At 37.9% G+C, this 67,865-nt stretch overlaps 2 protein-coding genes across 4 annotated transcripts; one reads left to right on the top strand and one right to left on the bottom strand.

The window, feature by feature from the left end:
- Window positions 1-7,612: 7,612 nt before the first annotated feature.
- Window positions 7,613-28,536, bottom strand: ALG5 (ALG5 dolichyl-phosphate beta-glucosyltransferase). Its single transcript, XM_027890888.1, is given in 10 exon segments — window positions 7,613-8,749; window positions 9,961-10,057; window positions 17,928-18,073; window positions 21,279-21,332; window positions 22,630-22,743; window positions 24,284-24,376; window positions 25,607-25,657; window positions 26,352-26,398; window positions 27,235-27,406; window positions 28,459-28,536. Coding segments are annotated over 10 exon segments (954 nt in total). The 3' UTR covers window positions 7,613-8,647.
- Window positions 28,107-38,255, top strand: EXOSC8 (exosome component 8). Of its 3 annotated transcripts, XM_027890884.1 has the most exons (11): window positions 28,665-28,764; window positions 30,460-30,496; window positions 31,083-31,146; window positions 32,230-32,303; window positions 32,830-32,875; window positions 33,829-33,934; window positions 34,022-34,067; window positions 34,313-34,409; window positions 35,069-35,189; window positions 37,519-37,625; window positions 38,048-38,255. In XM_027890884.1, exons 1-11 carry the CDS (start codon window positions 28,748-28,750, stop codon window positions 38,161-38,163), a joined length of 831 nt encoding a protein of 276 aa, XP_027746685.1. In that variant the 5' UTR covers window positions 28,665-28,747; the 3' UTR covers window positions 38,164-38,255. The 3 variants fall into 3 exon arrangements, with proteins under 3 accessions (XP_027746687.1, XP_027746685.1, XP_027746688.1); XM_027890886.1 differs by lacking the exons at window positions 28,665-28,764; window positions 31,083-31,146 and adding an exon at window positions 28,107-28,168 and having other exon boundaries at window positions 32,230-32,308; XM_027890887.1 differs by lacking the exons at window positions 33,829-33,934; window positions 34,022-34,067 and having other exon boundaries at window positions 32,230-32,308.
- Window positions 38,256-67,865: the final 29,610 nt, after the last annotated feature.

Raw genomic sequence — 67,865 nt, 5'->3', positions numbered from 1 at the left:
CGCGAAGAGACTGGCCATTTATTTACTGACTACAAAGGCAACAGCCATCTTAGGTGCATTGCTCACTTTGGTCTATCCTCTTCTTTGAGAATGAAGAATTTATCTCTAAAGGACACAGTCCCATCTAGAAGGACTGTATAGGATTCAACCCTGAGTGGATATAAATGCAGATTAAGTTAGGGACAAAATGTTGACAAGTCTGCATCAGAAACATGGAAAGAACAAACCTTTTGCAGAGCTAGGAATGTGAGTTTCCTAAGAAACTTTTAGGGTCCTTTTAAATTATTATCTAGACACAGCTGAGAATAGCAGTCTACCTGCTGAATTTTCCTAGTTCTTAAATATCTGAAGTGAGTGCAGTAAAGGCTTTACAAATGACCATTCTGCAAATGATTTCTCCAAACGTTTTGCTTGATGGGAAAATAAAAGCTCTTGCACATTGCTCAAACTTGTACAGTGATATTATGCATTACTTTTGCACTTAGTAGCAAAGATGGTATTCTCCCCAAAGTAATCACTGCGCATAATAAAGCTTCTTTAAAGTGGGGAACATAATTGCTTGGTGTTGACTGCACACCTACAGAACTATATGCCTAGTGCTTACACTAATAGAGAACATCTTAGGAGGACAGAAGCTAAACTCCAGGATTTTTAGTGAAGCCTGCAGACAGGGTAATTGGGGTCCCAAGTAATCAACAAAATTATGTCATATCCCCTGTGAATGTTTGCTGTTCATAGCAAGGAGCTTCTATTCTAGCATATTAAAATCTTTTCTCCTACGACTGGAAAATTCAGTAGGGGTTTTTTGAGGGTAAATAAATTATCATGCCTGTCTTCCAGATTAGGGCTAGACTGATGTATTGTATAATCTTGAGTAAATCGGGAGTAGCCTGGAATAGAAAGAATGCTTCATTATTTTACGACTCAGAGAAATCATTACATGTGAAATTAGATTCCTGTAACCATGCAGGTCTGTTCAAGCCACTCCTGAAATTCCTTCATGATGGTGGAGGGGGCACATAGCAAGATAATCTTCCCTTGCTATTTTCTCCGAAACCTTTCCATATGAGAGGCAGAGCATCCATGGTTTCAGGGAATGAAGTGGGCCTTACACTGAATTTTTCTTCCTTCAGTCTTCTCAGCATAGGATGCAACCACATCTCTCTCCTTTGAATGACTGTTCAGGTGTAAGTAATTTCTAGCATACCTGAGCAGTAAACCTGTATTGGGGATTTTATGATGATTCTCTTCTATTTTCTGGGGAAGGTAATGTCCAGGATATTAAGTTAGCTCTTCCTTGAAGGCACTGGCAAGTATGTGAAAGAAAAACATCACACATGTAGACAAAATGGCAAGTAACATCTCCACATCTATTTCTGTAGGATCTGAAAAATCACGGCATTCCTTTTTCTTTTTTAATACTTAAAATTAATGGGTCTATTAAGTTGTCTAGCTGTATTTATTCATTTTAGTAAAAAATTTTTCAGTAATTAGTTCATTTTATAAGTGAACTGAAAACGTTCAGATTTCTTCTGCCACAGGGTCACCATATGCAGATATGAGTGTGGGTGTAAGAATTTCAGAGGTATCATGGAAGTTGAGGCAATGTATGAAAACATGAATAGTGCATGCAGCAGCTTCTCAAAACTATTATATTCTTGTGCATTCAACCACTCTTTTTTTCCTAGCTTTCTAGCAAATACTGGAATAAAATTGCTTTCTGTCTCCTTTATGAGAATAATTGGTCCTTCTTGTGGTCCCCACTGCAGTACTCCTACTGAAAACTGTTTTTCTTCTGGTACTGTTCTTATGGAGCTTTTTATTGAGAAAATAAATTGTCAAGAATAGTAAAATAAGACATAACATCAGAAAACATTTTTTTGAAAACAGAATTTTACTGTTTGATGAAAAAAACGTAAAGGTTGTTCTAACCTCATCGGCGCTTAAGCTTTCATTATCATGAAAGCTTCTTTCAGGCAGAACCTAGCCAGACTTGTAAAACAACCAAAGGGAGAGCTGACACAGTTGATTACCATTTCCAAAATGTATGACTTGGCTTAAAGACTGGAAGATGGCCATGGATATGGTTTGGGGTTTTTGGTTTTTTGGCAGCAAGGTACGAAAGTTATCAGCAGTTCTGTTGTTGAGACCTTAGATGGCATCAGACCTAGTCAGCCAAACGGAGTTAGAAATTTCTTGTGGTTTTGACCTTGTTCCTAGTTTTGACAGCAGATGATTCAGAGTATGCAGCGGGTGGTTTATGACAGCCTGTACAACTGAGGTTATAATGTGGCTACTGGGTTAAGTCTGTCCTTGACATAATTAGTTAAACTTTTCTCTACTCTACAAAGATAGGAAGATAAGGATTTGTCCCACATGTGAAAGGCTGCTTTCCAGAGACCACGCAAAGTAAATTTGCCATAACTGTTTGCAGAGCTCAATGATTCTTCATCATCCTGTGGTTCAAATAACTCTTTTGATATCCAGTCCAGAAATTGACAGTCAATATTTCCCTTTGTTTTGTAACGGGATCTTTATACAGCTTCAGAATAACCCCAGATGAAACATCAGAACATGGCAAAAACCAGATGGGAATGCCAGAATTAATGTCACCTCATTCTTTAAGAATATTGCACAGAACATGCCAGTGACAAAGGCTTGGATTCAGTCTAGACATTGAAGTTCACTCTGCTAAAACAACAAATTGATCAACGTTCAAAGGAGGAAAGTGATCTTGACAGCAAAACATGAAGACTCAAGGAAGGCAGAAACTGACTGATGCTAAGGCATGAACCTGAGAGGGAGTTAAGGTCACGCAGGTAAGAAGAATCACCTGTGGCTCAGCCAGTTAGGGAGGGTGTTTGGTCTGCAGCTGTTTCTTGAATACTGAGTGCACATGTAGAAAGAGACTGTTTAGTATAAGTAAATTATTTATAGAATTTGCTGCTTGCATGGGAGTGTTGGAAAGTGTGGTAGAGTAAATGTAGACAAAGGATAACCTCTCACAGCCTGTTAAAGTACTTATGACTGAATATGCTTGCTGATGGTAGGCTGTCCTTCGAAAAGGTCTGAGAATTCAGAGGCCTTAATGCAATACCTGGAAGCTGCAGAAAGTTTGAAAAGGAGTATTCCCTGCTTGTGGTGGCTTTCCTCAAGAGAAACTGGAAGCATTTTCACTGGGCCCTGCTGTAGAAATGCTTACTTTGCAGTTGGCCAACATGCCTAGCTGCCCCACAGCCCATGCTGCTGCGTTTGCTTGCTGCTGTTTGCCTCAAGTAAGTCAGAATATTTCTAGTAACTGCAGTCATGCATTTACAGTGCATTGAAGAGCTACTGCTGACCTGGCTGCCGATCTGAAATGGGCTAGACCATTTAACTTCAGGTGTGGAGTGATATTACCAGCAGATTCTGCATCCAGCAAGAGTTCATCTCCTTCTGCAGAAAGTGAGACATTGAAAACTTTGCTTTAGCAAAAAGCAGGTCTACTCTTTGCGCTAACACAAACGTACTGTGTTAGTGTGTGTAAATGTGTGTAGTTTAAGGATCTGGCAGACAGACCGACAACTTACAGACTGATTTACAGACTGATACACCTGCAAGAGTGTACAGGTACTTGGAAGACTGAGCCCAGCAAGCAGGACTGGAGAAGTTTTGTTTCTTTCTTACATGAGGGAAATACCTAATTATAAGGCTTGGGCAGTTGAACAGCTCGATGAACAATATAAAGTAAACTAGATTAAAAATATCCAGGAAAATGGAGGCTAGTTAGCTCTTTCTTTTCTGATGGATCTATTAAATGAAATCATATTCTAGCACACCCCTCTCAGCTATGATCTCACACCTATTAGTTAAGCTTGGTCATATGAAAATGCCATTTCTTTTCCCAGTAAGAAACAAAGGTTTGTCTATAGCTTCTCCCCTGAGCCTCTGAGGGCTTGTGTGCTCAATACTCCCTTATGTGCTGTTGGCTAATGTAATAAGCAGGTCGTAGTAGCATCCAATTCTTAACCTCTAAATCCCTATCCCAAAGAGGTAGATAACTTATAGTTCAACTGGCAGGGTGCAGCCTTCAACAGTGCTGGAACACTGCTTTAATTCATGCCCCTTGAGCTATTACAGACATGCCACTGCATCCCTAAGAAACATACACGGATCATAAATAAGGTTAGATGTTATTTTAAGTAATAAACACTGAGATACAGAAGCTTCACTGCAGCCTTCTGTCTTTGCCTGTCTCTTCATTTCAACTATTTTTAGTTTGCAGTCAGCATTATGACTGTGAACTCATGGAACACTTGGACAATAGGTACATAAATAATTATGGATAGGTCTCCAGAGCCTTAAACATTAGCAGAGAATTCAAGTTAAATACTATCTGGGACTATTCAATGGCTTGGAAATGTTGCTGTGCTTATACATATTGATATAATTTAATTTCCTATGGTGAAAAAACTAACCTGGACGTTGGCAGTGGTGGAATGGTCTGCACAGAAGCTTTGAGAGTTTCAAACTGATGTATTACTGAATGCAATTCTGCAGAATGAGGTAGAGGCATGTTCTACGTTTGTCTGCTTACACTTCGCAACAGTGATCTCTGACAACTTTATATAGGTTAAAACTGATTAAAGCTGTGTTATTACTCGTTTAAGATTTACCTTGCCTTGTGATAATGCTGCAGTGTTGCTGAAACCTGTTTGGGATATCAACTGCTGGAACTGTCAAAGAAAACATACTGCACATCTGCAGACCTGCCTGAGAGTAAAAAGATATATTTTTACTGGTTTTCCGATCGATATTTAAAATATGATTTAATAAAATAGCTAGTAAGGATAAAAGCTAAGGGTGTGTCAAGGGATATTGCTGTTGCTTTGAGTTGTGATAAAAAATGAAAACAGTGAAGAAAACTTGTGTAAACTACTGAACCTTTTTTCAGTGACTTGTTTTTTCTGCATGCATTTTTCAAAGACAAGTCTTTGATATTAAGTCAACGCTTGAAAAAGTCTCTTATGTAGTATTAGTCAAAGCGTGCAGAAAAGTAAGGCTTTTATGCAGAGATATAAAATATATTTTTTAAAAATTGAAATCTCTATTTATGAAAGCACTATCTATGCAGACATTGATGTTCCTAAGAATGTTGCAAAATTACCATGTAAATTTACTCAATTTGTTTTTATTTCCTTTTTGAAGTCTGTGAGAATAATTTGTTTTGATGTGTCTTTGGAGGGCTGGGTCATGCAGGACAGTGAGTAGCAGTTTTGATGTGTCTTTGGAGGGCTGGGTCATGCAGGACAGTGAGTAGCATAGAAGACTTTCACCTCCCTGGTCACCCTTGCAAATGCAATGGTAGGATGAAATAGTAAAGGTTAAGAATCCAATGAAATACAAATGCATCTCTGCAAATCTTTAAAGAGAAGAGCAAGGACCAGTTAGGCAGAGGACTGATCTGAACGACAGCTTTGGTGATCAGGGAAGTTGTCTGCATAGCCTCCCATTCCATGTTGTGACACTGTAAAATCAAGGGGAGGCCCTGGAATACATCAAGAGCCAGAGCCAGGACTTTCTTGCTTAGTAATTAAAGGTCTCATTTTAAGGGCAACAAGACCTCAGGTCTTATCTAGGCTTAAAAAAGGGAGAATTTAAATTCACATTTCCTGTCCTTGAAAGTGTACTAGCTTCCAGCGACAAGTCAGTCTTTAAACTTGTGGTGAGTTCACAGCTGTAAAAAGGGGAAGCCCTCCTCTTGCTGCTGCACCCTGTACCTGCTGGACCACTCAGGGAGTCATTCTGGATCACTGAAATGGCAGAAAACTACCTCAGAAGAAAGGAAAAAATAGCAAACAAGACAGCATCCTGCCATTCTTGTGAGCTGAAGTGGCTTGAGGGAGCCTCTAAGCAGCGCCAGAACAGGTGTAGAGGGAGCAGGAGCACTTCTCTTTATGGCTCTGTGCAATTAAATCAGTACATCTGCTTCTGAAATGGTGCTTAGGAGAATCTTCCCTTGATTCTGGGTGCAACAGCTGAGGTATGCTGGGCCTGAAGGAACACAGAGCAGAGCAAAAACCTAAACCCAAGAGTGAGTCTATACTTCTCTTAAGAGCATGTGCCTGGTGGTGTCCTGGTCACCTGCAACAGCCTGTGTGCCTTGTATTTCATAATCTGCAAATACTAGGTAGGAGCTGGGTATGTTACCCAGAAGACTTCCGATTGGTACATGAGTGACAGAAGGTGAAGCTAACCATACTTCTCAGGTAAAGTATGTCTTCCATTTTACTTTCTGACTTTCAGCCCCAGATCAGTCTCGTTTTCTTACTTCTTCCATTCTCCTTCTGTCCCAGTTTACTCCTTTTTTTTTCATTCAAGTTCAGCTTTTATCCCCACTGCAATGGAATGCATCAGGTCACACCTACAGAAGCAACCCACACTGTAGCAGGTGTCTCACAGCTGTCTATCTCTGCTCCCAAAATACTTTTGGGCAGTGTGGCAGTCAGTACAGGTCAAGGACTATCCCCAGCAGGCAGTTTAGAAGAAGCAAGCCTGCTTTGAAAGGCAGCTGAGAAGGGACATATGGATGTGACCAGTGCCGTGTCTGTCCACCTCAGGGTCTACAGACTATGGAGACATGTAGTGACCTTTATCGACAGCTCAAATCCAATGAAACAATAAGAGAATTCCCTGCCAACAAGTTCTAGCGCCAACTCCACAAAGTGCCGTAAATGTGGCCTATTTCTACATCTCTAAAGTGGAAGGAATCGAGTATTTTGTTGGCCTGACATATACACAGTTGCTAAAGGAGACTGCTCAATAAGGAGTTACTGGAAAGTTTATCTGCAAAGTTCTGAAAAAAGTTTGTAGAAAATGCACAAGTGACCATAAAATGAAACACAAGTTCTACCATGACATGAGGAAGTACTTCTTTAAATTGAGGGTGGCAGAGCACTAGAATACGCTGACCAGGGAGGCCATGGAGTCTCTGGAGGCATTCAAACACCACCCAGATACATTCCTGTGTAACCTGCCCTGGCAGGGTAACAGATGATCTCCAGAGGTCCATTCCAACCCTAACTATCCTGTGATTCTGTGAAATTATTAAAAAAATATAATAAATTTAGCAACCTCCTTCCAACCTTTGGCATATGATTCAAAAGTAAACATTATTGTGCAAAAAATAATGCATGGCCTATGTCTCATAACTGAAATTAAACATGCTCAATTTTAAACATGCTCAATTCTAAGGTAAGATGTGAGGAAAATTTGGGGAATCTGCTTTTGAAAACTGGTGGGCAACTTCAATTATAAGCAGAGCTATTACTGTTCAGGTCTGGTCATAGAAATTCACTTTACAAAAACTGAGAAGCTGGTATTTTATTCCAGTAGTGGCATTGAGGAATTGTGATTGATTCTGCAGAAGTGACAGAGATGTATGTGGACCAGGCAAGAGAATAAAGCCCGCAAAATGAAACCGAATATATTTTTTGAGAATTTATTCCAGCACTTGATAGAAAACTGAGGTAACCCTAACAGGAGCAAAACTCAAGTCAGTATTACAGAAAGAATAAGAAAAATCACCAGTGAATTTACATGTGAAAGTAACATTATATTTATATAGGTACAACCATATACCATTCATTCTTTACATCAGTTCAAATTTGTACATGTTTCTGAAAGACAGATTGGCTTAGTTTGTTGGAAATCCACAACTATTTTGAAAGCACAAATGCCACTATGTTACTGTCCTGTAACACAGTATGACATTACTATGACAGACTCAAGACCTGCCCCTCCCTCTCTGATCTCAATTGAAGTGTGACATCACCACGTTGGCATCGCCAATGCACAGCCCCTCAATGTACACCGAGTCTCATTTTTGCATGCTCTGAACTAGCTTTCCATACCCTCTTCACTTCAGACTGTAGATGCCAAGGACTTCTAGCCTTGAGCAGGCAGGAATAATTCATACACATGAACAAAACACATTTATAAAAGACGACACTGTAAAACTAAATGTACTTGCTGTTGGACCTTCTACAGTCTGGACAGGACCTGCAGTTTGATCTCAGGAAAACTATTTCAGCTTCAGACAAAAACATTTGGAATGCTAAGAGACTACTGAAAGTCCTGAGAACAACCTTAAGAACATTACTGTTATAACTCAGTAAAATCCATTAATGTTTCCCATAACAGTGAATCTAAACATGCATCAGAGTGAACCATGAATGATAATTCCAAGCTGCAATATGGCCTAAAATTTCCAGATATCACAGAAACAAATGGTTATGGTAATTCATGACACAACATTGCACAACGTAGAACAGAGTACCTCTTTTTAATATGTATGTGGAAATTCCAGAAGTGTGATGAGACAAAAGCAGCTATATTTATTTGAATTAATTTATAAGACATGTTAAAGCTACTATCTAATAAAATAAAAAATGATTACCAGGGAAGAAAACCTTTTTTGAAATGGTTTCTCTTTTCAAAATGTACAAATTCCTTGCCGGCAATCTTACAAAACACATACATGCTGCAAAAATGAAACATACAAGAGGAGTAATGAAGAATTACCTCAGCTTTCATCACCACTTCACTTGATTGAAACTGTTCTCATGTTCCATTAAGTATAATAATATATTTGAAAAATGTAAATAACCTAATTATATTTTCTTCTTTCAAGCTGCCAGGCACCAGTCATATATCGCAGTAGTATAAAACGAAGATCCCTGCCCATCTGCAGCCAGCTCCAACCTTCTAACTTGGAATCTATGATTAATGAAGAAGAAAATCAGAAGGACATTGTTAGAAAAAAAAGAGCACTGCCAAGACATACACTTAAACAGTCTTGAAACTCTGCATTCTCAGCACACTGAGTCCCACAACCTAGATCTTAACATTAATAAAAATTTATATTTTGAAAGTTATTGCTTTACAGTAACTACACTATGCCGTAGTTGGGAGACTCTACTTTGCAAGCAGCACAGTTATTCCACGTATGTGACAAGATGCACAGTCTTCTCCATGACAAGGCTTTATTCAAGTAAATAGGAACCTGAGCACCAATAATTAGGCAAATGATGTTTTTATTGACTTTGGAGAAAAAGACCACCACCTTATCTTACAGCAGTAAATATGAACATGCCAATCTTCAGGCAAGTAAGGAACCTACACCAGGAAACCCAGCCTTCTTCCATCTCTGCTAAATTTGTGATAGGTGTAATGCACGTGTGGAACTGCATTAAAAGGAAGCATTTCTTTTCTACCAAAGCTGTCTCAGGATGTTCTCTACTTGCACCCTTCGTCAACACTGCAGTTCATCGTACTACCTGTTGTTCAGGAGTTGTGTTGAGGGGAAGAGATTCAGATTAAGAAAATAAAAACATGAAAAGGGTAAAAAAAAAATGGAGGAACTGCGTTTGATGGGAGGGAAGTGAGCAGAAGCAAGGGGTATCTCTTAAGCTGGCTTTGCTATGACAAAATATGCATGAAGCTGTACTTTCCAGTAACCCAGTGTCAGAGACCTCCCTAAAGAGACTGAAAGAGCATCACATCTTAAAAAGAGATGGTGCCTTAGAGGAGGCCTTAATAGCTGACAATTTTGGAAGGCAGGACACAGTGAAATGGAGTTGAATCAATAAACGATGTTGGTCAGACTTCCTGCACAGTGTTTTACAATTGCTCTATTTTTATTAACACATTACAGCAAGAGGACATGCCAAAATAGTTTTTTGTCCTAGCAGTGTAACTACCTACTTTTGCCCCCAGTGGGAGTGCAGAGTTTCTCTCCGTCGTTTCTCTCCCTTCACCTACTCTTCCTGTACCAAGTCATGGAAGAAGGCTGGCAAGGACACGAAATTCAAAATTTGTATGGAAAGAAGGCTGTGTGTTATCAAAACTGAGTGAAATATGGGCAGACCTTGGATACTTTACTCTGGATTGACATGTAAGGAATCTTTCAAGAATATAAACAATTTGCCTACCTTCTATTTCAGTCCAGTTGACAGCAACTTCTGCTATAGGTATTTTCAAGCGCTAGGCTATATAAAGAAGTTCCACATCAAACGCCCTGAAGAAGAACAGGAAATAGAAAATACAGTCACACTTATTTCCAGAAGAAAGACAGTGGCAATGTTAATTAAATCCCTTGCCCGATTTAATTGGTATCAAGCACATAACTGAACTAATTGTTCAGTTATGCAGTTGATCCCAGTGCTCTACAGGTCAGATGCACATGGAAGGGAAATTTATTTCCCTGACTGAACATCTCAGAACACAAGCAGTATACAGTATTACAACAGTAATAACAACACTTCACTGTATCCTGTTTTTGAAGGTCATGCTGTGTTCAGACCACTGCTTGCTTGTCATTCCAGCCACTATCAGGATTTAAACATTTTTAAAGACCATAAAGACCAAGCAGGCGAACTTACAGGGTCAGTCCACATTTCTAGGAGTTTCATCAAAGGGGACAACTACCTGCTGTGGCTTTATGCAGATCTGATGGTCTCTCCTTGTACTTTCTAAGTCAAGAAGCTCTAGGCAGCAGCACAGAAGAGAAAATTATCTAAGTTACTGTGCATAACAGAACCTGAACAACAGTTTTACTTTATCCAGTGACCATTTAAAGCACAACATGGAAACCCTCTCGAGATACTTGTGTTTTTTGCTGGCACAATTTTTTCCAGGTTGTGCAACAAAATGGACTGGGGAAGTGATACTGCTCTAAGTCAGTTGCCTTCTTCTGCCCACTTTGTCCAAAATATACCTCAATCCCCTGAATTCTCTGCACAGAGAACTGTTTGTGTGTTTCATTCTTGGAACTGCGTGCTCAAATGGGCCTTCTGGACCTGAAGCACTGAAGCTTTTGGTATTAGACAAGTAGCTTGGCAGCTTGTCATGCTCACGTTAAAAATCAGCATATGAAACTGCCAGTAGCTACTATTGACAAGAGTGAATGCAAATCACAATTATGAAGATTCTGGTGATTTTTGTTACATTTCTTAGATTTATTGATTGCTACGTCTTTTTATCCCCCGTCTTTGTAGTCTTCACTAGGGATGTTCTTGTTCCTTCAATGAGTTTTAATAACTGGTATTTAAGCTAAACAGTCCCCCATTCCCCCCAATAAGCAGCTTTTTAAAAATCCTAGTCAGTATTGGAAAAAAACTGTCAATGGCTGTGATGGTTTTAGTCTAGGCCTTCCTTGGTGACCAGTTTGTAACCAAGGAAGGAGCCAAGTACCCAGTATTCCACACAATTTTTACGTAAACCAGAGTATAAATAAGTCGGAGATTAGAGACCTCGCTCTCTTCTCTTCCGGCGAGGTCTGGGAACAGTGGGTCCCTGCATTGGTCTCGCTTATCTAAGGCTGAGGCCTGCAGAATCCGCTGTCCTACCACGTGGGGGTTTGGAGAGTGCTGACTGTGACTGCCGATCCTACTGTTCTAAGGGACGTGGTGAGATCTGTTTTATTAGTTATTAGTATAGTTCGATCTAGTATACCTGTTTGGTGTCCCTTTTGTTCCCTTTTGTTCCCTTTTTCCCTTTCCCTATCCCTGCGGGGGGTGGACCCCCTTTTTCTGTGTATATAGCATCTTAACTGTATATAACTGTAATTTGCGTAAATATAGATATATTTTTATATAAGCAACTTGATTGTGGGTTCTTTAATTTTTATAGTTTCTTTCTCCTTTAACCTAAGGGAAAAAAGAAGGGGGGAAGGGGGCTGCTATCCTAGCTTTCGGGCATTTGGCAGGAAACCAAGTCCAAACCATCACAATGGCCTTCCACATGTAGTTTCTACTAGATTCAAAACATTCATTACAGAGGCTTTGGGTTTTTTTCCCCAGAAAACTAAAGCTTGAAGGTTAAGGAACTAGAAACATTTTAGCTAAGCTGTTGTTAAGATTCCCAGTTTGAAGTCAAGGGAACAGATGTTCAAGGCCAGCTTACAGAGGGGTCTTGAAAATGCAGCTGTGAGGCAGTCAACTAAGATTCAATATTGGTCCACATCTTCTCTCAGTAACTTCTTAAGTTTAGATTCTCCTTAAATTCTCATTGCTAAGTCCAAGACATTTTTCTTTTGAAATGAAAAAAATCTTTTGTTACTGGAGAAAATGTATGCAACAAAAATCCCACATTATTCATTCATGCTTCCAGGGTTGCTTGAATTCTAATCATTGGTAATTCCATTTAAGATCACAGAAAGGGTAGAAATAGACAGACAGGTGATCAAGAACAGGCACAAAGACGTCCTTTAGCAGGCTGCTAGCCAAGTTCAGATGTTACCTCCTTTTACTTCAAGCCACCCTCTCCTTTTTAGCAGTGTATTTGTGCAAAACTATTAATGAATGCAACAACAGCAGTTGACTTTGAAATGTGCCCTTAGGTATGACACACATGTGTAGGTTCCCACTGAAGTGCAGACCACAGGCAAATCACAGGCAAACAGGCATCGACCTGAACTCGTGCTCCCCATGTATGTTACAGGAGAACTACAGATATCACTGGACAACATTAAATATGCAAAGGCAGCATAAACAGATGTTATCTACAGAGACTACACTTACTGTGTACGAAGAGTTTAGAGCTATTTTCTAAATTTGATTTTGATCAGGACACAGGCCTTTTAATTGTCAACAAAACAGTTACAGAATACATTTTTTTTTTCCTTGGTGAACTGAATTCGCTCCAAGCAGCCTTGCCATTTCACTGCTTTCTTTAAATGAGGGCTGAATATTATTTCATTAATTATGTCACAGTCTCTTTTACTGAAGTTATAGTATTTAATTTTTTTGCTGACATTTTAGTTTGTAAGCCAAAACCCCCATGTATTCACCTTTGAATGTTTATGAATCATGTGTATTAAGACTAAATCTAATTTTATAATACTTACTACTTAAATGACTAAAAATCTTAAGAGACGCAGAATAGTTGTCTGATGAATTAGACTATATGAGCTCCTCTAAAAGTATTACTACCTAAATTATTAGCCTAGTGAACTGGTATTTGCAACAATTCCTGTGGACAACTGATTACTGGGATGTCAGCATATACATTACAGAACAACAATATTAAATAGTACTGTGAACTACAGTGCTTAAAGTAAAAGATTAAAAGCACAGAAATTAATCAGGTTGAACACTAATATTGTTACATGTGGTTGCCATTTGGGTAACAGTGAACATATCCCAAAATTAAAAAAAAACCTATTCAAAGCTGACAGGAGAATGACTTCAGCAGAACATCACTGGGGTATCTTTTGCTTCCCTTTCCCCCACCACTTTTCCACAATAGTTAATCAGAGAATACAGACCACAGTGTGCTCAATACACTGATAGCTTTACATCCATACTGCAGATCACCAGACCCAGATGGTATAGAAGAACTACACAGAAGCCTCCACAGCCAGGATTTAAGCGTGGGTATGTTACATGGAGCCTGTCCTAGAGGAGATCAAAGCCACACCAGTGGATGAGTTGGTGAGTGCGATTTGCCAGGAAGCCATTTGTGACTAGTTAACATGTGAACAGAAGCACTCTTAGAAACAGCAAGGTATTACTCACACCATGTACTTCATCCTGCTGCAGAGACTGAAAATAGGTGCCTCTTGGAAGAGGGACACACAGCTCAGAATACCTATGTTTGGCTGCAGCCTGAATAAATTCAGGCTCTACTTTAAGTTTAGATCAAAAATTTAGACACACGAAAATATATGGTGTGAAAATTTTCCCTATCTATTTCTAACAGTGGTTCCATTATGTGTTAATTGACACTAAGATGTAATGCAAAATAAAGAAAAAAGTTGTGTTTTGGTTAAGTTACAATTTAAGACAATGCTGGCTAAAATTCATTCGAACACCAAACTGGTAGGTGTTTAATTGAATTACATCCATTTAAACTGAACCCTAAAATCTTTGAGCTTAGAAAATATCTATCCTGAAAAATTATTCTGTATTTTAAAATTGCACTAGAACTCTTCTTTTTTTCCCCTCATCCTATATTATGAGTTTCAAAAAACAAATTCAGACCTTCAGTTATAAAGTTTTAACCGGAATTCAGGACTTTTGTACACCCAAGATTTGTTTTTCCAGTAAACTCTTACTGGGTAGAGAAAACTTCCAATGGTCAAAGAGGTTTTAAAAATGAAACAGGATGTCAAAGGGGTTAGTCTGCCAGCACTGTTCTAGCTAAACTGGGGCTTTTAAAAGTCCACATATGTCTGCCAGGAGCAGGACTTTCTGCAAGACAAAAGAGACAAAGCTAAAAAAGCAAATGTTTTTGTGTTAATTAGATATTAATAAACAATTCTACTTGCCATGCAGAAAACCAGGAAAAAAATTCACTCCACTGTTTATGTTGGTCTACAATGCCAAAGAAGTGGGGAAAAAAAATCCCTGTAACAATAAATGGTTATTTTTCTGTAATTTTTATATGGTGATTCACATTTAGAGATTAGCGACATACTGGAGAAACAAACATTAATTTTTTATATTGATCTTTCCAATTTTAAAAGTGAAACAGCATGGCTTGTTCAGTGCACAAGGCAACTTTTATAGACAAAAGCAATAGCAACCATTTGATCTAATCAGTGATCTGCTGGCTTGGGTAATGTCATTATAAATTGCAACTTCAAAAAAGTTTGTCAATCAAACCAGGACTAGAACTATGTTTTGAATTTCCCTCCTTTAATCATTATTCCAGGTAGGACAGTGATTGCTGCTATGCCTAGTTCTCCTAAGGATGGACATTTTCTGGATGGAAGGAAATTTATAATTTTTTTTGGTTGTCAGAAGAAAGCAATGATCAAATTTAGGATAGGAAACTTCTGCCAGTGAGACCATTTATTTTTCCAGTATTTCTCCTGTGCATCAAAATTTAACACAGTTACATTTCTCAAGTCAAGACTGTAGATGCAGAACTAGATCTTCTTTTGTAGCCCGAAGTGAGTAATTACAACTGTCTTTGTTATGTTTTTATAATATCTCTTTTAATTTTAAGTTTTAAATTAAAAAATGTGTTCCATCCATTTCTGAAAAACAGATTAATGGTGTAATCAGATTCAGAACCTAAAACACAAAGCACATGCTGTCTGTTCAAAAGGTTGCTCTCATTTCAAACTAATGTCAAAACATTGCTATTTAGAAAGTAAATTTCAAGAATGTTTGGTTTGTATTCATATATACACAGCCAGCTCTCCAAAGGACAGTCAAACAAAAAGACAGTGAGAACACTCATAAAAAAAGCTAGCTTAGGATTTAGGCATTACTTCTTAATATTGAATATATAAACAGTTTGCAGCATCTATTGATTTTCAAATGCTTTCTAAACTTTAGAGTTAGATTAACAAAATATTCTAGGAAATATATTGGTCTCTCTTTAAAAAGTTACATGATTCTTATTGCCATAATGATAAAACTGTATTTTTCCTTGTATACTTCAGTTTGCTTTCAAGATTTCCTAAATATAAGCATCTACAAAACAAATTCACCCGAACAAGAAGAAAAATGTGGTCTGTTTCCTAGTGTTTTTAACATTAAAGAGGTGATGTTCCCATCAAGTCCACTGGAATGGAAAAAGCACAAAGAAAGCATAAAAAAGTGAAGGTCTAAGCAGGTAGGAATTACTAGGTAGCTGATTTTATAGGAATTTTATATAAACATCCTGAGTAAACACGTTTTGCATGAATTTTAGTCTAAATATTTGTTATGTGCTCACATAAGAATTCACGTGGCACTGCAGTACCCCAAAAAATCCAAGCCTGACAAAACTTGAGCAGACAGCACAGATGATCTGGTTTTTGCAGAAGCCTCATGTTCATTCCTTTCAACAGCTCACTACAAGTTCCAGTGCAAAAGAATAATTTCTTTTAATTTATCCACTCTCCCCATATACTTATATCTCCCCATGTCCCAGTTTATTTCCAGGTCTTATAAATATTAACTGGGAAAGGGACAATACTCAGTTTTGTGCACTGACAAGTTATCTTCCAAGTTATCTTTACACATGCTAAACAACTAGCTGTGAAGATGGTAAGTAACTTTTGAATCCTTATTGTAGTTTTTTTTTCTTCAGCAGTGGCAATAATATGAGTTTCTCTCCTCTAAGAGGGTTTCAGTTTCCACAAAACTTGCCAAAGCTTTTGATCTTGAAATCTCTACTGTTCTGCCAGATTTGGTTTAAATTAGCCAATAAACACGAAATTGAAAGCAGGGAAATGGAGACTGTTGATGGAGAGATGAAGATAAAAACAGACAATATATTTCCTGTTTTAGCAGCAAATTAAACCAAACTAAAAACCCCAAACAAACTATTGTTGTTTTAGGCAAATTTGTGACTTGGAATTATCTGAAGAGCTTCTTTATTGGAAGAATTTGAGTTATTCTTTCCTTGACAAACAAAACATTCTTCATCACTAACCAGAACGTTTTTGATAAATAAGAAAACGCACAGGGGATTAGTTTTTGGATTACTGTAAATAAAAGAGCAAGAATAGAAGGCCAATTTTACAGCAGTATATACAAGGCACAATTAATTAAGATATGAAGATCTGGTGTGTTACACATCAACAATATAATTACTGTAAGTTAGCAATATCTTTTTTTTCATTGCCTCTCTTCCCAGATAATGGGGTACAGCACATTTATTTTCACTCTTTCCTTCCTTTGGTGCTACAGAATTGAAGTGGCAGAAGAAAGCTTGTTAAGATTTTTTTCTGTAGAAAACACTTCATATAACCATTAGGTGCAATTAGAACCAGAATCTTCAGTTTGAAAAAAAATAAAACTTAAGATTGCATTTTTGCAGCTTAAACTAATTATCCTCATTTATTTTTCTCAGTTTTCTTCTTGAAGAGCTTAATTTATAAAGTGAAGCTAAATAGGGCAATTTTGTGATGTGCACTTCTGGACCTCACATATGTGTTTACCATGTATTTAGAAAATCCCTCTATGTGAAACTGACAGAACTTAACAGATCAAGTTTGAGTTTGGAGGTAGCAGCACAAATCATACTTCTGGCTCAGCTATAGTTTCCTTTAGAGCAAAAAGAAAACCACTTGGATAGAAAAGTGCTTTTTTGAACATTGACTGCTCACAGTTACAGATTCCATACAACAGAAGCTCTGTGTTCCACACTTGTGTGCCCAAACATTATATTCATAATTTCATTCTGGAGGAGTAGTGTAGCTCAACTATGGCTGCCAAACCTCAACCTAAAACTAGATGCATTGGACTTGACTAGGTACTGTAGCTTGCACATTTCTGTACAGCAACACTGTTAAGTAATTCTGTTCCCTGTCAGCAAGCAACAGCCCATGAGAGATTTTCTTGAATGAAAACAACAGTTTGAAAATATTTGATTATACTTAATTAAACTATCCTTTTTAGCAACAATTTCATTGCAGGAAATTTACAGAAATTATAGTAATTGTGTGGAAACAGTGTGTCAGTCCCATAACAGTACTCATGACTCTATCACTCTCATAAAGGAACTGTTCTAGCTACATTACAACAAAAGGAGCACTGAAGTAATTCAAAGAATATGAAACGTCTTTTATTGTCTCAAACTAATGATATGTATCAGTAGGCCTCTAATCAAATATTTTACCAAGAAAATAAGTAAAGAATAAGCATTTGCTTTCACTTTGAGTCTTCAGCAATTACAAACATCAGATATTGATTCTAGGTAAAATTTTTTGCTTAAGCATTACTGAATTGTAAAGAACATAAAATTTCTAGCAATTACTAGGATATTTTAACTTAACAAGAAATCTAAGCTGCTATGCAAGCAGTACTATAACTGGTTAAACTGAGCAGCTAGGATTTATACACAGACATGACATGCTGCATAGTAGCTGCAATATCAAAATTACTTTTTCAAAACCATGTTCAATTATTAAAAAAACCCCAACAACAACAAAAAAAAGAACAATTTACCAGCATTCTATATGAAGAGTTGAGAAAGTCTGCAAAGCTTCCCTGGTTAGAAGTTTAAATCCTCACTGTATCTCCCTGATCTCTTCGACACAGAGGAACCAAACGATGAAGTGGAACCTGTATATAAGAGTTTGAAAGTAAGAGCACTGTGGACAAAAGGCAGGAAGTTAGATGGTTTCATTTAAGTGATGAGAGAAGTGCTTGAACAGAGCTGTCTTACACGACAATAATCCTGTTTTGAGACAGCTTTCAAGGTTTGTAAACTGTTTTTGTTTTACACTGGAACCTATCAATTGTTACAGAGAAACAAAATTGGAACTGAAAGGGAAGGACTTGCCAATCAAGCACAGCCTAGGATAGGAGAAGTCCAAGTTCTTTTTTCTGTTTTCCCCAACTCACAGCAGCTTTTCACTTGGAAAAATGTTTTATTAAGTAAAGCAGAACCTGCACCTGAATTTCAAATAATGAGTGTGACGGCCACAGTATCTTCTGCATGATTCTTTGGGAATTCCCCAAGGAAAAGAAGAGTGAAGGAGGAAGAGGATGGCATGTTACACACTCTAATCCATCTGACACTTATAATCTACTTTTCCCCTCTGTCTAGTCCTCTTGTGGGAGCCCCTGGTGGTCTAGGGGTAAAGGCGCTGCACTGTCACTGCAGAGACCCGGGTTCGATTCCCGGTTAGGACACTCCCCGGGCAGATGGAGCTCGTTAGCCCTGTAAGGCAATCCATCTCTGTCCTGAGGACCTCGCTGCCACCGTCCAAGCTTGCTTGGCCCCGGCAGATGAACCTTAGGATTAAAGGGTGGGCTCAGTTCCGCGCACACTGTGTCTCACCTAAAAAATCCAACGCGCAGGCTGGAAGGTGTAAAGACCTTCCCCGGTTCTCCATTCGCGAAGACTGGCCATTACATTACATTACAGTCCTCTTGTGTTTCTAAAAACTGGCTGCACAGATGCAACAAATTCAAAAGTTACCAAGATAGACAATGGACATTAAGCCAGCAGGACTCCATAAAGTGCTACTCTTTAAGAATACACATTTAAACTAAACAGGTTCCAGCTGCTAATCCAACACAAAAAAGTTTTTTATTATTAAAAAACCCAAATGGGAGCATTTCCTGTTATTTGCCACCCAACTTCTTTCATTCAAGACTGAATGATCTCCAGAGCTTGCACACACTATATTAAAGCACCTAAGAGAATGCAACTGGAGAATGCACCTTTTTGCAGTATATGATGGACCAAGTAAAAATCAGGTCTTAAGTAAAGGCTACTGAGCAAGATAATACTTCATTTTTTATTTCCAGCAATTTACACAGTCATCTCTTTTGTTCTTTTGCTTTCACAGATATATTTTATGTTCCTGGTAAACATTTTTCCAGCCTACTCTTTGGTTACACTTTTGTTCTTGACGCAATAATCATATAGATAAGTTTGTCCATGGACTCCAGAGGCTGGAGCCTGGATTTGCAGAGGTCACTCTTAGTCTTTTATTCAACAAAGTTCCTAAACAACTAGAACTCTGATTTACAAATCACTTCTGAACTCACTGCTGGTCTTAGGCTCAATTTAAGCAATTGTATTTAAGATTGCAAACCAAATATCAGATAAAATGTTTAGGAGCCATCAATGTAACTGGTAAGCATCTCTGGGTGAAAAGAGATGCCTTCAAACCTAACAATTTAGAACCTCACTTAAAAAATGAAAAGATGCTCAACTTATTAGGCAACAGCCTTTGGCTAAAATTAAAATTCATAGCTTGTGCCATTCAAAAAGTGCTCCAGTCTCAGGTTAATGATAGATCTGGCGTGGCTTCTTTGACTCTCATGGCTCTGTGACAAAGAACACAAGGCTGCCACTAATGTCAAAAGGGAAGCGCTAAGAGGCTGCATGATTGTCAGACAGTTTAAGTGTGCACTTACTTCACAAAGAGTTCCTGGGTTATGATTGTCACTCCTAAGACTATTTATACATGTCATATTTTGGATTCATTAAAGTATATTAACAATTCTGGAGGCAGAACAGAATTCTTGATGTCTTCAGACTGAATTTAAGGTGAATTTCTGGTCTTGATAAATCCCATACAGCTGCTTATCACAGCTTCATTCTACTTTTTTAGATGCCACTAAGTACAGACAGAAATCCCAACATCTGAAAGATTGTTCTGCAACTGTTTTAAACTTATTGCACTACACAATAGGTATTTTCTTCCCACTGTAGTAGTCTTTCTGTTCCAGACTAGATACAGCTGGATGATGAAATGAAATGGGCTACTTCAAACAAATCCGTTCTACCTAACCAGTTGGTGATTTCTTTATTAAAATTAGAAATACATGGAGAAACAGGAAACAAAGCATAGACACATCCTAAAAATTGTACTTTTGTATTAAAAGATAAAAATCCTGTTCCAATTCCTCTTCCCTGTGTAGCAAGACCTTCAAAGATGAAAAGAAAATATGAATGCACTGAAGAAAGTTTATCTACATTCAGTACCTGACCATACAATGAAGCACTTTTTTCTGGGCTCAACTTCCTGAACATTACCAATGTAACTTGTTTTGAACTTTTGTAACTATTTTAGTAGTTGTGTATATATTTTAGAATTATTTCAAGTATTAAGCATCAGTATAAACAAAGCTTACTCATGAAAACATACAACATGATGAGCACATCCAATGATGCTGAAAAAATGAGCCCAGCAATGCGTCTGTTGCAATACAAGTCCCATGCCTGTAGTTTGTCAACTACTCTCTGCCAAGACATCAGAAAACCAGATGCAAGATAAGGTCATGTGCCTGTGCATCACTGTTTATTCCACAAGAGCCACACACAGAACAGTACTGTCTCTGTGTTCAAAACTCACAAATTTTATGATGAGTAATACAGAAAAATTATACCACTTTCCCACGAACTGAGATCCTCTTCAAACAGTTCACTGCTAATTATTCCTAAATCACTTTAAACAGGTTTCAAGATCTGCAGGTCAAGCTCTTGCACTGGAAGGGAATCAGTAATAAATGAACTCAGTTTCCTTCCACTCTAGCCCCAGTACTGGTTACTAGTTACCAATTTCATCAGGGTTTAGAGGCTCTGCTCATGACATGTTCTCAACTTGAAAAATTAAATCCATAAATTGGAACATTGACTGAAACAAGTACAAAGTGCCTGAAATCTGGAACGCATCCTCTGTATATGAAGGAGCACATCCTACACTTATGACAATCTTTTCCTTATTTTTAGATTGCATTCTTTTACAAATATGGATTATTTAATTGCAAAATCTGTAGAGCTAAAACAAATAATGGAAGTATTTGGGTATTAGTATACAGCAGGAAATGGAAACAAACCTTTGCTACTGAGTTCTTCTCCAGATAAGCTCTAGAACCACAGGAAATAGCCATCTAGTTCAGTATAGGAATATAAATTAAAGAGTTATTACTTAAACTAGTATTTCAGAATCAGTGGAATCTTGTGTTGAGAACCATATAAAAACTTCAAAGCAGTATACTTTTCTGCTCCATCTAGCTGCACTTCTTCTACTGCTAAATTCTGAGCCCAAATCAGTCTTTTCTACAGTTTACAGATAATCTGAAGTTTATTACAGTTTGCATATGGTGCATACAAATTACTTCAATTTATTCAAGCTTGGTTTAGCTTACACCGTTTACTGTATGCGTACAGTATATGTGGTTAACAGCACAGACAAGCATGCAGCATTCCTAGGAACTGAATGTTTTCCTTAAATACTGTGCAATGGAGGGGTAACAGAACAAAGTACTTGTTGCACTGATGTACCTTCAACAAATAAAATGCCACAGTGTTACACAAACATATAACCTCAAATTAAGTAAATGTGATGAAAACAAAGAGTTTAGCATTGTTCTCGTGCTGCTATTTCTCACATGAAATCTCTCAAATCTACTATATTTGAGAGTGTGGGACTGATGCTGGAGAAGCAGCAGCTCCTGCTGCCCTCGTAGGAAAGAGCATCAGGGTCACACTGCTGCCTGTTGGCTCCTGCACTTGTGCTTCTGAACTCACAGACCATGACTCATTCCACAGGCACATCTCTTGCAGCTCTGGCTGGACGACTGCACATCACTTCTGGCACTTTGGGAAACTAGCTACAAGTATCTCACTCGTCTGTGTTTAAGCAGAAAATAAACCTCAGTTCTTTCAAGTCAAGCTCCCAAAAGAGAATGACTATGCAGGGAGGTGTTCTTGTTTCACAGGTTTTTGAATTTTTATTTACAATAAAAGTTCTTCCAAACACTGTCATTTAACTAAGGACCCTGAGAAAAGAAAACCTCTTTAAAAGAGGGTGAAATTAAGATGTATCCTTAAAGGTATATAGGATGACATCAGATAAAATGAAAATACAAAACAGTTAACAAAGAAAACTAAGTAGGCAACACATGGTATTTATACAGAACAGAACAACTTCAAAGAAGTTAAAAGAAAGGATAAATAGAACATTCTGTACTGCATTGAAGTAGGCACAGTGGATGCAAAGGAGTTAAGAACTCGGTGGGAGCTCTTTCTGACAGCCCATTCTTGAAGCTTCTAAGCTTACACCTAGGTCTTCAGACTTACACCTACATCTTCAGCCAGATCTCAAAAAACTCAGGTTGAAGAGAATTACAAAGGTCAATCTGTGTGCATGTGTACTAAACTAAAGCTATGAGAATTTATACTCACAGGCCATGCCTGGAGATTTTTTAGACCTTCTTCTACTTTTCCAATATCTGCAAATTTTGTAGCTCCATCTGCATCAGCCATAAGAATTTGTTTCCCCTGAGAACTAAAGACACCCTGCAATGAAAATAGTCAATAAAAATCAACACTTTTGAAATCAGTATTTATCATAAGCTAGGTGCAAAAGACTAAGGTAGTAACAAGAACAGTGATATCTCACAGATTCAACACAAGTGAGTCCTAATGTTCTGCTACTCACAACAATTTACCAATTTATATTATAATAGCATCTAGAGACTTCACACACTGCGTAGTGTCCCACAGTGATAGACAATGCATGAACACAAAAGGTTAACAATCCCTCTGAGGAGATGATTGCAAATTAAAAGCTTTACAACCCAAAACCTAACAGTCAACAAGTTGCTACAGTCAGCTGTAGAGGGGAGCACAAGAAGCACAGATTAGCAGCTGCTACTGCACTGGATGGCTTTTCTTTGCCATTTGAGCTATGGAAAGGAGGATGCAGAGCTAGTTTTTCCCAACACTGTTTCAAGAGAATTCAAGAGCTATTTCTCAAAACTAATTTAAGATTCAGTATTAAGTCACAGTATCACTGCAAAACATTTGAGATGCACAGGTCTCACAACCTGTTTTGCCATATTCTTGGTCAGAAAAATTTCACAGTTTTTGAAGGGGTCCAGACAGGAAAACAATTAGTGGTTTGACCGAAGTACTGTTGCAACCAAGCATATGTGAGTTTGGAAAATCCTGTCAAGGAAGTAGTTGTATACACATCCACTATACACTCTGCGTTGCAGAAGCATATCACACAAGAGAATTTTCTTCTTCTCTGGAAATAACTTCAGAAGTATGTAGCTTACAAAAATTCTATATGATCTAATATAATGTTCTCTCTATTCCCTATATTTACTTATTTTTCATAAAAAAATATGTTAAAAATAGCGCATAAAATACAGATGAAGACAAGTCACTGATAACTCACAGATGATATCACCCTTTTTCGTAAAAGTAAGGTGTTATTCATCTCAGGAAAAAGATATTCCTTCTAAATGTGTAACAGCTATTTTATTTATAGGACATGATGATTTCAGGATAACGTCTATGTGAAAGCATAAATTGTGCTGTTTCTGCTATCGAGTGTGGGTGATAACAGTGGCCTTCACTAAAAGCAAACTTTGAAGGATGAGAATGCTTCTTTATTAGCCATTTTAAAAAACATATCTATGACCTGAAGAGCAAAGTTTGCAAATTTGGATGTATTTTGTCTACAAAACCTTAACTTTAATCTGTAATGGTTTGGTTGCGTTTTTTTTTTGGTTGGCTTTTATAAGCCATAAACACAAGTCTATTTCTAAGTGGAACTAACATGAATATGAAATTCAAGTATTTATTTTCCCTTTGAAATCTCATACAAAAAAATGTCTTCATTATTTATTTTCCTGGCAAGAAAATACTGTTTCCAAGATCTCATATCAGCTTATTTTGAAAAAAAGTTTTTGCTTTTATTTATAGAATCTGTACTCAGTTTTCTCATAATCATTTGTTAATGCATTGAATTCAAAATGTCAATCAGCACAGCTCTATCTTCCGCATATTTGGTAGTTCAAACAGAGAAGGAGATGAAAGTATCAACTACCATCCTGACCACTCCTCCTTTCCCTCAATTTTTTACCAAAGAAAGCACTCACGCTTTGTCGCTTCCATATTTCTTGCAGTACTCCATTGCAACCTGATAGACACCCAAAAAAATAGGATAAAACAAACCCAGGAATCAAGGTAGAAGTTTATATTTGCTCACCCTTTAAAAGAAAATAAATCAACAGCACAGAGGTATAATCAGTCAGCACAAATACATCGCCACTGTTCGCTGGAGTCTGTTCAGGAAAATAAAAACCAGTTCACAGTCAAAACAAGAAGACTGAAGAAACTAGTCATGTTCAAAAGAAAAGGATACTCCAAACCCCATCCTCCCACTTCCAAAAAACTCAATCCTACTTTAACTTATATTATTACAGACCTTTTATATTTACACCCATAGTTAATAAAAGAAATATAATTTTCTACTACAGCCATCTATTTATCATTTGTCTTGCTGCTATCTGTGGTTTTAAACAAAAATTCACATTGATCTAAAATCCCATTCACACTGCAAGGATCTGTAGATTTTGTTCCATGCTGTGAGGAAGAGAAACCATGAGTTTTCTCATCCTAATTTTTTCTAAAGGTTGTCTTGAGTGCTTGTAAGTCCAGAGGCCTGCACCACTGTGTGCTCAGTTAAAAGAGATGCCAGAAGGAATGCACAGTAGTCAAAAATATTTATGAACAATTCTTAATGGACAAGCTTAAGGAAAGTAAATCAAAAAGTAGTATGCATTTTAGTAGCTACCTCAAACATCTTCCAAGCAATGGTAAAAAAAGCCCTCAACTTAGCGAGCCTTCCTTTCCAGTGACATACATCAGAGTTGAACCAGAAGAATACAGACCTATTTTGAAAATACTACTACTGGCACAGGTATTTTTAAATAAACAATGCCATGAACAGTGTGAGGAAGAACTATGTCAGATGTTCTGTCATTCACAGTATGAATCAGGTATTTTAAAAGACTTTCTAGCTTCCTCAAGTTCACATTCACATCATCACTATGCATAGATGGAGTATTTAGTATGAAATTTCTTGAAGCTCGGATTAGAATTCTGAGAATCTCAGCTGCAGGAAAATAGCTGCCACAGTCGCCAACCAAGAAAACTAGAATTTGCAAAGGAATTGTACATGTATTCATGTGCATATGTGACATCTATGATGCATACAGAGCAATGACAGAAAGCACTCAGAAATACGAACTTCAATTGTAAACTATTTCAAGCATCAAAATATAAATGCAAAAAACTGTTATATTCCACAAATGTAGTATAAAAACCAACACCTCTGATTGCTTAGGAAGACAATTTTTTTTCTTACCTTTGTAGTTTGATCTTTACTACCATCATTAATCACTATGACTTCTTAAGTCTCGTTTCTTGAAAATAAAAGCAGAAATAATACATTTAATCCAATTTCTTAAGTAGGCAATAGGTCTTTCAAATATCATTATTCTTTTCTCCCCAGCAGGTTTTAAATCATTCATGGTTGCCAACAGACACTAACATAATAAATTTACTAACATAGTAAATTTGTCAACATGGCATAATTAGAGAATTTTGCCATATTTGATGAACATGTCATTACATTGGGTTGTCATGATACCATCCAGAAGCGAAAAATCAATTCAGTTGTAATGGATGAATGCTCGGAACATCATCACTGTTAAGAAAACCCAAAAAAAACCAAAATCCACAAACTTTCACAATGGGTTTCTTACCCAGAGAACAAATTATAATGAAGAACTGATACTTAAGAAACTTGTTAGAACAAACTAGGATTTAGTTTAGAAAGTTAAATGTATGGGTAATCTTTAGCTTTGCCTTGGAAAGATAACATTCACACGAAGATTTTTCATCCCATAACAGTATATTAAATTTTTACTTAATTAAAAAATACTTTTTGGCACTTGATCTAAAAATAACTGATACGAGACCAAAATATTACTTCTAAGTGGCCAAGTATTACTGTTTAATGTACACCAACATAACAGAGTAACTACATCACAGCTTTTTATACATAATACACTGAAAAATAATGAATTCTGAATGCAAAAAGAAAATACCTGTCTTTTTTCTAGGTATTTCAGCGCTTCATCCATCATAAGAGGTACTAGAGAAAAGGCGGAGGAGGTCAGATNGATTAGTAGATTATAACAGGCAAAGCACCAAAAGCACTTGCACAAGCAAGCTGTAAACAACCACAACGCAAAGCTGAGCGAATCGACTCTTTCATACGACACTACCTTAAGCAAACAAGCTTAGCAGCTTCAACTTTAAGTTCTGTCCTTTCTGAATGCAAAAAGAACATTGAAGAAAATCGCACACATAACAGACATTATAAAAATATTTCTTCTAAGGAACCAACTTTTCATTTTGAAATTTGTAATTATCTACACAAAATTAAAAGAAATCATTCTTCATGACTGACCTTGAAAACCAGCACTGACTTTATTTACTTAAGCAAGCTGACAGCTTGTGCACTACCATGTTTGATTATTTGTATCACATCTGAAAGCCTTCGCTCGTATCAGGTACTTGTATCTATGGCCAAGTCAAACACAAACCTGTGAGATCATCCTTTTTTCTGCTCATCTGAAGCTGCTGCTGTTTAAGGAGTGGGAAGCTCTCAAATCAGTTTTAGAAGTTTTTTTTTTACTTCTTGCCTTGCAGCACTTACAGGGGCAATGAACCGCCATTCTTCTGGGGATCATTAAAATAGAGAGGATTCGTACAAGTGCCTCATGCTATTTTTGGCAGCAGAAATCAAGTTATACAATGCCTTAATTTTGAAATTCAATGTACTTGGACTGTTTTCTGGAAACTGTGTCCAAAATCTGATACATAATCTAGCCTGCCAGAATCTACCCCAAACGTAACTGACCTCTGCATTATTACAGTAACAACAGATAAATTTTCTTTTTTTCCTCAAAACAAGAAAAATCTTACACCGGTCTTCTTCATTGTACGAAGGCACAACAACAGAGAGTTCCCTTGCAGGGGGATCATGTATACTTGCTACAGGTTCTTTCCTGCCTTCAGCATTTACGAAGAATTTCTTTTCTTCGTGTCGGTGAAGGGTTGGCATTTTTTTGGCAGCTACATAAGCAATTGCACAAACCTGTGATGAAAAAGAAATAGGAAAAATTGTTGAGTATTCTATTAGAAGTTGACCTAGCTATTGAATGTGCTACAAAGGGCAACCAACTGTATTTCAATAATGAGGTGGGTCAGTGGTGTGAAGCTCCAACCACTGACTGAATCACACAAGACTAAAACCGTATTATGCCATTTGGTTACTCCTAGTCTGCCCACTGTCAGCATCATTGGCTTGTTGCTATTTTTGACTGCAAAGCATGCAGATGCCTCTAAAGTCATGGTCCAAGCCCCACTGCCCCTTGCCCAAGTAATCCCAAGCACACAGACTGGTGCTGCCTCTGATCTCACCCTGCACCACTGAAATCAACGGCATGGCTCATGACCAGCCAGCCACATGTGCTTGCAAAACAGAGGCTCTGATCGCCTTATAAATGGCTAAAATAAAGCCTCGGAACTCGGGGTTTGGAGCACTTTATTTGGTGACACCACAGACAGAATCACAGAATCAATTAGGTTGGAAAAGACCTCTGAGATCATCGAGTCCAACCTATGACCGAACACCACCATGTCAACTAGACCATGGATGGCACTGAGATTCCTTAAACACTTCCAGGGACGGTGGCTCCACCACCTCCCCGGGCAGGAGGCATACGTGGCACTGCGGACAGGCAGCAGTATTCCACCTTCCAGGGTGTCCAACTTCTGCAACTTGCAGGGTATTTCAGCCACGCAGTGACACAGTGAATGGTTACCGCGAACGGGCGTCACCAGGACATTTCCCAAGGCGTCTCTATCCCCTCCGCAGGTCCCCGGACGCCTTGCCCGCACCACCCCCAGCGCCAGCGCAGCCCCGCCGGCTGCTGCCCGCACGGCTACCGGTGCCACCCGCGCTGCCCCCAGCCTGGACTGGCCCTGCCTGGGCCCTCTGCAGGCCCCCGGGACCCCCCGGCAGAGCCGGGACCCGCGGCCAGCGCCCCCGCTCTGCACCGCGGGGCCAGGCACGGGGCAGCCCCGCGCACCGCCCCCGCCACGGAGCCACCCGGGCCCGCCGTGACTGCGGTGCACAGCTCTGACCAGGACGAGGAGGAGGGCGGCGAGGGTCGCTAGCGCTGCCGCACGCAGGGACAGGGGAAGGGACTGCGGCCGCGCCATCACCCCCGGCGGCAAGCAGTGACCAATGAGGCGGAAGCGGCCGCTCCGCCCGCCTTAGCGCCGGGAGCCGCCGGCGCCCCCCCGGGGCCGGGCCCCGCCAGCCCCGCCGCCCCGATGGCCGCCGCCAAAGCCGGTCCTCCAGCAGAGCCCGCCGGGCGGGCCGGCCGCCAGGGAGCGCCACATCCGGGACGGCGGCGGTGCCGGAGCTGCCATGGCGGCCGCGTTCAAGTAAGTGCCGGGCCCGGCGGCCTCGGTCCCGCCGAGCCCGTCCCGGGGGCTCCGCCCGCGCGCGAGGATCGCGAGGGCCGCCGGGCCCCTCCGCGACACCGCGAGGGGATGGGGTCGGTGCTGGGGGGGATGCGGGGCCCCGACGTGTGCAGAGGGGGCTGAGCGAGCAGGGGGTGTCCAGACGGGAAAAGGCCTGGCAAAGCGCGGAGCTCGGTGTGGCCCGGAGCTACCTGGTCACAGAATCGCAGAGTATCCCGAATTGGATCCACAGGGATCACCGAGTCCAAGTCCTGGCCCTGTGCAGGACACCCAAGAGTCACACCACGTGCCTGAGAGCGGTGTCCAAACCTTCCTGGACTCTGTCAGGCTTGGTGCTGTGACCACTTCCCTGGGGAACCTCTTCCAGCACCCAACCTCTGGGTGAAGAACCTTTTCCTGATATTCACCCTAAACCTCCCCTGACAAAGCTGATAGCATTACAAGGAAGTTAAAACTGTAGAGAATTCAGTGGCTTCGCATTTATAACTACTTGTTTTAGAATAGTAAAATGGTTTGGGTCTGAGGGAATCTTCAAAGATCGTCTGATTCCAGTTCCCCTGCCGTGGGCAGGGACACCTTTCACACCTTCCACCATGGCTCAGAGCCCCATCCAACCTGGCCTTGAACTCTTCCAGGGATGGAGCATCCACAGCTTTTCTGGGCAGCCTGTTCTAGTGTTCTTGCTTCTGTATTTATGTCTTAAATGCACAAAACAGTATTTAGCAAGTGCTTTTACATGAATTGGAAGAGAACAGGCCTTGTGTTGGGCTTCAGAAAACCAGTAGTACAGGACCACCATATGTGGAGCCAACAGGAGCTAATTGATGCTTGCCATTATGTTTGTGATATCTCTGTATGTTAGTTTGTGTTTGGAAAGCTTGCTTTTCCCATTTATCTTCTTTTGTTTTTTTTTTTTTTTTTTTCACCAGAAGTATTATATTAACAAAACTGTGAATGCTTTGTTTAAGTATTAAGAACACTTCTGTCAAAAAAGAGTGGTGTGGTTTTTTTACATTAATGATCCCTGCTTAAAATACTAATACGCAAACACTGTTAGTAGTATGTAATTAATAATGAGCGTTAATTATTAATGCTCAGTTGTTATTAACTCAGTCAATTACTAACGCTTCAGCTTATTAAAATAACCTGAAGCACTGCAAGAAACATATTTTGTAATTTTATATTTTCTCAAAGATTCTAAGAAAAACTGTAGCATTTGAAATTGTTTTATACCATTCTACATCTGAATGGGGTCCTTGAACTAACAGATATTTCAGAAACAGTTATAAAATTATGCATCCTGCATTTCTTGAAAACTGTTCTACACCCTTCTGCCAGTAGACACTTCTGTTGATTTATAACTTAAATTACTAACTACTACTACTACTACTAAGAAAAAGCTAGTAGTTTTTGTTAGGTATATGTGCAGGCAAGTTCCTTGTAGGGAGGAGGCATTTTGTAACTGAATGTAGGAAAACATCTTAGATCAGTTCAGTGTTTCCTCATCTTTCTGTAACCATATTGCTAGGCAGCTTTGCCAGGCATCTTGATTATCAAATTATTTGTTGTTGTGTGTTAGTGCTTGCTTATCTTTTTTTTACTATCTCTTGCCTACTTAAGAGCTTGGATGTGAACTTCTCTTTCTCTTTGTTTTAGAACTGTGGAACCATTGGAATATTACAGAAGGTTTTTGGTGAGTAAAATGTGAGATGCCTGTATAAATTACCTATAATGCATTTTTTCTTTCATGCGGTTCTTTAGATCTGACATGATCAGTTTCTAACTTAAGGATCATGTACTGTGCAGCTTCTGCCTGATGCTCTTTGAATGTTGCAGTTGTTTTGAGGTTGTTTTGCTTTAGAGCTCTCTTTAGAGCTCCATTAGGTGGGGACGGAGGAGGGAGATTGCCTTCGACACCTAAACAGTGCAGACAGGTGGAAACCCTCTTTTTAAGTTACCAGCGAGTATTCATTCTTGGATGATATTCTGAATCTAGCCTGTTGTACTTGCTTTTGAGACAATCAATTCATTGTTATATTTTCTAAATAAATTATAATAAATTTCAAAAATCGGGGATTTTTTTGCAGGCTTACAAGCACAAACTACATATCAATTGATGAAAAAACATCTAGAGTGTGACCAAGTTTTCCCTGGCATTTTTGAGGCTATATATTTCTGCTAAAAAGAAGAGAATGTTATTTTATATCAACTCCTGTTGCATAAATATTGCTGTATAATGAAATACATTTTCTAATTTGAACTTTGTAATTTTTGTTTAGAAAGAGAACTGTCGACCCGATGGAAGGGAGTTAGGTGAATTCCGGGCAACCACTGTCAACATAGGCAAGTGCTTATTTGGAATAATAATAATGGGGGAGGTGTTATTAATATCAGGTTATAATAGTGACCTTAATGGCTTGCTAATTGGCTTTCTTGGTTCTTAATTTGAAACAAGGAAGACAAAGAATTTTTGTTTACTATTTCGGTAAGCATGAAATAGAATGTATGGTACAGTAACATACTTTAACATTGTGCCCATCAGCCCAGGAGCAGGACTGAAAACAATGTAATTACTCGTGTCTGCTCCTGTCTGGGTATGTGCAGCACAATTTAGGTGGTTGTAGAATCTTGTCTCTGTCTAAGGTCAGCAGAATATTTTATAGAAGCTGAAGGCAGTGTCAAGACATGTGCTTACCAGCACAAAATTGATGCCTGAGCATCTTGGGAGGGACACTGAGTCCTAGCTTCTTCTGTGTTCTGAGCTTGGTGGGCACCTGCCTTGAGCAGAGGCAAAATGAGCCAGCAATGTGCCCTTGCTGCAAAGAAGCCAATGTTATCCTGGGCTGCATTAGGCACAGCACTGCCAGCAATCAAGCAAGGTGGTCCTGCGCTCTGCTCAGCACTGGTAAGGCCACACCTGGAGTTTTGTGTCCAATGCCAGGCAATGTTTATAAATACCCAAAGGAAGGGTGTGGGAAAGACAAAGCCAGGTTCTATTCATTAGTGCCCAGTGACAGAACAGGAGTCAATGGGCACAAGTTGAAACACAGGATGTTGCCTCTGAACATCATGAAACTTTTTTTTACTGTGAAGGTGATGGAGCACTGGCACAGGTTGGCCAGAGAAGTTATGGAGTCTCCTTCCTTGGAGATAATCAAAAGCCATCTGGATACAGTTCTGGGCAACCAGCTCTAGGTGGCCCTCCTTGAGTAGGGATGTTGCGTCATATGAGCTCCAGCTGTCCCAGCCTCAGTCATTCTGTGTGATCATTTAATATAGAGATTCTGTCCCACTCTGGATTTAAGATGTTGCTTAGCCTCTGTTTGGTATAAAAGGATAGAAAGTTAACACTTTGTGAAGATGGGTGTTAATTAATGCTCTTTGAATGAAAAATAAATTTTATTGAACAATACTTTCTCTCTTCAGGTTCAATTACAACTGCAGATGGTTCTGCCCTGGTGAAGTTAGGAAATACCACGGTGATTTGTGGAGTGAAAGCGGTATGGCTGTGTTTTATTTTAATTTATCTGTTAACAGAATTTGTGCATTGGTGTTTAGAATGAATTGCCCAGAGTTACAGTAATGTACCAGTCAGACACAATTAGTCTTTCACCTCAGTTACTTTCAGATGTGAAAGTTAATATGGAATTTAATTACCTAATTCTACCTGTATAGTCTGAGAACATGTATTTTTGTGGTGCCCATCATGCATGGGAAAAGATGTATACAAGTCTAAACTTCTTGTTATTTCTAGATAAAAGCTATGTAATGGAAAAGTTACTGCATATTTATTGATCAGTAAGTGCACTGGGGATTAGTTGGCTGGACTATCAAGTGCCTTGTAGCCTCAACTTTACTGCTGGCCTGCCATGAATTCTGAGCCAAATCACTGCACACCCCTGTACAAAGTTTTTCCATAGGAAATTTACAGAGAAGGACTGATTGAAAATGGCTTTTGTAAATCTCACTGTAATGATAACTGGCAAGAAAATGACCATTCGTATCTTGTCTTTTTTGTTTCTCCAGGAACTTGCTGCACCTGCAGCAGATTCTGCTAATAAGGGGTATATCGGTGAGTGTTTCAGTGTTGATCTTGCTCGAGTCTTGCATTGCTTCAACTAAGAGGCTGTAATAACAGATTATGTTGGGAAGATTTCTTTAAAAACAGATTTGGTAAAATACATTTCCAAATTGACATCTAGGCCGTGGTACTTCAGAAATTTTAGAGTGCTCTCTGCTCGTGAGTTTTCCATGTAAAAGTACTTTTTTATTGCTGATTCCAGGCCAGGCTGGAAACAGACCTGCAGCAGGGGCAAGTGTGTATATTAAGAGGGGGAAGGTAGTTAATCTATAAAAGATTGTGGCATGCAGAGGCACATTCAATTCTGTTTTGAAGTCCCAGTAGACTAAAAATGTAACTCTTAAAAACACTGAAATAAACTCTGTTTATTTCTCAGAAAACTGTAAAAGTCCCGGGAGTACCTCCCCACTCCTGTTTGGAGTTTCTTTGGAAATAAAATAGTTCTGTGGAACTGAGAGGTTAGACCAAATCCCTCTTTTGCAAGGCATCTCCAAAGTATGTTGTTTTCAGTGAGCTTGTTTTTTTTTCACAAATGTTTATACATGTTTTTGCTTAAAGTTTAAAGCCTCAGTTTTTAATGGCTGATGAAAAACAGATAGCATACCAGTCAAGTCAGGCAGTGGGATGAAAATACTTCTGTTTCTTGATCTACTGAACAGTGCCTAACACTTAAAGAAGAGTTTGTATGGGGTCATGATAGCCATAGCAGGATTATAAACAGAAAATGGTGGTTAGGATCATGTGTTTTACCATGAATGACATAGTTTCTAAGTACAGAGTACTACAAATTTTTTAATACCAACTCACGCGTAACTTTAGTTTTAAAGGGAGTAGGGAGGCTTGATTGAAAAATTTTTGGTCTTGCCTTGCATTTGAAGTACATAAAATGACTGTTGACTTGTATCTATTTTTGATATCCCACTGCCTGCTTTTTTGATACCTAGTACCAAATGTAGAACTGCCATCCCTCTGTTCAGAGAGGTTTCGCTCTGGACCACCTGGTGAAGAGGCTCAAGCAGCGAGCCAGTTCATTGCAGATGTGATTGAAAAGTAAGAACCATCTTAGTGCATTTAAAACACAGACAACTCTGCAAGACAGTTTTCTGTTTCCTGGCTTATTCTCTCATGTTATTTTAGTTCACAGATGATCGTGAAAGAAGATCTGTGTATTACAAATGGCAAGGTAAGTTGTATATCAAAGTGAAGTGGGGGATACTGACAGGATCTCAGTAATGAAGTGCTAAAGGTGTCTGGGGTTATTGGTTGTTTTGTTGTTTTGCTTTTCAGTCTTCATAGCTTGGTTTACATCTGAAGTGTAAAAATTGTATAATAGAAATAAGTGTCGGTATTCAACATGGCCAGAATTTTCTTGCATATTGCACCATTTAGCTGCTGTGATATCTCACATGTGCAAACCTTTTTTGATAGCTTGCTTGGGTGTTATACTGTGATATCATATGTCTGGACTATGATGGAAACCTTTTGGATGCCAGTGTCTTTGCTTTGTTAGCAGCCTTAAAAAATGGTAAGTCTTCCTTAGAGCAAGAGACATGTTCTGGTTAGTGTTGCTTGGAGAAATGCATTAGTTTTGAGCCACAATTAATAGGTAACTGGTTGACAGTTAGGACTGTTTGTTTTCTGTCATTTGAGTGCTAAATTGCTAAAACACAAAGTGGAAATGATGGTATGGGTACCATAGGTGTGTAACACCTGGAGAGACTATATTCCTGGTTTTTATATTTCCAGTAGGCTTTTTGGGGAAAAAATAGTTTTTGTTAAATATGACTCCAAACTATTTTAATTGCATGGCATTTTGGAAATAGAAAATGCTTCTGTGTAAGGATAAATGCTTCTGTTACCTTGAGGAGAAAAATCAAATACTTCATTGAACAGGTAGTCCTAAGCTAAATAGTTTGCTTGAAATCAAGATTTTTTTTTTTTATTTATTTTTTTTTTTTTTTTTTTTTTTTTTTTTTTTTTTTTTTTTTTTTTTTTTTTTTTTTTTTTTTTTTTTTTTTTTTTTTTTTTTGTACAGAGTACTGTTAACGTAGCCAAAACTATTCTGATTGATTTTTGATGGGTTAAAAGGACAGCTTGAATATTTCAGTAGTCTTGGACATCTTTAGGCCTGTTAAACCCAGCAATGTTTAATATCAGACCACTGTAATTTTTTCATCTCTTCAGTACAATTGCCATCAGTTATTATAAATGAAGAAACTGGTTTATCAGAAGTGAATTTAAAACAGAAGACTCCTTTGACTGTCAGAAAGCATCCTGTTGCCACATCATTTGCTATATTTGATGAGTAAGTTCATAACTGTTTTGTACTTATGGAAACAACTGTGTCTGTAAAAGTTTGAATGAATGGCAGAGAATGCTACCAGTGATGCTTCTGCACTTCTAGTGATGAGTGTGCAGTCTCAGGCAATGCTGTTTAACTCATCTTGAATCCGGGTTTCTCTTGTTGAACTGACCTGTAGTTCTGTGATGTGAATGAATACGCCGAATGAAACACAGTCTACATAGCTTCTTCCTGAGACTTTAAGCAGAACTGCTTCCCAACGTAAAAGATATGCTTAAAAGTACATGTTGTAGATGTTGTTATAGGTTTCTGAAGTATCTGTGAGATGAAACAATGTTACCATTGCAATTAATGTTTTAGAAGCCCGTGTAAATAAGTGATATAAAAGATGGTAGTTTTTGAACAACTTATATATAAATTCTATAAGCTGTATACAGCTTATCCAGCTTATACAGCTTCCTCTGTTGACAGCTTATAGTCAACAGAGGAAGTAAGAAGTAACAATCCAGTTAGAACAACACAACCTCTGGACAACTGAAAACATAATTACCCAAGATGAAGTATGACTAGCGCTCTTAAGTCACTGTTCATGTAGTAAAAGAATTGAATTATGAGATTTCAAAATAATCACATCTGATAATTTACTCCTCACCTGAAATTGTTTACTGGCTCTTCATTAGTCCAAGCATGTTAAGGATATTATAAGAAATGCAGTTATTTCTGGTGGTATCCATTTGAAAGTAGAAAATGACAAACAAGACAGTGTCCACTGTATTATTTAAGATTTAGGTCTATTTAGAGACATCAGTGGTTTATGACACATTAATCTGAATTCACAGAAGTGGTTAGTAGGGCCTTTCACTCAAATAAGAGATGGGGTGGGGAGAGCAACAAACTCAGATGTTGACCAAGTGATTACCAAAATGAATCAGAGCAGGATTTTATTGGTACTTTAGAGTGCCTGTGTTAATTGCTTTAATACCAGTTCTGATGGCTCTGAAGTTTGATATAGACTGAAAGTGAGAGAGTTTGTGTAACATACTGGACACACACACAAATCATGCTTACTTACACATAGACAAAAAATTTGCCTTTGTAAGAAAGCTTTCCATGCATGTCTCTCAGGCTTTGTTTTCTCCACTGAAATCAACTATTGCATCAAACAAGCTGCTTAAGTCTCCCTTTAGCTTCTAAAACTAAATAGAGGGGGTGTGTGCCTATGTTGTGTGGTTTGTTTGTTTGTTTTAGTTCTGGTTTATTAGTTTTTTTACAGCTGTTGACACAGCCCTCTAAATAAAATGCTTTACATGCTCTGGCTTTCAGAGGCATTTTTCTTATGTGTAAAAGCCCTCCTTGAATAAATTAAACTTATAGGCTGCTGGATAGTGTGGCCATGGGTGAGGAGCACTGGTGCAGAATGTGGTGTAGCTCCAACAGCTGGCTCCTGGGGTGTTGAATTGTGCATAAAAAATAAATGATGCATTGAACTCTTCATGTGTCCCTGCATCACACAAAGGGCTGATGTGTCACAGTGCATGGAGTTAGACTTTAAAAAGCCACACTTTTGTACAGGGTAGTTAAAAAAAGCCACACTTTTGTACAGGGTAGTTAAGGACTTCTCTTTTTGATACTATTACTATTAAATGGCAATCTGACATACTGGTGAGGTTCAGCTTCAAGTTCAAGTTTTTCTTGTTGAGCAAAGTTGGCTTATAATTTATATCCTCTTCTTTTTTCCATTGATTTTGTTCTTTTTTTAACTTACATGGTTGAAAAATGACAGTATTTAATCTCTCAAAGATACACATCATGTGATGTATGAAAGTTTATTTTCGATGCCTTAACAACAGTCAAACACCCCGTAAATCCATTTTTTCAACTATTCCCAAGCTGACTGATATTAAAGTTCTCTGACAGGAGACGGAGAACTACTTTTCTGAACTTACCACTTGAAATGAGTTTTGCATTAAGGTGTTTAGTAGAGATAGGTGCAGCCTACACCCCATCCAGTCTTTGTGTAACTACACAATAAGTGACTGCATCCTTCAAATGGCAGTTTAGTGGCATTTTCCTGCAATACATGGATGTCACAAATCTAGGAAACTTCAGGCATAAAGCTATATTTTCAATAGACATATATACACTTGATTATGTGGAATCTCCCATATTTTTTGACTTTTTAATTTTTTTAAAATCAGTGCACTTTGATAAGAAAGCAGGTAAGCTTCGGCACTAAATCCATCTACAGTAGAAATTAATGTTACCTGTATTTTCCGTAATGTTAATGGAACAATATTTACAAACATGTCTGCACATGTTTTTCTTTCACAAGCACATTGCTCATTGTTGATCCAACTGCTGAAGAGGAAGATTTAGCAGCTGGAACAGTAACCGTTGTCACTGATGAAGAAGGGAGACTATGTTCTGTTCATAAACCAGGTACTCCCAAATCTATTGCAAAGAAACCTATGGAGATGATAACATTTAGGTCAAGAAAAGACTATCTGCTTTGTTTTATAAGATTTAGGTGCTTTATAATAACAGAGTGTCTACTCAAATACTCATTAAATTACTTGCTCTTGAAATTAGTTTTTAAGATGGTGGCATGACTGAAGTTCAAAAAGAAGTCACAGCTTGACTTACATACAGCAGAGGACAGATTTTAAGCATGTCTCCTATTCCAGCTCTAGATTGTTTCCATTATCTTTGCCTGAGACTAGAGCTGGGAAAGATGCATGATCCCCAGATGAAAGGTGTTGGTCATGAGAATTACTGTATTAATACTCTTATTTGGAAATCACATTTAGAGATACATAACTGAAGGATAAGTAGAAAATCAAATTGTTCCCTTTAATTTTTAGGTGGAAGTCCTCTTACAGGAGCCAAGCTTCAGGACTGTATCACCAGAGCAATTACAAGACACAAAGAAGTAAAGAAGCTGATTGACAAAGTAATAAAAAGTATAATGCCCAAGTGAACAAGATGAGAGATCTTTTAAGAAATGGATTTGTAAAAATTGTATTTGTTACAGTGTTTACAGACCTTTTATACTAAATAAACAAAGACAAATACTACCTTTACAAAGATCATCTTTTTTTCTAAAACGGTTTTCACCCTTATTCTATGTACAGTGCTGTTGAGTGGTAAAAAAATACAAGATAAAACATTCTACTAAAAAATTTAAGTGACTTAAGGAAACCAGATCCTAGCTGCTTTATAAATGAAATTTCTAGGTTCTATAGGGTTGGCTTCCAAAATCAGTTCCTTCTTTTAGTGTAATGTCAAAAGTTAATTTTCCCACCAGTAATAAAAACCACTAATTTAACTTTAATCTTTCTCCTTAGTAATCTGAAAAAAAATCCCCTTTGAATCAATTTTTAGGGGGGGAAGCAAGTCTCATGATTTTGGAGAGGCCAGCATGCCTCTTTTCCTTTTACTTTCTGAGTGGCTGCCTGAACGCTGTTGATGATGAAGGTGAGCTGCATGTGCTGCTGCTGCTGCCATAGCCATTTGATGCTGCAAAAATCAAACCTGCTGCCATGAAGGAGCAGGGGGAGAAAAAGCTTGCTAGTGTTGACTGTAAAGCTTTCACATCAGGAAGAATGAGAGGAAGTGAAGGGGGAAGTCTTCGCGAATGAAGAACCGGGGAAGGTCTTTACACCTTCCAGCCTGCGCATTGGATTTTTTAGGTGAGACACAGTGTGCGCGGAACTGAGCCCACCCTTTAATCCTAAGGTTCATCTGCCGGGGCCAAGCAAGCTTAGACGGTGGCAGCGAGGTCCTCAGGACGTAGATGGATTGCCTTACAGGGCTAACCGCTGCGATTTAGCCACTGCACCACCAGGGGGAAGGTAGAAAAATGAGGAAGCACCAGGTTGACAAAAGGAACACACCACATACCAGGGCAGTGGGTACAATCAGGCAGCACCAGTGGCACGGAAGCCTGCTGAGGGCACAGCAAACATTTTATATGTGTATGTGCCCAGTTTTGTTTCTTTGCCCTTTCCCTCCACTGCAGTATTTGCAGTAACTCAGCAACTTCCGTGAATGTTTGGGTTACATAGTACATTTTTAACATACCTTCTCAGTGTATGCATTGCATGCATTTTCTGTATATATTACAAAGAGGAGACTGTGTGCTGAAAAAATATTAAAATATTTTCATAAAGCATCTGGATGACAAAATGGTAAAAGGAATGCTTCACAAAGCTGTTGCTTCCATGTACTGATTGTAGCAGTGCCACATTTGAACTTGCTAGTGCTTACATTCATGCCATTTTAAAATCTACTGGGACATGCCAGAGCTGATTTAGATATGTGCCACAAGCACCCCTTGAATGTTTGCAAATCAGGAAGGTGGGTGGCTTAAAAGAATAAAAATAAATTCAGTGCTCCAAACTGAGAGAACTACAGATTATAAATCTTACATAATAGTTTGCCAAATTCATGTTTTTTTGTAATTTGTGAGACTATAGTGACATTACTTAAAGAAGTCACTCTATAGTGACATTATTTAAAGAAGGGTAAGATTTTTGATTTTGGAGCCAAGAATTGTATTTTTAGTTTTGTGGGTTTTGTTTGTTTTTTTTTTAAACTCCATCAGAGTGAAGTTGCTGGGTTAGTTACATCTGTTGCTGCTGCAAGGATTGTTGCTGTTGCAAGGCAGAAGAGAGCTGGAGTCTCTGCTGAGGAAGGCTTTGCCCAGGTCTGTTCACTGCAGAGCGAAGCTGAGACAACACTGAGAAAGGAGAACAGAAGGCAGGTCAAAGAGGTCAGGCTGAGTTAGTCAGGGTTGGGGAAGGAAGACATAGGAATACAGTGTAACAGGAAAGGGGGATCAATAGAATTAGTTTCAGAGTCAAAATGGAAACAGTGCGGAATAAGGTATACATGAAATACTAAGAACATAACTAGATTAGGAAGTGCTTGTGGAGACATAAAGATGTTTCTCACACTGGATGTTAAGCACAGAGTTAAAGAAATATTCCTCAATGAAGTCTGGCATGGAAGTTCCCTGCATTTTCTTTGTGTATTAATTGTAACTTATTTTCACATGATACAATCAATTGCACGTAGCTGCCAAAGAAAACAGAAATGCATGCGTTAAAAGTCTAGTATTTCTCATGTCATTCACATGCTGATAATGGTCAGTAAATTGTTCTCATCTAACATATGACTTCTTTCAGAGTAAACTTCGTTTCAGTGTGAACTTATCAATATACACACTTAAGTACAAAAGGAGGCTCAGCAAGCACATACTCGAGGTTATGTAAACTTCCCTACTCCAGTAAGGTTAATTACAACAGCTTGTTAGTCAGATAATGCCTGATCTTGAGTGTGTGGACCATGGTCAGACCCCTAGCAAAAATGAAAAGCTTGATCCTTATTACCAAACTTTGGTATCAGTGAATAAACAAAACCACTGTGAAGGCAAACTTTTGAAATGTTGTTTAAAAACATTTAATGCTATGTTGTCCAGTGCATGTTTTTCTGGCCAGTCTCTTCGCGAACGAAGAACCGGGGAAGGTCTTTCCACCTTCCAGCCTGCGCATTGGATTTTTTAGGTGAGACACAGTGTGCGCGGAACTGAGCCCACCCTTAAATCCTGAGGTTCATCTGCCGGGGCCAAGCACGCTTGGACGGTGGCAGCGAGGTCCTCAGGACGTAGATGGATTGCCTTACGGGCTAACGAGCTCCATCTGCCCAGGGAGTGTCCTAACCGGGAACCCACATCTCAGCGTTGACAACGCTGTGGTTTAGCCACTGCACCACCAGGGGCACTCGTCCAGTGCATGTAGATACAGGCTGTAACGCAATCACCACAAGTAGAACAGATACTGAATGCCCCAAAACAGCTTTGTTTTGGCAGAAATGGTACTGCACCTGTTACTCTGAAGAAGTTCCATGTAGCTGTCAACTTCCCTGCAGTCTAGCAACGACTACACTTTATTGTTGTAATCTTATGACTGTTTCCTGTCCCACTCCCAGCCCCACACTTTACTTTCCCATGTTCATATTGTGCCACACCCTTTAATTTCATAAAAATACAAACCCTACTTCTAAAATTATATTTTCGGAATAGAGTAGTTCTCAAGTAATCACTCAAATGGAGTAAGCAGAGTCTGATAGTATCTCCTAAGGTCAAAGGGTACTGAATTATGACCTCTTCTAGAACTTAAATTATGCATTGTTTTATAACATAGGGAAATAAAGCATTGTATTCACAGTCTAAGCAAACTGCTTGGCTTATCAGTCAGATAAAGAGCCTGGTGCATTGGAGGAGCTATGATGCTGCTTTAGCATAACCACATGATATAATGCAACTAAGATCTAAGTAAACTAGACCACAAGATTACACATTAAGAAGACATCATCACCTCAGTGATGACTAAGACTTACAAAGTCATAAAACCACCATATGGGGAAAACCCTAAGAATGAGATGAGAATGCATGTATTCTATTGGTAGCCAAGAAAATTGTTGGCCTTTATGAGCTTTGTTTCCACTAAGCACCGTGAGCACATACATTCTTGTCCTTACAAAAGGTAAGGGGTCTAGTGTTCATAATAGCACATTTTAGGTAACGACCCCCTAGTCTTCCTCTATAATGCAGAGTAAGAGAGAAATTCCTTGGGGCAATTTAGCCAATGCAGAGATTGATTTCCTCCACAAGAACTTTCTGCCACAAGAAGGACTAAGCTTACATCAGCCTTTTTGTAAATGCCCTTGATGTTCAATGTCTAGACTATAAAACCCAACAGTATGAGCTAGTATGATTTTTTTTCAGTAATTTAACTGGTAACTGACATTCAGACATTTGGATGCTGTGAACAGATCTGAAAGTTTGCCATTACACTCCCACATTCCAGAGCAAGGCTTGTGACACAGGAGACTATACACCATAAAACATTTTAGACAGGCATCTTGTTTATGAGCAGTCTACAGTTGCACAAGTGAAATTATTATGATAAACTTTAGTATCCAGTAGAGACTATTTGGTAAGCAAAAGTCTTGTGTGTCTGGGGAGATGAACACAAAAGCAGAGCAGCTAGTTTTCCCAAAATGCTGCATCAGCGTTGGTAAAGATTTTTAAGTGCAGGTAGAACTAACCACTCAAAATTTGTCATTTTGAGAATAAGTCTCGATCAAGACTTTAGATTTTTTCAATGCTTAAAGAGTTTAACACCAATTACAGGCAACAGTAGAGCAAATGTCTTACAGCTTCAAAGCCAACTGATACTTCCTTTATTGCAAAGAAAATTCTGTTGAACTACAGCAGTGAGGAATGTGGCCAACTCAGCAGGGTAAGTAAGAAGTTTTAGTTAATTCTGTAATAATCATGACAGCATTTTTTTCTCTGTTTATCTGATGTATCTGCTAGTTATGATAAACATTAACACTAAGCTGATTTTACACCACTCATACAGTGGCCTGGCACTCTTCATGATAGATAATGCTCAGACAGTTGTTTTGTTAAAGCTCTTCTATACAGGGTACAAATAAAGGAGTATAACCCAGTTCCAGCCATAGCAACAGAGCTACTGCAGTCTTTGCTGTTTGAGAAGATTTAGGAGGAAGATTTTCCTCCCTCTCTGCTACAGATCTGTTGGGTAAAGGCTCATTTACTTGTGAAGATGGGGAGAATAGGACAAACTCCTTCACCCATGCACCCCAGACTGAGGGCTGTTAGCACACCCCTGTTCTCCCTGTTGCTGAGGACTGCAGGTTGTAGGCTGCTGAGGTTGTTGCTGTGGAGAAAAATGTGATAGCTGCTGCTGAAGTGGGTTAAAAATAAGTGAACCACCTGGAAGCTGTTGAACATTAAAAACAAAGGGCATAATTCAATCAAACTGCTGAGTTTCCCACTGTTCTAGGGTGAGCATAACATTGATAATAATGTACTCCCTAGAGGTTTCTTATTTCTTTTGTTTTTCTAATTCCTTTAAATCAATAAGTTTACAATTGCTGCTGTTTGTGAAAAAGTCTTATGTTCCAAAAACAATCTTGCTTGAAATTATAGTGAGATATGTCCACAGAAAAATACATTTTAATTATTCTAATTAAAACAGTAGATAGTGTACTGGTACTGAAAATATAAATGTTAGCCTTCAAAAGCCCTGCATATTATTTCCTCTCTCAGAGGATTTTAGTAGATAGTGAGAGGGCCCTAATTCCTCTCCCTTACCCCAGCTTTAATTGCACTGATTGCACTGATTTCAGCCAAATATTCTTGGTGTATATAAGTGGCAGAGCTAGCTTGAAAGCATGTACTTCTGTGTAGAATCATACAAATACAAGCATTTAGATCAATAGAAGAGCTCTACTCTGGTGTAATTGCCTCCCGTGCCTCTTTTCCATGTTTTTGGAGCGTGTACAGGACTGGGAGATGGAAGTGGTGAAGCCACAGATGTTCTTTTACTGGTAATCATTTCTTGAAAGATGGTGCAACAACACACCTGGAACACTGTAGCTGCAATTCTGCACCTGTAACTGGCATCTGACTTCAAGATCCTGGAACTCCACCCAGTTCCACAAACAGTCCCCGTTCTGCTTTTAGATGCAACTCTGACATAATAAGCAATATTCTGCTCATGTTTGTATGTATGCTTAGTGGAAAGAAAGCATTTATGGACCTTCTAAATTCCCTATCTTACATGAGCTTCTATTTCCATTACCAGAAGCTCTTTAAACCTATTATGGTACCTACCTGGGTGTGCTGAGCTCAGCTTTTAGGCATTCTGTATGTAACCCCTGAGTGATTCTACAGTACTGTTTTGTACAGTATAATCATAATTTCAGTATAGAGAATGATTTGCAATAAAAGCTTAGGCAAATCCTGAAAACAGATTATATTTTAGCATTAATCTTTTGAATTCAAATGTCAGCATTTTTAGACTGTTCCTGAAAATTAACTACTTTGTTCTGAGCTAAGAATATAACTTCCACCTGGTATCTCTATGGAAGTAGCTTTTTCTCTTATTCTAAGCATTTTAAATAAGCAAGTCAAATTTGCTGTAAATGGTCCAACTGGCTCCAAAGAACTGTGTGGGACAGTGCAGTAAACAGGTCTCTATAGAAAGATAAGAAATTATCATTCTTATTGTGTCCAAGTATATCAATTACCTGTAGAAGATTTAAGGTCCAAAGATCTGCTCTTATTTTTCAAACCGAAGGGGCTGCCTGTTAAAGAAATGTCTTTTCTTTACAACAATTTCTTAGAGACCACTTTAACCTAATTCATGTTTTTGTCCTAAACTGTTAAACAAATACTATATATGCACTGTCTGCACAATAGCATAGTGTTAAAAACTTATCACAGAAAACTACAGAGTCAACAAAGAACATATACTATTTCATTCATCATGGGACTGATCTAAATTTCATCAGATAGTTAAATGGCCACTTGCCAAATTTTGATCAACTATGAATCAATTATTTAAGAACCAGAGGACAATACTGCATCTTTAAGAAAAAGCTTCTGTGTAATTCCTTCTGCTTAAATGTAGCACATACACCTGTATTTGTTGTGGATGCAGTAGCCAAAGTGTATCAATAGAAAAACAAAACCAAACCCCCCAAAACCTTTTTTTTTCAGCTTTCATGTCCTGCATAAAGAAAGGAAATAAATGTGAATGGTAACCAGAGCCTTAATGTAACAACTTGTGCAGCAGATTTACACAATTCATAGCACTAACATAAAACCAGAGTCAATATGATAGAAGAAAACTTTTATAAGTTTTCTTTTTTTTTTTACTTTGTGCAAAACAAGAAGGCAGAAAAGTTACACCTTTTGAGCTACCCAGTTTTTAAATTATTTAATGCAAAAAGCATATTATAGTACTGTGCAGGATACTGGAATGTGCAGTGTACAGTAATTTGTCAGAAAACAGAGAAACTGCAGCTATGGTTTCCTCTTTGTAAAATCTGTTCATGAAATGGCTCAAGAAGCATTCATATTTTAAAATTTTTTTTATGATCTATAGCTATGATTGCAGTGAATCTGTCAGTGTTAATGAAAATACTTAAACTAGGACATAATTTCTTATTGAAATTTGCATTTTAACACTTGAGCATATGGTGCTATCATCAGCAGCATCACCATCACACTTGAAATCAGCAATGATTTGTAAAACAGTGTAGGAGTGTTTTTTAAAAATCATCTTATTTATTGTATCATAACCTTGGGACTGATCAGATTAAATATATACACAACTGCACCAGCTCCTATAATGTTTAATAAACTAGATGCTTAAATTATGTAAAGGCAAACTGGAGGAAAAAAATCTACACTGGAGGAAAAAATCTACACTTTGGAACTTTTTCTCATCACATCATCTATCAGCCTTTTATATATGAGGAAACCATGCTAATTGCATAAAATGTATTAAAACATATACACAGAGGGTTCATACATGTATATACAGAAAACAAACACAGTTACAATAAACAGAAAATACATATGGTGAACAAGAGACCTGCCTAAAGCTGCACAACTTATACAATTTGGGGTACCCTGTACACTTAAGTTTCATCATTCCACAGGTTAAGAAGTTTAATCTCAGGAAGCATTTATGCAAAAGCCTAAGATTTAATGGAGAATTTAGGTTGTGACTCAGTTTGTGAAGAGCTTGCAGGAGACATGGCAGCTGTAGAGAGCATACTAACTTGATTAAGATCCATAAATTGTTTCCTAGAAAGACCAGGAAGCTTAAAAGGAGGAGGAGGAGTTGGGGACTTTAGATGGTCGCTTGACTGTTGTGAACTAAAAATATTCCCTGAAAAAGCATAATTAAATTATGTTATTGTTCTGTGAGTACAGATTAAATCAAATATTTGTTGGGATAGACTTTTATGACCAATATAATCAGAAATCAAAAAAATTATGCTCTTCTCACAGATAAGATACTGTTATTTTTAAATTAAATCTTTACTATCAGGATATCCTGTAATTTTACAACAGACAGAACATATAAAAAGGAGATGTTTGAGTCAATAAATAATTATCTGAAGAGCTACATCCTGAACTTAATTTGATAGGAGGAGATTGGTATTTTACACCTTTCCCCAACAGTGAAGGCTGAACAGAGTCTGGTATACTTTCTGGCTGCTGGGAGCAGCCAGAAGAGAAATTAAGACTACCATAGCAATGAGCTTCCATATAGTTGGCAGAAAAGACAATTCAATTAATTTGTATTAAGAGCCTCAAAACTATGACAAAATTACCTTCAAACTTTTCAGATTTTTATGTATTTATTTAAAAAACCCATAACGTATGACCAACTCTTTTTAGATAAAGTGTTTACTATCAAGAAGCAGCATGAAAGTGCTAGTAAAACTTTAAACAGAGCAAAGAAATAATTAAAGTAATTAGGAGTTTCCCTTTTCTCCATAATTCTGAAATCTTTCTTAGTAATTTTCACAATGCAAGAGTGACAAATGCACTTTAAGTAAAAGAACACTTTGGTTTTATTTGAAAAATTGCATATTTTCATTCATACACTCTGTATATACCATTTCCAACCAAGACAGATTTAAAGAACAGGATCAGAATTCCTGTTTCTAGGAGTAGAATTTTAAATACATTCAGCAAAATCCCGAATGCACAGAAATCAAGACATATTTCCCCACTGGCTTCAGTGGGATCAAAACTTCATTAATGCTTTTAGAGGGAAGATGCTGCCTTTTTATTTGTTCTTAAAATCTACTTATCACACTGTATGAACATATATTAACTTCAGCTAATTGAGTCTGTAGTTTGCAGTCCCTCACAACAGACCTTAAATCCATAATTCCAATAGCTGACACTGTCAAAAGACTCAAGAATGAAACATATTTACAGTCATAGAATTTTTACCTGTAAAGTAGGTATCCATAAATGAAAGTAATGTCTAAACAAACATACAGCCCACAAACTAATGAAACTAGCAAATGAGGCTGTTCATGTGGTGAATGGAATATTTCAATGCCAGCGTCTAAATTAGATGTGCATGGGTTGAGAAATCAGATCATTTTGCATTGTGCAGAATCACCTTTTTTGGTAAGGTTACCTTCCACTGATTCTCAGTAAGGAGAGAGTCCCTCTATGTGTTTCTAATTGCTTGCTTATAAAAAAATAATCTTTTGAGGAAAATTTTGAGGACTATCTTTCTCTTCTTCTACTAAAATCTGCTTTCTTGATTTTGAAAATAAAGGCTAATGCCCCATTCCAAAGGTGACTAGGTCACTGAAGTAACCCGAGTAACTTTGGTCCAGCTTTTGGTGGGGACTTGCACAGGCAGACAAGATGACTTCTGCAAGTACCCTCCCACCCAAGTCATTATAGGATTTTAATGCATAACATAAGTGCAAGTACATACCTGTATGTGTATACGCATAAACATTCATATCCCTTTCTGCAACTACTGGCCTTGGAAAGCTGCTGGTCTGGATGACACCAAGAACTACCTCTTTCACAGCAATGCTGGAATTTAAAACCAGGTGTTTGGGGGAAAGATGTCGATAAGGAAATAGCCCAACAGATATAAATCTCATTTACTACCTGGAGCCTAAATACAGCCCACTGCTAAAGTACTGAATCTGACCAACAAAGCCAAAAGCAGCAAGTAAAACACAAGGCAATGACAACATGCAGCAAAATTTGGAAACGCAATATTTTATACTGGAAATGTAGAAGTGTGTGTGCGTGCAAATATACACACTTCAAAGTTGTTGTTTCCTAGTTTTTGTTTTGGAGTTTCTTAATTTTTTTTCTTCAAGTTTTCCTATTCAAAGTAAAGAGAAAATAATTTTAATTTCTAAACCTAAAAGAAGTTTAGCTACTACATCTCCTTCTCTGTTTACTGACCTGAAAAATAAAATTTTTAAGAGTAATTTGGCAAGAAAAGTGACTGGGAATGAAATTATTCTCTTATGCATTCATAGATTTTCAGGGCAAAATATGTTTGATTGCTGTTAGGTATCATAGAGTAATTCTCTCTAAAATCTTATTACACATTATTTTAATTGTTCTTATTACACTCAGAAAAAATATCTGTTCATTTGGGTTAGATATTAACTTTTGTCCCCACCCTTTTTTTTTTTTTTTGGTGGTGATATTTCAATATATATTCTTAAACTCTTTAAGCAAGATAAACTTGGTCCTGAAAAAACTTCCTAATTGAAGTTGTAGTTAAAAATCACTGGAATTATGTGGCCTATTTAATAATGCATCAGGAAATACAACAAAATGGTCAGTTTTATAATGATGCAAACCGAAATGATGACATTTCAAACACAGAACTGTCGTTGAGAAGAGTTCTCAATGTTGTATGTCGAGATACCTCATGCAAAGAAATACAGAAAATCACTGAAGCATCTCAGTGCAGCTGCCAAACCACCTGAGAGAAAAGAAATATCTGAATGTTGTAGTCAGGAGGCTAATTTATTTACTTCTATGAACTATCTTTACAGAAAAAATATCTGACAGAAGATTTGGAGCCTAGTGATATTTTATGTTCCTTAATGTCTCCTATTTCTGAAATGCTAATGGAATAAAACAAGAGAATCATTTAGGTTGGATAGGACCTCTGGAGGTCACCTGGTCCATACCTGCTAGACCATCTTTGAAGCTGGATGTAACTACAAATTTTTATGAGATTGCTTATAATCTCTTTTGATTGATGTTTGAATATGTGAAGACAGATGACACAAGCATTCGTGTGATCCAATTGCAGGTTGTGGGTTTTTTTTCCTTTATGTCAAATCGTGGTTTTTCATATTGCAACTTGTATCCATTGTCCTACACCCTATAGCTGTCTTCTTCTACATTATAAGAGAATCTAGATATTTGAAGGAAGCAATAAAATTATTTCTTAGTCTTCTTTTATTAAGACTGAAGAAGTCTAGATCTCTCATTCTTTCCTTATCTCTCATATTTAAGAATATGAATGGCCATAGTGTCCACAGGGCACTTCTCTGACCCGCATTTTCTTTTTTCGCAAATAAAAACTCAGAGGAGTTGTAAGTAGGTAGCAAAGTGCTTGATATAGAACAAATCAAGATTCTCTTTCGATCAGAATCAAAATTATATTTTTTACCTGTAATTTCAAATGTATAAGGATTTTCTTTGCACTATTTTGCACTTTTTTTGCAGCAGCAGTATCAGTGATATGCAACATTGCACATCTGTGTTGTGTACCAGAAGGAACAGATTTGTGTTAGAAAGGTTTCTGTGCCACAGCCTATGTGATTGTGCAAGTATGTACTGACATCTGGTGGGTGTTTGACGGAAGACTTTAATAAAACAGTGCTACTACATAATGCTTGTTCAAAGAAGGTACTTACAGTGGGCTTCACTGCATCAGTTCTGAGTCCTCTTTCCAGCAACACGTGTGGGAGAAAATAAAACCCAAGTAAAGGCTTCAACATCAAGATTCCTGTTGCTGCCATGCTTTTTGGGAAGAGCAGATTTCCACAGAAAGTCTAGATATTTTCTAGTTTTCTTTGTAAACAAATAACTCTTTAAAAATACATACAACCATATGTTGAACCATTTCAACACATATGACTATACTCACATATGTTCATCTGGCAGTATATGATGTAGCTTAGCCCATCACTAGTTCAAAAAACCCCACATTATAGCATTTGCTGGATGCTAGTCCATGAGGCTGTGCTTAATGAGTACCTACGTGATTATGGAATAGATACTGTTCAAGAATAGATGAGTATGTTGGTCAACAGCAGCTCAGTATGAGCCAGCAGTGTGCCCTGCCAGCCAAGAGGGCAAACTCCATCCAGGACTGCGTCAAAGACAGCTGGCCAAAAGAGATGATTACCCCTCTCTATTCAATGTTGGTGCAGCCTCGCCTGGAGTGCTGAGTGCAGGTCTGGGCCACACAGTTTAAGAAGGATGTGAAGGTCCATGAATGTGTCCAGGAGAGTGCAACAAAGCTGGTGAAGGAGCTGGAAGGCATGTCCTGTGAGGAGTGGCTAAGGAATATCCGATGGGCTTGTCTAGTTTGGTGAACAGAAGGCTGATGGGTGACCTCCCTGCTCTCTACAGCTTCCTGAGGAAGGGAAGTAGAGAGGGAGATTCTAATCCTTTTCCTGGTATCCACTGCCAGTATGCATGAGAATGGTTCAAAACTGTGGCAGGGGAGGATCAGACCAGACATTAGGAAATACTTCTTTACTGAGAGGATGATCAAACATTGGAACAGGCTTCCTAGAGAGGTGGTCAATGCTCCAACAGTGTCAGTGTTTACAAGGCATTTGGACAATTCTCTCAACATACTTCAACTTTTACTCAGCGCTGAACTGGTCAGTCAGTTGAACTATATGATTGCTGTAGGTACATTCCAGGTCCACTGTAGTGATCCTGCTTCATTCTCCTTTAGTAAATGTTCTGTTCTATTCTATTCTATTCTATTCTATTCTATTCTATTCTATTCTATTCTATTCTATTCTATTCTATTCTATTCTATTCTATTCTATTCTATTCTATTCTATTCTTTAAATCCACTCAGATTGCAGCAGTTCCAACTGATAATTCACTAAGTGAATTCTTGCAGCTATCATTTCATTTTGCATGTTCTTGAATGTCATCTGTGTTTGTTTGTTTTTCTGTTGCTTCTTACTCTAAAATAATTTTTTTGGCCTTCCATTTCTCACTGCTGAGTTTCCCTTTTCTACCCTCTCTTTCCTCCAAAGCTTTAACTTTATTTTCAAACTTTTTTGCTCTTGTACTCTTTTTTTTGAACTGATTAAATCAGTTCACCATTCACTATCATTCACCATAAAACCCTTATTTATTTTCTATATATTTTAAAGGCCATTAATGTTTCCATATGAGTTGATGGCAGATGATACCTATCATCACATCACATCACAGACTGTTCTGCGAACAGACAAGCTATATGAGTTGTCTGGGTGTTAAAAAGTTATGTGGTATCAAGAAAACAATGATTAAGAATTTGAAAATAAAATCTACTGAATATTTGACAGGAAACAAACAGGTAAGACAATGTGAGAAGTCGATGAGTTATGAAACTGGAAAATTAATTTTTTTTATTGCAGTGTGTACTGCATTTAACTTCTAATTATGTTTTATCTTTTAAGATATTCATACAACATAAGAATTCATGAAAGCCTTCTACATAACATGGAAAAAAATACATAATCGCTTTCGTCAGTTTAAGTTATTACTTTTTTTCCACATTTCTAACAATAAAAATAAGCTTTTAAAAGATAATTTTATCTTAAAAAGATTGCAAAATTTTTAGGACCTAATCACTTATTTAGCCCTTTAGACATCGACTACTCACACTAAGAGGTAACATACAATAATAATAAAAACATCCTGAATTTCTGTTCACTGAATATTGACAGACTCACAAACCTTTCCTTTTTGCTAGGTTCTGTAGCCTATTTCCATAATAAGAGGAGACTGTTTTTACAGTTCTATGTGTTAAGTTACATTTATAGTTAGTTTAGAGAGTTACATTCCTGGCTTAAAGTTGTGAGAATTAGAAGGAAAAGATATCTTTGACTACAGAAAAATTAAGAGGGGTTTATTGTTTGAGGGCTTTTTGGTTTTTGTTGTTGTGTTTTGTTAGATTGTTCATTATATGAATATGAGGTTAATGTAGTCACATGCCTTCTAAAGCAGAAGATTTTAATGAAACAATACATATAACTGGATTACAGAAAAAAGCTCTAGTACAGCAATACAACCCTTTGATTTGCCATGTTTTTATTTACTGTTCTATGACCACACTACATGAATACTGCAAAAAATAGAACAATTTATGTTTTTTAAACTATGAATTTGCAAACATCTGGTGCTTTGAAGATAGAAAACTTGTAAACTTCATTTTGAACATGGAGGAAAAAAATCCACACATGAATACCTAAACCCAAAGTGTCACGAATCTGTATGTTTCATTTATTTCTGCATTTTTATTTGTTATTTTTCATGAGCAGAAATTAAGGGGAAGTGCTTGGAAGATACAGGTCCTCTTCTAAGCAGGGCTGGCAAGATTATTGCAAATGACACAGAAAAGTCTGAGATATCCAGTGTCTTCTACACCCTAGTTTTCATTGGTAAGTATCTAGTCCCTAAGTATCCATCTGAATAAGGAATGACAAAGCAAATGCCAAAATACTTTCTAGAGTGAAAAAAAAAAAAAAATCTGAGTGAACAATTGCTTATTTGGCAGGGTTTCACACAGTCTTTGTGGACAAGCTGGTAAAACTGGACTGGAAAGATGTACCATGATACAAGTGGAAAGACAGATGAACCACCAAGCTCAAACCAAGCTTTAGGGAAGATGGTTAATGGTTAAAAGTTGAACTGACAGCTGGAGTTCCTTAGGGACTGATACTGAGTCTCCATATTTTTAAAATTATGGGGGAAACAAGAATGAATGAATCCTCTCTATGTCTGGGCAAAACACTAAACTGAAAATGAGACAGAGCAGAAGAGTCATTGTAGAGAGAAACCCCAACACTGAGTCAACAAGAATGGCATGAGGTGTAAAAAATATAATGTTCTGCACCTTTGACAGAATAATCTCAAACAGCAATACAGAGCAGGGTCCAATTCACTAAGGTGTCGCTCTATCGAAAAGAAACCTTCAGGGTCCTAGTGGACAGCAATTAGGACAAGAATCATCAGTGTGTGTCCTCAGTGGTATCAGTAAGAACATAGCATAAGCACTTAAGGCTGCCTGTTGTGGTTTACCCCCAGTCAGCAGCTAAGTACTCAGTATGGTGGGACAGCAGCAGTCAGTGGTGGTGTGACTTCATTCAGGCCACAATAGTCTACTGTTGGTCTCTATTCTCTGTTAGATTTTTCACTGGTCATATGGGACTCTTCTAGGGTGAATGGGTCCTGCTGGTCAGTACTTGGCTCTCTAGCTGACAAATCAGCTTATGGATCAGAATCAGGGAGTAAAGAACACTTACTCTTGATAGCTGACATGCAAGTCTGTACAGTTGGGGAATGGATTTGCTGGAACCCCTGGGATAGTTTTCACCACTTTTTGGACAGTTTTTCGACAGCCAAGATGCAAGTCTGTAGCAAGAATAGAGGTTTTATTTGTATTGCCAGATTTGGCAAGCCAGTTCATGTATTGATGGTGACTCTTTGTCTCTCCAGGTCATTACTACCAAGGAGTTGACATATGGCAATTGCGTACTCCGTTCAAATTTCTACCACATGGGTTATCTGCATTGGACTTCTTGACCTGTGGGGGACTGGATGTTGTTCAGATCATGGGCCAATTCCCTCATGCACTAGATACCTGTCTCTATTGTGGTCCATTTACCTGCATGACATACATCTTCCTTGAAAGAGATATCTTTCCTTCAGGCTTTAGAGGAGTTGCCTCCAGAGATGGAAGACTTGTGTCTCTTCTTCAATTTCCTTGTCAATGTCCCTTTCTGTGGAAAGTGATGCCATCTGCTTGGCTTCCCTGTCCTCTAATTGCAGGCTACTAGCCCTATTATCACAGCATTGGAGAAGCCAGGTGATAACATGTTGAAATTTTTTCATATATCCCACAGCTCACTCAGAGATAGGAATTTGGTGCTTACCTCCTGTTCCACCTTTTCCTGCTGTTCTTGTAGTGACCCTGCTTCATTGTCCTTTAGTAAATGAGCTGACTTTCATATTAATTTCTTCTTATATATAGAGGCAAGTGATACTGGCATGGATTGGTTCTCTGGTTCAGCTGCATCACACATTGCCAGGGTCTGAGTAGCTGCACTGTTTGTCACAAGGGTATGAGTAGCCACAGTGCTTGTCACTGGGCTTTGGGCAGCTGCAGTGCTTGTCAGGGGGGTAGAAGTAGGCACAATGCTTGTCACAGGGGTCAGAGTAATCACAAATAGTTGCTTAACCATAAACAAGATCTGAACCACATTCATGGTTCCTAGCGATACTACCATGCTGGTTGGGAGCCCCTAGTCGTCTAGTGGTTAAGGACGCAGCGCTGTCTCTGCCGAGGCCCGGGTTCGATTCCTGGACAGGGCCACTCCCCGGACAGATGGAGCTCGTTAGCCCTGTAAGGCAATCCATCTGCGTCCTGAGGACCTCGCTGCCACCATCCAAGCTCGCTTGGCCCCCGCAGACGAACCTTAGGATTAAAGGGTGGGCTCAGTTCCGCGCACACTGTGTCTCACCTAAAAAATCCAATGTGCAGGCTGGAAGGTGGAAAGACCTTCCCCGGATCTTCGTTCACGAAGACTGGCCATTACTTACTATAACCATGCTGGTTTCAACATCCCAAGGACATTCAGAATTTTCAAAATTCTTAAACGGTACTGTAATTGGGACATTGTCCCAAAGGAGAAGGGAAAGATATGGGAAGACGTCCCCTTCATAGACTGTCTCCCCTAATAGGTAAAAGATGTAATTACCAGTGGCTTCCGATAGATGGCTCCCGAAGTACAGAGCTGACGGCAATGCCTAGTACAAACACCAGATTACTTTCAGGACCAGCAATTTCATCATATCATAAGGCAGTATTACAAAGTTCAGCAACAGGATAACCTTAGCCGAGCCTCCAGAGGTGATATATAGCACAACGGAACACATGCTGCAAGCAAAGTTAAACGGAACTCTAAGAACAAGCACAAAAACTTTGAGAGCAAATAAATGAACATTGTAAACAGCAACTATTAAAGTTCTATAATAAATGGTTATAAAAAAATTATTTTAATATGATCTTGTCAGATCTGGTGTTGTCTCAGCCGTTGATGCCCTACCTTGGGTATCAAAAAGGGCTGTCATGGTTTAACCTCAGCCAAGAACTAAGCACCAAGCAACTGCTGGCTCTGCCTCCTGTCACCTACCATAGAGGGACGGAGGAGAGAACTGCAAAAAGCCAAAACTCTGTGGGTTGAAATAGGAACAGTTTAGTAATAGAAATAAAGTAAAATGTAATAATAATATAGGAAAAAAAAAAGGAAAAAGAAAAAAGAGGGAAAGGAATAAAAGGCAAGAAAGATGAGATGAAAAATACGATTTCTTACCACCCACTACCTTGTGCCAGTCCATCCCCCAGCAGTGACCAGCCCCATCGTTTATATACAAGGCATGACATCCTATGATATGGAATATTCCTTTGGCCAGTTTGAGTCAGCTGTCTTGGCTATGCTCCCTCCCAGCTTCTTGCGCATGTGCTCACTGATGAAACTGGAAGTTTCAGGAAACTAGAAGTCCTTGACTTAGGGTAAGCACTACTTAGCAAGAAGCCTCAAAATATACTCAATAGCTTCACCACAGGAAATGCTGATTCCCAGTTTTTATTCCCTGGTTACTGGTCCAATTCTAAACTGAATCAGAAGCCCTTGTGGAAGTCAAGAATATCAGTAAAAAGATGTCACTTCCAGTAGAGGGCTTGGAGCAACTTATTGCTATCCTGCAGAGATCGGGACATTACACAAATGGTTTCCCTACACCAAGCAGATTACGTGTATAAGTACAGTAGAAGAGCAATAGATCAAGGCCAGAGGGTTGAGTCTGAGAGGATTGTTCTGTAGTGCAGTAAATTTGGTCATACTGTTGATAGTACCAGGCCACGGCCTTTATACTGACTTCACATAGCCTTGGGACTGAGAAACTAAGAAACTTGTCAGTTTTACTTTTCTAATGTTTTAAATCCCTAAACCTATTGCTTCTGTAGTCAGTCAAGCTACTCATTCAAATAAAGCTATTGACATTTTGTTATTATTTATTGTCAAATGACAATGCTTTTTGAGAATTGTGACATTAATTTTACTTGCTTTGCATGTAACTTTATTTATATTAGGAAACTCAGTAACAGCTGGGTTTAACTCATTTGTCTTTTTCTCTCCAATTTTGATAAAGGAATTGTTTTAAGACAAGAATGTAATGACATGTTTTTTCAAACTAGTTTGATAAAGCTTTCATGGTTAGAGAAACTATTTAAATCACATCATAAATTCCTTCCACTCCTTGCTGACCTCAGCTTTTACACAATGTCAAGAGCAATCACTTTGTAGACTACATCTACGTTAGTAACTCAGAACCAGGAAGTCAATACTCCCAGGTCTGAAATGCAATTGTCTGACTTTTTAAGCTCTGAGACCATTCTCTGGAACAGTTTTGACCTGAGCCAACTAGCAAGTTCTTAACTAATTCATGGATGTGTTTTAGGAAGTTGAATATTCCAACTACTGTGTCTAAATGCCAGCTGGCAGTTGGCATGTAGCTGCTCTCTTTTTGTGGCTGGAAGCATTTACTAATAGATATGAGTCATTCTATTTAACTCCTTGCCCAGCGAAGTTTTTGAGTTCTGTTTAAATTGACATAGCTATTGACATAGCTTTACTTCTGAGCTTGAAGAATTTCATCTATCATGTTCTTCTGGTGATATCTGAAGTACAGATTTGTGTACTTTGAAAAGATTTTGACTAATTTCAAAGAACAGCTTCATAATGTAAATTTTTGCCCTTTTTAGGAAAATGTGTATTAGCTATATGGAAACTTATAAGCACTAAATCTAATTATAAACACTAAAATCACAGATATTTTGAATTTTTTCAGACACCTTTCATCAGACACTCACCTGTTTTGATTATAGCATCTTCCATCTGAGGATTTCAAAGTATTGCTAAAACATTAATAAGTGAGTCAGTGAAACCTTGTAACATATCAGTGAACTGGAGAAGATTGAAAGCTGGATTTATCATTTATTATTAGTGCAACTACATGGCTCTGGGAAGCAGAAAAGCCATGTCAGACAAAAATCCCATAGCCTCCCTAAAGAGATATCATCATCATATGATGAGAACAGATTAGTAAAGAGTAATTAATCTACTTGCCAAACACTGATGAATGTAACTCCCACTAGTACTAAACTCCAGACTGCTATTTTCTCCCTCTCACGGAGTTTTAGTTCCCATTATTCATATGTCCAAGTTCTGCATTAAACATAAAGTGTCTATTCCTTGACAGTAATCACAGTTCCTTTATGTCACCGTTTTTCAAAGCTGTTTTGCTCTGTGCTCTCTCCTAATGAGCAGACTGACTGTACTATTGAAAATCCTTTAATTCCAAACAGAAAAGGGAGATAGCCCAGACATTTAGACCAGTAAGGAATTCCCAGAAGACCCCTTTTGTAGGAATGAACCAGTTGTCACTAGTGCAGGTAAAAGGTTTGGGCCAGGCATCAATGCAGTCAGTAGATGATGTGCACCAGGTCCTCAGCACACTTCACTTCGATAAGGACCTGCTATATGATGACCAACACCAAGCACATAGCTTGGCTCAAACCCCTTTCTGAACATCTTTCGCTACAAGTATATCCTTGCTACAGAGAGATGCAGTGGATAAAAAGAGGTTGCACAAAAGAAGCAAACGCATTTACATCTTTGGCATTTTCCTTCACCATTTTAAAAGAATTCTTCAATGTTATGTGACTATGGAACAGCTCTCCTGACCATACATTAAATTTGATTATCCTGTCTTTGCTTCTTTTTTGACATTTATTTTGATTATCCTATCTTTGCTTTTGCAGCATAGTGAGTGTTTTGACTATATATGGTTCTTGCCATCTTTTGTAGGCTGGCTATTGTTTAAAACCTTCCCATTAGAATAAAATATAGGAAACTATTTTCTACAGTCTTTATTCCTTGGTGGTGAATTAATAGATTTCTAGATAATTTATATAGATTTGTAGATATATTATCTGCATGTCTGGACAGAGTTATGTTTTTGTTTTTCCTACTACCTTAAATTGCAGTATAAAATTCTTTTTAAAAAGGTCCTTGAAATATCTGAGCTAGTTACAATGCAGAAACAGTTATAGCCACAAGAGAGAGCTCTTGTAAAAGCATAAGGCTATTTGAGAAATAAGTACATTTTGCACTTTAACTATGAAAAATAGTTTTAGTAATTAGTGTTTACTTTAATTATTATATTTCAGGAAATTAAACACTGATGCAAATTAGCACAGTATTCCCAATTCCATTTATATTCACCTTTTTATTTGTTTTTAATTAAAACCAAGAATCAGTAAATAACATATATAGCTACATTTTTTAAAATACAAACTATATTACGCAATTATATTTTTGCTAAGATTTGATCCTTTGCTCTTTGATTACACAATGCGATGACCCTTAGAGGTAAAATAGATCAATTCAATATGAAAATGCATCACCACTCCCAATAATGTTTGGTTTACAGAAAAAGGTTTATATCAGATAAAGTCTTCCTCATGCCCTTCGTGGGTTAAATTAAACCTTTTTAGGCACTTAAATACAAGCTTATGTCTCTGAGACCTTAGAAGGACATACCTCTCCATATCCTAGAAGAGGATGCTTTGTGAATGCAGAATAGAACATGATACACATAGTCATGTAACCCAGTGGAAGTCTGCAATTTAGCAGTACTTATATCTTGATGACAGATAGCCTACCTTGTTCAAAAACAAACTGAACTTTGTAGAGAGAACACAGGATCACAGGGGAGCTAGATCTTCCTTCTTGATTTGAGCTACCTAGATGTGTTGAAGATCAAAGTACAATGCTGCCCTAGTTTATGTCAGTGACTGAACCAGTACAAATGAGTATCTGTCTCTGTCACACCTTGCCCTCTTAAAAGTCATTTAAATCCAAAGGAATGAAGTTACTTTTGCTAACTGTTTCCCAGAAAACTGTTCCTCTGACTAGAGGACTTGGGCAATAGTTATGTTTAGCCCCTTTAAGTTCAATTTGTGTTTACAAAGCAGAAAACCACATCAATTGGAAAATGTGGTCTTTTATGTTTACAACCTTTTCTCAGCATTTCTGATGACATACTTTTTTCTACTACCATTAAAATCAATGGCAAAGCTCTGCTTATTCCAGTGACTGCAAGATCTGGCCATTAATATGTTAATTTCTAATCTTCCCTTAGAAATTCTACCATCTGGTTTTTTTTTTTTTTCCTGTTTTGAATTAAAAAAATGTGTTTTACAGACATATTTTCAGTTACTAATGTTATTTCTTTCCTTATGTCTAATTCTCTTCAGCTGAACTTTCCAGATGGTATCCAAGATCCAAGCATCTTTACTTTAGTTTCTTCATTTTAAAGTTGCTACCGCACGATAAATATTGAATTAGAATAACAACCTTTCTCAGGTACGAAAATAGCTCACCCTTCTCATCTCATTATTTTCTTCCATTCTTTCTCTAAATCTAATAGCTTTCTGTCCTCAAATTGCAGTGCTTAAAATATCTATGACTCATTAATTGTAAAAAAATCGTCTTTTTATTCATTAGTAGTAGAGCTTTTCATGGAACGTCCCAGCAGTGGCCCAAGACAATTTAGATAAAAACCATTATTTCTTCTGTCTAGACAGGAATTAATTTGTAGTTTTGCCCTTTTGCATGGGAACGATGGAGAATTGTCATTTGATGTAATATGGAAAAGACTTTTGCACCTTTAAACTGCAGATCAGATATTGTCAATATTACCTTTATGACCAAGGTGGCCACAATTCAGACAAGTACTTAAACAGATGTTTTTCCTTAATTATGTAATTTTACAGTAATTATGAATGCATTTAAAGTTAGACTTGTATTCAGTACATTGGCTTTGAGGGTTTTATTATTTGAATGGAAAGAAAAGAAATTATTTTTCTTTCTTTTAAACAAAACGTCACCAGGCTTCACTTTCCCTAGTAGAGACTTCGCACTAAATACAGATCACTACATTCTAAACCTAGAAATAAGTTTCATAACTAATACTGAGTAGCAGACAGAATCATTGAATGAGAAAAGACTGCATGACTTTTGATATTCAGTAACCACAGACATCAATAAAATACGTATTTAATAAGGAGTATTATTAACATAGATTGCTATGTATGTTATGTATATTCCATAAGTGTATAGAACATATTATTGGTTTCCTTTCTCCTCACAAAAAACTTTATAATATGTCCTTATACTCAATGTAAAAAAAAAACAAAAACAAAGAAATAAACAAACAAAAAAGTTAATTTATGTTTCAGTTAAGGAAAAAACCTCTCTTTTTCAGAAATGGGATTGCACATTTACTTAAAGTCTCTTGACAGGAGCATAAGCCTTTTATAGATCCCATAACAAGTCTTAAAAATCTTCGAAGCTAGTTACTCTAAACCATGGCAACTGATAAAATTTATGCTGTAAATGTTCAGTTACAGAATGTCTAGGTTATTTTTCCAGTCACTTCTTTTGTGCCTGGTTTTAAGGTACTGTTTCAACTACAGCAGAAGCTGTTTACAGAACACTGTGTGTCAGTCAGGCAAGCTCCTGCTTGCATGTGTGCAAACATGCTTGTAGTAATTCTAAAAACCATCAGTGCATTTTGTCTTCATTAATTTCTAGCTGTGGCCAGGGTCAGATATTTGCATCTGTGGCAGGTTGTTTTCAGGTGTAAATATGTCTCACACCTATTACCTGTAGTCCTACAGTAGATGTTTGAGCACAGCAGTGGTGCACCCAAGTGATTTTCTTCCTGGTTGAATCATGACCAAAGTAATTTGTGGAACACATCTATGGCATACCATCAGCAATGTATAAGCAAGGTCATCCAGACCCTGGCTCTTTAGAATGTATCCATCATTCCTGGGAATGATACAATTGACTCAGACTACATCCGCGGTAAACTGCCATGAGTATTCCGTCCAAGAACAAAAATTTTGATGTCAAATCAAGTGCTGGTCCTTCCCACTTGCTAATGTAGCTGCTGGTTATGTAAGTGCAATGAAAAAGAAGACAAGGTATGCTATAAGAGGTATGCAGTAGAAAATCTCTTAATCCTGCTAAGCAACCAGAAGTACCCCCAAAATACTAGATATTAAGAGCAACATTAATAACAAATAAGGGCATTTACAGGAAATTCATAGAAGGACATGTGAGGCAGTGAGTTTCTTGCATCTATCATGTCTGACAGGTCACTGAGTAATTTTAGTTGTTTTACAGTGAAACGAACTTTTATAATAATTGCTAATAATTTGTTTTTGAGCAATGTTTGTCCACAGATTATGTACTTAAATATATCTTCCTCCACTGTATATTCCACTTAGATGAACCATGTTTTTCAATGCTTATTTTATTGGACTAAATTAACCATAGGTTTTTGCTCTTTTATTTTAAAATGAATTTTCCATTCATCTTCACTTCTTCCAGTGAAGAACTGATCACACATGACCAGAACTGAATGCAACCACAGGTAGACTAAGGTTGCCTTCTGCAAAAATTTTACTAAGATTTCCAGGCTATTTATTTATTTATTTATTTATTTATTTTAGCTGGGGTTCCAGAATGTCACTGTGAAAACAGCACTACATGGGAAGCTCGTTGTGGTCACAGTTTCTTTTCATCTGTCATGGCTTCTAGAAAATTAACCCCTAGTTTAAAGAGATGTTATGCACTTCATATTACAAGACAATTTCTGTCATATCAATTTTCAGCATAATTTGTTTCTTCCAGAGTCATGACCTGCTCTCTTGGCCAAACTTTTCAAACTTGTGTTTTACATGAATTTCGTGACCTATACCTGAAAACATAGCTAATTAGGAAACTGTTAAATATTTATTGCAAGAATAAACCTAAGAAACTCTTCAACCTCCCTTTCATTTCAGTAAACTGCATTTAATAATTCCTGAAAAGTCTCTTCATCCATTTTATATTTTTTTAATTAATCAATGGAAGGTCTCCAACTTGAATATTTTTTTCTATAGTATCATACTGTTTGGATATCAAGTCTTTTCAATTAACTTTATCTTAGAAATTATCCTATTAGGAAAGATATTTAATAACCCTAATGTGATAAATCTTCAATAAGCCCATTTGTGTTTTATGTCATTGTCCATTTCCTTCTGTCTCTGATAATACTGATGTCCTTGATAAAACTATATAAAAAAAAACATGATCCTTATAATAAAGTAGCAGACTTTTACTTGTCTCATTCTGCTTAATTTTTATCTTTTTTTTTTTGTCTAATTTTTTTTCTCCTACTACATTGCCAAGGTATGTTAATGTGTTATTTAATATGTTAATTCTTTTAGTAGTCTGAATATAGATATTTCAGATACTCAATATATCATTACAAGAAGACCAAACTTGACTCACGGTTCATAAATGATTTTCTAGTAAGTTTTTCCCATTGTCTTTATATTACATTTCCATTGATGTTACATACATCATCATCTTTCTTGAAACAAAAACAAAATATGTATTTGGTATGTTGGCAACATCTATATCATTCCTGATCTCTATCTTTTCCTCCACAGACTCTGGTTCTTTTATCTTTTCATCCTCTTTCCATATATGTCTGTGGATAGTCTTTTTACCTTTCATTTTATTTTCTTTGATTCTTTGAATTTTAATTTTTGAAGTTCTGAGTTACAGCTATTCTGGTCATAGACCCACAGAATCACAGAGTGGTTGAAGTTGACCTTGGGAGGTGACCTGGTCTAATCTTGCTGCTCAAACCAGGGCTCCTTGAGCCAGTTTCCCAGGACAGTGTCCAGGAGGCTTTTGAATATCTCCACAGATGAGACTCCACAACCTTACTGGGCAAACGGTATCAATGCTCAGTTACCCTGACAGTAAAATAGATTCTCCTGATGTTCAGAAGTCCTGTCAGTGAAGACCACTGTTAAGAGCCTGACCTTGTCTTCTCTACACCCTCTCTTCAAATATTTATATACACTGATAAGATCCTTCTAAGGCGAACCTTGCAGGGCCAGAGGACATGGCCTCAGGTTGAACCATGGGAAGTTTAGATTGGATATTAGGAAAAATTTCTTCTGTGAAAGTGTGATCACACATCCCAGAGCAGTGGGCCATCCTCAAACAGATTATTATATATGTAGTAACTGGATGTGTGCTAGATAGCTTTCTCATCAGTCTACCTCTCATTGGATAAGAGAAGTCTACATATTAAATTATTTACTCTTGCACGAGTGCTGTAAGAAAAACAGTTTCACCCTATGGGCAGTCTTAGACTAAAGTACTTTTCTTTTTTCCCCCCTATTTATTTTTTCCCAAGCAATATGAACTGTATGAGACTAACCATTTTTATTTATTATTTTATTTTATTTCCTATTTTTGGTCTTATTTTAGCTTGCTTCTAAACAGCTTTCCTCACTCAAAGATGTTGTTAATGTTATGCTCCAGGTAAAGTAACCAGCAAGTGGAACTTCAGTAAGAGTTATACCATTCTATTTTCCATTTTCTTAAAATTCATCCTGAATTATAGGAGCATCCCCTTAATTTATTCCTATGTCTACTGACTCCTGGCTACTTTGAGCTGACGCACATCCATTGTCTGCAGGGGAGAAACAAAAAAGTATATATCTGGCACATAGCACTTTTGAAGCTGTACTACTATGCCAACCAAGATATGTGGATTCTCTAGTACAAAGAATTATTATAATAGATTTATACATCAATTGTTTTCATTTTATCATCTTTGAATATTTTGACCCTTTTAATAGGCATCAAAACCTTATTTTAACAGATAGTTCTGCCTGCTGGACCCCTGTTGATTTTATATTTTATATTTTATTTTACACTATATTTAATATTCCAAAATAATGCCATAAGGATGTTTGAATAAGATATCTACTTTAGAAAATATCCTGGAGCAACTCAAAATGTAATATTTTCAAAGATGAAAAATACTTTTTTTCCACACAATTAACACAAAACCATACTTTCATATATTTGCCTTAAGCTGGCACCAACTTCATTAAGTCTCCTTTGTAAGAGCTAAATGTAGAGTTAAACACATTTCTGCTATGGTAACTTCAACTTTCCCTAACATCTGACAAGAATAGAGGATCTCTTCTACAGTGCAATGAAAAGCATGTAATTTTTATGCAGAAGAAAGTGTTCCTGCTTACCAGCTGTTAATATATGCCAGACTCTTCTAACAATTATTTTTCCCTTTTGGAATATTCTGAATTTTATTAGATACTACTGCACGGTAAACACTTGTTCATTCTAAGTTCATTCTAAGTTAAGTTCATTCATAGTGGGTAGCATGCTGAGGATTTTGTTTGTTCTTCTGCTGTTGGAACCAAGAGCCTGAAACTCACTAATGTGCAGAGATATGGCTTCTAGGTAACACCCTACTGAAGATTTCTTCCCTACAGCGTCATCCCCTGCATCATTTTAATGATGTACTTTTTCTGTAAACTTCTTGCAAAGCTCCTACAAGTCATCTTCAGCATTGTCCTTTCATCTTCATTGGCATATTTGCTTCTTCAGTAAAGTTGCTGGGATGTGCATTCATCTCTCTGCATCTTTGCTGTGATTCTGCCAGCAGCAGGAGTCCTTCCTGGGACCTGAGAGCCCTCTTTCTTTCTAGTTATGTCTCAAAAGGTTCTGGATAGTCACATAATTTTTGGGCTTCAAAGATTGCTTCAGAACTCATAACATTTTGTTGATATTTGAAATTTGGACTATCCTTCTATAATGATTTTGTTCACAATACAATCCTCAAATCTGAGGTTTCTGGTGCTACAGAAATGTCCCTCATCTGGAAGCATTGTCTGAAGATGTATTTCATTGGAAAATGAACCCAAAGTACAAACACGTCTGTTTGATCATAAATAAGATTTTCAGCCTACAGTTCACCGTTATCTCCAGTGTTAGCATTTGGTACTGAGTCTCTTTTGTCCTATACCCACAGCATATATATCTCCTTTTTTTTGTGCCTGCAGTCTCTACAGCTAACACCATCCTTTAAGTAGGTCATATAATGTGTAACAAAAAAAATGTCCCTCCTGTATGTTAAAAGTGTTGATGCAGGTAGCTTCAAATGTTCATCAGTTATTTACATGCACATTAAAAACTTAGAGAGACTAGGGAAAGGAAACTGAGCAGGACTTTGAATTTGCCTCCCTGATAAGTGAAATGACAACACTATTTCCTTGCACTTACTTTCCCTTTAACTCCTTTTTCTGTCATTGTGGCAGTGGAAATATGTAATCTACATTGTTTACCTTCAGGTTTTGCCATTTCCCAAATTTTGAAAGTATCTATTATAAGGCAGATTCAGTTTATGCTAGTTACCCCTGTCTTGCACTCTTAACCATGTTAGAAAACTATAATAGGGATAGAAGGAAAAGGGATAAAATATGAAAGAATAATATGAAAAATGGTAATGGTAAAGGTCTTGTATTTTTAAAAGATCTTGAGACTGAACACCTTACATATTATAATTGCATTTAAAGACTTGTAATAGCATTTATCTCTTTTCTACATTTTTTTAAGGCTTGAAATTTAGTCAGATCCCATTCAAGTTTTGAATATCTCCAAAGATGGAGACTTCACAGTCTCACTGGACATCATGTTCCCAAGTTTGATAACACTCACAATAAAAAGTGTGGGGGTTTTAATCACATGTTTAACTGGATTTCCTTTATCTTAATTTCTGTCTTTTGCCTCTTGTTTTTTTCGTGGATAACACAGAAGACAGTCTAGCTCCTAATTCTTTCCTGCCCTCCTCAGTTGCTCAAATCAGGTATCTATACATATGCATAAGATTCCTCTGAACCTTCTCTTCTCCAGGCTGATCAGTCCCAGGTCTCTCAGCATCTCCTCAGTGGCTTAAACTGAGAGAGCGTGGCTCTTTGCTAGTTTCCCTCCAATAAATCCATATCTTTCTTATACTGGGGTGTCGAGAGCTGGATTCACACTTTATTGTGGCCTCATCCACAGTAAGGGGTAGGATGACCTCCCTAACCTGCTGGCAAGACTTTTCCTAATGCAGCCCAAGATACCATTAGCCTTCTACACTGCAAGGGCACACTGCTGTCTCCTTTTCAGCTTGGTGTCTGCCAGTGCCACAAAAGTGCCTTTTTTACAAAACTGTTTTCCAGATGGTCAGTAGCAAGCATTACTGGTACAGGAGCTTTTTTCTCCACAGCAATTTCCCTGGGGAAATGTGCATTTGATTTTGCTGAACTTCATTAGATTCCTATCTATTTAAACCTCCAGCCTGTTCATCTGAATGTCAGCACACCCGTTGGGTATACCAGTCACTCCTCCTGGTTTTATGTCATCTGCAAACTTGCTGAGGGTGCATGTTATCCAATTCTCTGGGTTATTAATGAAGATGTTAATCAGTATGGACCCTAATATCGATCCCTTACACACACTGCTGGTGACTGGGGTTTGGGGTTTTTTTCAAGTGTTGGGTTTGTGTGGCCAGGTTTTGGTAGTGGGTATTTGGCTAGAGGGATGGCCTCTCTGAGAAGCTGCCAGAAGCTTCCTCCAGGTCCAACAGAACCAATGCCAACCAGCTCCAAGATGGACCTGCCAAGGGTCAAGGCCAAGCCAACTGGTAATGATGGAAGCACCTCTTTGATAGCATATTTAAGAAGGGGAAAAAAAAGGTATTCTGCCTATGTAATTGTACTGAGAGAAGAGAGGAGTGAGAATATGTGAGACAAATCTGCAGACACCGAGGTAAGTGAAAAGAAGGGGAGGAGATGCTCCAGGCATCAGAGCTGAGATTGCCCTGCAGCCTGTGGTGCAGACTACCGTGAAGCATGCTGGCCTCCTGGAGGTACCTGCAGACCTGTGGAGAGAGGAGCCCATGCTGTCAGGTTTGCTGGTGGGACTTGTGACCCTGTGGGGGACCCCCACTGGAGCAGCCTGTTCTTGAAGGACTGCATACCACAGGAAAGGGACTCATGTTGGAGCAGTAGCCCATGGGAAGGACTTCCATTGTAGAAGCTTGCTGAGAACTGTCTCCCATGGGAGTGACCCCACACTGAAGCAGGGGAAGGACTTTCTCCCTGAGCAGCGACAGAATCAACGTAAAATGAACTTGACCATAACTTCTGTTTCCCATCTACCTGCGCTGCTGGGGGGATGAGGTAGAGCTCAGGAAGGAGGGACTGGTGGGGAGAAGGGGTTTTTAAGATTTGTTCTACTTCTCATTATCCCTCTCTTGCTTTGATGAGTCATAAATTAATTTAATATCCCCTAGCTGAATCTGTTTTGCCTATGATGTTGATCAGTGAGTGCTCTCTCCCTGTCCTTATCTCAGCTCATGAACCTTTTGTTGTATTTTCTCTCCCCTCTCCAGTTCTGGAAGGGAGTGATACAGTGGCTTTTGTGGGCACCTGGCATCCAGTCAGGGTAAACCCACCACACCTCCAACAGGACTTAATTCTGCAAACCAAGACTTCAGCATGACATAAAAGTCAGAGCATGGCTGCTTATACAGATTTAGCCAAAGCTTTATCAATAACTCCTAATGCCACAGTGGTGTTCAGTTTTTCACAAGAAATAAACAGCTAATTTAAAATACTTTGAAACACTGTTAATCACACTTGAAGTTTTTAATTACACACAATAATTTTGTAATGTTTTAAACATAATGTATTTATGGAATAATTAATTTATTTGCATGCAAGTAAATGTAATCATATTAATGCTGTAAAGACAAATTAAAGCACCATATTTCTTCATTATATAAATATCCAACCACAGAATTGAAATACTCTCTCATGTAATTAGAAATAAATGCAGCATTTTCCAAAAGGCATATTATCATCCCTACCGCATAATCTTGCCAAGTTATTATCATAGTCCTCAATTCTGAGTAAATGCCTCATAAAATTGCAAGGGGATCAACTGAAGAAAGAGATTAGAGAAAATAGTTCTAGAAGAGCAGCC

This window comes from Empidonax traillii, unplaced genomic scaffold (assembly GCF_003031625.1).
Source record: "Empidonax traillii isolate 1590-97213 ecotype Southwest subspecies unplaced genomic scaffold, ASM303162v1 scaffold302:size813347, whole genome shotgun sequence".
NCBI lineage: Eukaryota > Metazoa > Chordata > Aves > Passeriformes > Tyrannidae > Empidonax > Empidonax traillii.
Note: the sequence above shows the minus strand (reverse complement) of the source record. Positions and strands in the feature narration are given on the sequence as shown.

Coding starts and splice junctions, on each gene's coding strand:
- EXOSC8 (XM_027890884.1), top strand. Junction 30,497..31,082: donor AATATTACAGAAGGTTTTTG/GTGAGTAAAATG, acceptor ATTTTTGTTTAG/AAAGAGAACTGTCGACCCGA. Junction 34,410..35,068: donor GTTAGCAGCCTTAAAAAATG/GTAAGTCTTCCT, acceptor TCATCTCTTCAG/TACAATTGCCATCAGTTATT.